The sequence below is a fragment of the Mytilus galloprovincialis genome, chromosome 2, assembly GCF_965363235.1.
Source record: "Mytilus galloprovincialis chromosome 2, xbMytGall1.hap1.1, whole genome shotgun sequence".
NCBI classification, from domain to species: domain Eukaryota; kingdom Metazoa; phylum Mollusca; class Bivalvia; order Mytilida; family Mytilidae; genus Mytilus; species Mytilus galloprovincialis.
Window position 1 is genome coordinate 105,120,146 of NC_134839.1, and position 52,996 is coordinate 105,173,141.

The 52,996-nt window shown below is 31.6% G+C and overlaps 2 protein-coding genes across 3 annotated transcripts; one reads left to right on the forward strand and one right to left on the reverse strand.

Annotated features, from left to right (window-relative positions):
* The first annotated feature begins 13,441 nt into the window (after positions 1 to 13,441).
* Positions 13,442 to 19,784, forward strand: LOC143065236 (uncharacterized). Of its 2 annotated transcripts, none has more exons than XR_012975429.1 (4): positions 13,442 to 13,586; positions 15,700 to 16,119; positions 16,873 to 17,067; positions 17,888 to 19,784. XR_012975429.1 is itself a non-coding variant. In XM_076238685.1 (4 exons), the coding sequence occupies exons 1-4, from the start codon at positions 13,796 to 13,798 to the stop codon at positions 18,302 to 18,304; spliced, it is 1,047 nt and encodes a 348-aa protein (XP_076094800.1). In that variant the 5' UTR covers positions 13,671 to 13,795; the 3' UTR covers positions 18,305 to 19,784. The 2 variants fall into 2 exon arrangements, 1 of the variants encoding a protein (XP_076094800.1); XM_076238685.1 differs by lacking the exon at positions 13,442 to 13,586 and adding an exon at positions 13,671 to 13,810.
* A 9,923-nt stretch (positions 19,785 to 29,707) lies between these two features.
* Positions 29,708 to 50,835, reverse strand: LOC143065238 (uncharacterized). Its single transcript, XM_076238689.1, has 3 exons — positions 50,601 to 50,835; positions 33,253 to 33,519; positions 29,708 to 32,597 (listed from the first exon to the last, which is right to left on the reverse strand). The coding sequence occupies exons 1-3, from the start codon at positions 50,665 to 50,667 to the stop codon at positions 32,221 to 32,223; spliced, it is 711 nt and encodes a 236-aa protein (XP_076094804.1). The 5' UTR covers positions 50,668 to 50,835; the 3' UTR covers positions 29,708 to 32,220.
* Positions 50,836 to 52,996: the final 2,161 nt, after the last annotated feature.

Sequence of the window (52,996 nt, forward strand, 5' to 3'; positions counted from 1 at the left end):
TTGCCATGAAATGCATTTTTAAGACATAAAAGAACTTTTCCTTATTAACACAAGTAGACTATTTTTAATTATTGATTATATACGCATATTCAATGACTCCCATCCTATGAAAAGTAGTTCACAAAGATTGACTAGTCACCGTACTGTGTGTATTGCAAAACATCAAGTAACATAATGGTAAATGTACATAGTAACATGTCAACTCTTTTCATGACCATATTTTTTCTAACTCCAAGCAAAAATGTTTTTCAGTATGAACATGATAAAGTAATTTACTGGTATGGATGAAAGAGGAGTTTTTAATTAAGAAAACAATGACATCTGGTGGTCATTTATAATAGGTGTCTCATTAGCATTTTAACCACTTCCCATTTTGCAATTAAGACAATCATGACAATAGAAAAAAATGATGAAACGCCAATCTAATAAAAATTTATTTATATAAAAATAAAATTTAGTATACGACTCTTAACAGGTACAAATCCAAGAGCTGATAGCTCTGATGTGGAAGAAGGTGAATGAAAGGTAACTTGAATTACCATAAATGAAGCCCCACTAACACAGGCTGCTTTGTTCCATTATCGTTACGATGTTGTTTTTTTTCTTCAAACAAGAATGTGTCATAAGTACATGGATTTCCCATCCGTACAATCATTTTTTATGTTCAGTGGACTATGAAAATTAGGTAAAATCTTTAATTTGGCAGTAAAATTAGAAAGATCATATCATAAGGAACACATGTGTACTAAGTTTCAAGTTGATTGGATTTCAACTTCATAAAAAAACTACCTCGACCATAAACTTTAACCTGAAGCAGGACGGACGAACAGACCAGAAAACATAATGCCCATAAATGGGACTTGAAGATAGTAAGACTTGTTACATAGATACCCGCCAACTTTTGAAAGTTCCCATGTTTTTTTTAGTGCGCAACAACAATTTTAAACATTACAATTTTTAGGTAAGTATTTTGCACGATCTGGATTGTCTAGAAAAAGTGTCATATTTGTATAATGAACTTACATGCCTTTTTCTTAAGTCAGTTTGCATGATTCTAGTAATTAAAGCGTAAGAACAGATGAACATGTAGGGGCGTATGACATTTGCGCCGATTTTTAAAATTTTCATTCTTTCATTTGCGCCGATTTCATTTTTTCATTTGCGCCGATTTTATATTTGCTCCTAATTGGATTTACAGGTAAGTTAATACTTGTACATGTACTATACCTTGCAGGTATATTGGTAAAATCTGTTTATAAACAAAGGTTTTAGTTAATTTTGATTCATATTGTTCTGAACTTTGATGTAATTGATGGACATACTGCACACTGCACCGAGCCGAGGAGTTTTTGTTTAACCATCGACGGCCATACATATAAGTACGTTAATAGCAAGACAAAGAAAAGATGGATTTCGTTATTGACAATTACAACAAATATAGAAGAGACGAAATCACAAGAAAGGAATATATTAGATATGTTGCCTATAAATACTCAGCAAGAACAGATTTATGATTTTAATGTATTCCGTTTTTATGGATTTGAATGCTGTAAATAGATTTTCAATTCGTCATTTTAGTATAAACCAGAGTACTTTTATCTAAAGTTTTTACTTCTTGATTTTAAAGTATGTGAATATAGTGTACAACTGGATGACAGAAGAGGTCTATAATGATAAATGAAAAATAACATGACTTGGATGGATAGTTGTCTCATTTGCACTCATACCACATCTTCTTATATCTATTCACCTGTAATTAACCTGTAATTTACCTGTAAAAATGCAAATGAAAGAAATAATCGGCGCAAATGAAATGCAGATCGGCGCAAATGCAAAACGCCGACATGGGGCTAGCAGACCAGGGTTTATTTATTTGTGTAAGAATATTAGATGCTTGTTCAAATTTCCAATTTTGAATTATGCACAAAGATGGACCTTTAACAGGTTAGGAACAACACTCCAAATGAGGGGTAACCCTCATTGGAAGAACATTACAACCAACTGTAAAAAATGAGCACCTTTATATTCATATTATTTGATGAAACGTTTCCCCAAGAACTATGCATCTAAAAAGTATTAAATGGTCAAAAATTTAAACATGTCAAAAGAATTTTGTGATGTTTCTAAACTTATATATATTCTTCTTTATTAATTTGACCAATTATTTACAAAAGTTGTTCCAAATATAATGAATTTTCCCACTTTTGAGTTAAAAATCTTTAAAAATTTTCTTTCTTTTTTTTCAATATTAAAATGACCCCTTGTTTTAGGCACCGTCGCTCATTAAAGGGACACCACTCATAATTCACAACCTGTTTGTTGGTCTTTGTGAAAAAAAAAATAGTACAGTGTCCTTTAAATGATTTAATAGCATACAAAAATATAATATGTTACAACAAGTATTATGTCAATAAATTTGTGGAAAAAAATACAATTTAGGGAACAGTCATTATTTATCAGCTGAGGGGGTCGGTGCATTTTAGTGGGGGTCATTGGCAAAAATATCATACCACTGGGGGGGGGGGGGGTTACCATAAAAAAAATGTTTTTTAATGGGGGGAGGTCACACAATTAAAGTTTTTATGTCTGACTAGTATATAAATTGTTGAGGATATTGAAGTGAGTGTGCATTCTGTGAAATAATGTCTGCTATTATTAAATCTTTGATAGTGTAAAGCACCAGCAGGATGCCTAATCTCTCAAGGTAGTGAATCTGATTACTCCTTTATATATCACAGTCATCTGTTATGGTATTTACAATCAAAAGATTAAGAACTGTATGACACATTTTGACCTAGTTTTGACCACTGGAAACAATGAGTTGGAAGAGTTTCTGAACATGCATATTCAACTTTCTATAGTGTTTAAATCATTTTGATGCCATTTTTGAGATAGAAGGTGTGTTTATTCTTCAAGCATTTGGCAATTAATAATCGATATATTGTTATGCCTTTTTTTTGTGTGTATGGCTCTGATCTGGCTGTGGTTTAACATCTAAGAATTGAAATAGTTAAATTCATATTTATGATTTATGTCAACATTATTGTATCAATTATAAAAATCCTTGTAATAAATTACATTGCTCTTCATGGGCCCTTTAATTGGAACAAATCAAATATCTTATAATTAATTTATGAAATTATTATCATTGCCTTTTTCTCTTTCTTTATATTTTAACCCCCAATATTCTCTATTCTTTATTTTTGTCTATTTTTTCCTATTTTTTCCATTTTCTGTTAATTTGACCCTTCTTCTTTATTCCTTAAACCCCTTTAAGACCACCATGGGCACCATGGCATTCACACATACAAAACAATACACTTTATGATTTTGAAAAACAATTGCACCTGAAATAAAAATCAGTGATATTTGCAATGTGTTATTCCAGTTGCACTTTCTATATTGTGATCCTGATTTGTTTTCCTTTATACCCTAAGTAAATAAGGTATAAAGGTAAAAAAAGAATTCAGAGATAAATGCCTGTGATTGGGATTGCAGTACAAATAACTATATAATGAGAAAAATTAAAATCCAAGAAATGTTTCCTCTTTTTTTTTTTTTAAATATTTTATCTTATTCATTTACAAATAATTCTGTGACAGCAAATGTACATTTATTCATTATAGAGAATAAACATCATTATTGAAAGTTTATCTATAAAAAATTTGTAGAATTATTAGTTGTAGGAAAATAAATTAGATTAATGAATTTTCTGTGTTTTCTTTTTCTTTTTTCGTCATCCCATTAATTTTAATTAGCACATGCTCATGTATATAAATATATTTGGCATATAGTGCCTTTGATAGCTTTACTATTTACGGATTAGCATTTTCAAAGTTAGGATAACAATATGTATAGACTATGACTTCATTTTGTACATGAATGTTCAAGTTAAATAACAATACATTTTTTCTCATTTAAATGCTTATTTTGTCAATTTTCAAGTCCTACAGTGACATGTCAGATATTCTTATTTTAGAAAAAATCAAGAAGAAAAACTCTTTGTTATACTCTGGGTTTCTCAAAGCCTGTTACAATGAAGCTAGTAGTCATCACCTTCTCATAAGTAAACTGTTAATTGATTGGAATTTTTTTTTTCGAGGGGGGGGGGGTCAAACTTTTCAAACTCTGTTCTTAGGGGGGGTCATTATGTAGTTTTTAAGAATGATGGGGGGGGGGGGGGTGCCAACAAAAAAAAATATGTGAAAAATTTGAACCGACCCCCTCAGCTGATAAATAATGACCATTCCCTTATTATCTTTATGGTAGTACAGTCATGACAGTAGACTCCGGCCAATCGGATACCCAAAATGTCAGCTAAAAATATCCGATTACCCGATATATTCAATTAGACGATGAATGTATAATCATTGAATATTCTACAATAATAAGTAGATCTATTGCTTAAATTTGAAAGGGCTGGAGGATTGATGGAGTGATTTTTATCAGTTACATCACCACGATGTTTGCGTAAAAAAATTATCAGCTGATTATCTATACTATTAAACGAGAAGACCTCATTTTGTGTGTCGCTTCTCTTCCTTCCACAATAAATTAATCATCATGCCTCTGTATCCTATAGGTACCATATATTGTCGCATTTGTCATCCATTCTTATGATTAATCAGTTTGGGTTATTTTGGGAGAAAAACGAAAAAAAACTGCGTCCGAATATTTTTCCGTCATTGGACGAAATTATAAGTCAGACTAGACATCCGGTTTGCGTTTTTTCTGTACTTTGTACATACCAAAAACTATGAATAACGTGTATTTGCTATTTGCTAATATTTTCAAGTTTACTATCCACGGCGGTCACTGGGTTTATTAAATAGAGAGGGTCTATATAATATGTCAATGACCGCCGTGGATAGATTAGTAAATTGAGAGTTGATAGTAAAAAACAAATACACTTTATTTATAGGAATGTATGTTTATAATAAACAGATAAACGCTAACATTATTGAAATCAATAGAAAAAAATATATATAAGAGTTTTAGAGGGAAAAAAATAGGAGCCGGGCTAGAAAAACATTTGTCATGTCCCAAAGTACCTATAACTTTTTAAATCTTTTACAAAAAATCATCGGGTCACTAAGTAAATTAAATAGAAAGGGACTATATAATATATATATGACCGCCGTGGATTGATTAGTTAACTGAAAATTATGAGCCGGGCTAGATAAATAATTGTCATGTTCCAAAGTACTTACAACCTTTGATACCTTTTCTGAAATTCTTCAGTCATAAAATCTTTTACAAAAATTCATCGGGTCACTAAGTAAATGAAATAGAGATTGTCTATATGATATATCAATGACCGCCGTGTATTGATTAGTTTACTGAGAATTGATAGTAAAAAACAAACCCACTTCATTTATAGTTATTTATGTTCATAATATACTAAACGTATGTTCATATTGAAATAAATAGAAAACAAAAAATTGGAAATTTTGGGAAAAAAGGAGAAGGGGTTAAAAAACAATTGCCCTGTCCATAAGTACTTATACTTTTTATTACCTTACCTGAAATTCTCCAGTCATTAATCTTTTTACAAAAATTCATCCTACATCACTTTACATTCTTTCAACCACGCTATTGATGCCCGCGATTTCGCGGGTGTGTTCCAGCATCTATCCTCCTTACTTAAAGCAAGGAGGTTATATTAGATATATAACCTCCTTGCTTAAAGTATTTCAGTTTGGGTTATTTTGGAAGGAAAACGAAAATATAGGCGTCCATATATTGTTTCCGTCATCGGACTGACTTTTTGAGAAATATAAAAGACTTCCACTGCCCTTTAGACCTGTTTTGAAATCAAACATAATTTGCATAAGTACTTGGGACAGAACAATTATTTTTTGCGTTTTTCTGTATACTATGATCAAAAATATACTATAGATAAAGTGTATTTGCTATCTATATATATTATCAATTCCAATAGTTTTCTATCCACGGGCCGCTCACTGAAATATTTCTGTATACTACATACATATATACTATGAATAAATTGTATAAATTTGCTATAATTTACTATAATTTCCAATAGTTTACTGGGGTGACTTTTAATATATCAGTGACCGTTTTATATAGTAATTATAGTATATGTATGTTCATAGTATACAGAAAAACAGAAAGAATAAAAATCGGTATTTGGAAAAAAGGGGGAGGGAAAATAAATGTGCCCAGTCCCAAAGTACCTTTGACTTTTGATACATCTCCTGGAATTCACCAGTTATATTTTTTTTACAGTTTACATACACTCTATTTCCCCGCGATTTCGCGGGTGTGTTCTAGTGTAATGATTAAATTTGTTTGCACTTGCAGTTTTTAAATCCTATATTTATTAAAATAAATCAAATGTCCTGAAATGTTTATATGAATTATTATCTTCCATCTATAGTTTGTCTTTACTTGTTTAGTATCAAACAAATTAATATCCATTTTTACTTTTTCACTCAGGTAAACTAATCTGGCTATAAATAGATCAAAGCATGTCTGTGTAGAATCTCTAATCTAAAATCGTAATTGTTATAATTTTATTTCTTTAAATAATCAAATTTAAATTTATGAAAATAATCATGATTGATAAAATAGTATTGCATAAAGGTTACGTTTTTGGAAGACTATTTATGTTTAGGTCATAGTTCTAGAGGCTTCTTCACAAATATGTAAACAAACCAATATGGTCGCCACACGTGATTAGGTGTAAAGGGTGTAAAGATCCAGAGAAGAAGATTACGTAACCTTTGCACACGTGAACAAAATATTTCTGACAAAAGTCATATTTCTCTTGTCAAAAGGGATTTATATTTATATTGCAATAACTTATTCAGAAGGAGGTAAATTCAGTTTAGATTATATTTCTTATTCTATGAGCATTTAGAGTTTAATCAAAATTCTCCCAACATCAAAGTAGAACGTACTGCTCTTGTCAACTGAATCATATACACATACACGCGTAGATTGACTGGTACCCGATCGTAATGTAACACATATATCAAATAGCTAACGACCGTAACGTAGTAGCGGGAACCAGGATAATACGTAGACAACATACATAACTAACAAAATTGAAAACTCTTACGGTTTCTCGTTCATAAATCGAATTCCGCTTTGAATTATAGAAAATGCAATATTAATCATGTTCAGTCGACCTTTCATTGTTATATCAACGTTTGAACTGATTAAAAAATCTTTAGATGTCAAATAACACTCGAAATTGACCCGACCTCTTTCCACACGGAATACAAATAATGATAGTTTGTAATCAGGTTGACTGCTTATAATGCAAAATACACATTAATAACAAGTTTTTTTAAAACGAACAATACACACTGGTCGTTTCTTTATTTCCCAATGTAAATGAAAGAAACAAAAACCATATCATACCATAAAAAGGAGAGGAGAAAATTGAACATTTTCGGATCTATTTCTGGCCAAATGACCCTCTACATAGATTTGTTGGACGTTGCGTATGAAAGATGTACCTCATGACTTGAAAGTCAGGCCTTAGAGCACTGCCTTTAAAAATAGAGGAATAAATTAAATAATAAAGGATCCGATCGTAACCCTTGGCTAGCGATGGATCTGGTGTACACAAAAAAATTGGACACCTCATGTTTGTGGTAAAACATCTTTGCCGCAAGTTTAGTGTTTTCTGTGAAGTATTAAATCAATATTTAGATCCATTTTGTTACATCTTGTGATCAATTTATTTGGCAATCGCCAATGACAGTCAGCAGGGTTTAAGATCATCATTTGTTCGACCTGTTAGTCAAATGCGTTTTGTATAAATATACTTTTTCACTTTTTTGGTCTTTTGGAAAATGTTGTTTGTGCTGTTTTTAGACCCTTCTACAACGAAATTTGTTTTACATGCACACGTATAAAAATTTGCGGTTTTTATCCAACGCAATCATAGGTTTGAACGTAGTTTTCAATTTAAACTCGTTTATATTTTTTCGTTTGGGCTTGTATCATATTTTCTCTCCGGTTTATTTGATCCGTTCATCCTATATTGACTCTTAAAATTCAAGAGTCTATCTATGAAGGTACTTTTTTTCTAAAAATGAGGGTACTTTTTATATGACCTTCCAAATACCGTTTCGATCCCTAACATCACTGAAAAGACATTAATTGTCGAAATCCGGATCTGGTGTACTAAAAAAATATTGACACCGTATGTTTGTGGCATAACATCGTGGCCACAAGTTAAAAATTTTTGTTTCTGTTTAGTAATAAATTTATATTAAGATCCATTTTGTTACATCTTGTGATCAATTTTATTTGGCAATCGCCAATGGCAGTCAGCAGGGTTAAAGAACATCAGTTGTTCGACCTGTTAGTCAAATGCGTTTTGTTTAAATATACTTTTTCACATTTTTGGTCTTTTGGGAAATGTTGTTTGTGCTGTTTTTAGACCATTCTACAACGAAATTTGTTTTACATGCACACGTATAAAAATTGCGGTTTTTATCCAACGCAATCATAGGTTTGAACGTAGTTTTCAATTTAGACTTATATATATATGACTGAATAAATAGTCAACGATCAATCTTACGGGGCGATGGATCATATAATTATGATTCAGTACACTACAAAATATAATATATAACAAGTCTAAAAGGGTACAACATCACCAAAAACACAATAAAACGAACAATATGTTAGATATTTCGGATAACAGATATCCTTCCTCGGTAATAGCACGATGACAAATGAATCATGTCAATTCAAATTAAGACTCTATCAAAATCTTGAAATTAATACAATTTAAGCGAATGCTGGAACAATTTTAAAATTTCCAAGCACGGCGCAAAGACTACAGAGATATGCCAAAATAAAAATAGTTATTTACGATGTGAACTGGCACAACTCTAAATTCCCAAAGGTTGTGATAGTTGAGATGTTAGACAACTGCGTGGGAATACAGTCCCAATAAACAGTCCTGACCGATCTACGCTGGTATAAAATTTAAAATATGACAGCAGTAGAAAAATTGCAACAGAGACTGTGCATTTAAACATTCCAAATATATAGTAATTTGATAATAAGAAAAATGAGTAATAAATTTTTACTAAGGTTAAGTAATATAACGTGGCTGTGTATTTACACATCCCTGCCAGCTGTAATTAAAACTAGTATAATTCAAAAATTCCTGAAAAGTGTAAGTGTCCAGTACGGAAGCCGGAGTTACTGGACACGGATGATGGCAGGAAGTTAGTGATGGTAGGGAAAATGAGTGACTCTTCTATGTTTTTTCATTAATGCCCTCTGGGAAAACTGTCCTGAGCTTTCTTATCCAAAAACATTCCCGAGCAAGTCTGTCGGCCTTTGACCAATCCTCGTTGTGATCTATGATGGGGATGGTAAGTTTTTTTTAGATCAGCTTGGTCGTGCCCATGTGATCTTAAATGACGACTTACTGGGAGGTCGGGCTTGCAGGTGTAGTCACTACGATGACCATTCATGCGTTTGTTGAATGGCTGTTATGTCTCGCCAACATACTGCATGCCACATCGACACTGAAGAATGTATCCAACATTCTGGGTTTTGCAAGTTACATTACAAAATATTGTGTACACAGACCCAGTGGAGTGACAAGTAAATGTTTGAGTATTCAGTATTTGTTGGCAAGTCAGACATCGTTTGTTACCACATGACTTGCACCATCCTGTAGTTGAACAGCTTTTATTACAGGAGACGTCAGCTTTCACAAATAACTCTTTTAGACTTGCTGGTCTCCGAAAACTAAGACAGGAGGATCGGGAAAGATTTTGGATAATTTTGGGTGATTGGCAATACTTTTCCAATTGGCACGGATCAAACGTGAAAGGTTAGTAAAGGCGGGATTGTATGTTAAAACAAATGGAACTATTTTGCTGCGCCTCTTCTTTTTGTACTGTAACAGGTCATTGCGGCTGTTATTGTTAGCACGCGCAAACCCCTTATCTATGTTCCATTTCTTATAACCTCGTTTGATTAAAAATCCGCGAAGTTCCTGTAACCGCTGAGTGACAGCCTCCTCAGAGGAGCAAATCCGCTTGACTCTGAGAGCTTGACTGTACGGGATACTTTTTGTACAGTGTATGGGGTGACAGCTTTGGGGAGAAAGGTACTGATGTTTATCTGTGGGTTTACAGTAGAGGTCTGTTGATATGACACCGTCCTTTATAGATGTGGTTGTGTCTAAGAAAGATATCTTAGAGTCGGAAATTTCATACGTAAATTTAATTGAATGGTGGGCGTTGTTTGCATGTCTGATGAAATCATCCAGTTTTTGTTGGGATTCAATCCATTTCATGTCAACATCATCAATGAAACGGAACCAAGACAAAGGTTTGGATAAAGATGCTGCAATAATTTGTTTTTCTAAACAAATATATATATAAAGAAGATGTGGTATGATTGCCAATGAGACAACTCTCCACAAGAGACCAAATGAATGAGACATTAACAACTATAGGTCACCGTACGGCCTTCAACAATTAGCAAAGTCCATATAGCATAGTCAGCTATAAAAGACCCCGAAATGACAAATGGAAAACAATGCAAACAAGAAATCTAACGGCCTGATTTATGTACAAAAAAATAAACGAAAACAAATCTGTAACACATCAACAAACGACAACCACTGAATTACAGGCTCCTAACTTGGGACAGGCACATACATACAGAATGTGGCGGGGATAAACCTATTAGCGGGATCCCAACCCTCCCCTAACGAATTTAAATGATTAGCAGTGCCGCGACATGATGAGATTATGTTTTTGATATATTTGATAAGCTCGTGCGTATGTCGTTCATGCGATTCAGTATAGTCTGGACAATGGCCTCGATTCTATAGATCTTGTTGCGTTGTTCTGCATTGGTGATTTTCGTTACATGTATCTTTTCTTGTATAATGGAAAGAAACCTAATGGGACAATGCTGTATGTACAACAAACCGATAAGGAATCCCGGGAATTAGAATAGAAACCTAAATACATGTACACTTTATTTTTATATAAAAATTGACAAAATAGCTCGCTATACTAAGCCTTTCTCACCCAATACGGTACTGAAATACGCTGTTTGGCATTAAGGCACTAACACGATACTGAATGGAATAACTCCCAATTTCTAAATAATTTAAGCACATTGGTACGTTCAATTGGGTTACAACAGAATATGAAAGAAAACATAGGAGTCATCATTTTTTTGTAATTTTAATAAGAAATCGTCAACTGTGTCCACAAATTCACTTAGATAATAGGGGAAATGTCTTCTTTTTTTCTAATTAAGATTTTTTAATGAATTGCTATGTACTTATATACGGAAAAAGACTAGAATAGAATAGTTATCAAAGGTACCAGCATTATTAGAAACTTGAATACACTTTATTTTTATGTACAAATTGACAAAATTACTCATACAAATCCAATCTCACCCGATTACTTTACTGATGTACACTGATCGGTATTATTCACGGGTGTCATTCGGTTTAACTAGAGAAATGATCGTGAAAGAATATCTTACGGCGGTCAAGTATTGAGAGACGATCGTGAAAGTTCTGGTAACGGATCGTGAAAGACATTTAATCGAGAAGACATATGAAAGGTCAATACATATTCTAATTTAATTAATTGCACAGACAAATTTACGATAAAATAAAACTGTCTGTCAAAATGGTTCAACATTATGATCTGTATGTGAGAATATCCAGTTTTAAAAGTACATAGTTATTACAAAACAACAAAAGGCAGATTGCTTCTCGACATTTCAATGACATAAAAAATGTAAACAAACATGATTTTTTCACAAATTCGACTAGAAAAACTACATTAATACGAATAAAGGCATTCTATTTGAATTAATCAAATGGTTCTCAGTTATTTTGTATAAACATAATCTGAAACTTGGTAAATAAAGAACTATTTACACAAAAATTGATTTTTCGGATCGTGAAAGATCACGTACTAGTACCGCATTTTTAAAGATCGTGAAAAGGATCGTGAAAGACCTGATGCTACGAAGACGTTCAAATTATTCTTCAATTATATCATAATTAATATTTGTTATTGGTATTGAGAAAAGCTATTTAGGTCAACATCCTCAACAGCTTTAAGCTTTTCAAAGTATTAATATTTTTAGAAAATGAAATGTAAAATAGTTGGATGATTGTAGGATGAAGCTTTTTTTATTGTCATGTGAAGAACTCACTTATCATGAGTTATAGGATACCCAAATTTTGTATATTGGATCCTATAAACTACCTTTCCGTCAGACAGGATTCACCTGACCCCGAATTTACCTTATTTTATGGATAAAGATTCATTTTTGAGGTCAAGTCCGTATCGCGGATTCGTTAAGCTTTAGGATAACTGTCTGTTGTAATGATTGTGAGGTGTACATTTTCGACTTATGCAAGGTTTCAAATAACATCGAACCCATTATCATGCATCATTCGGTAATGCTCGTTTTATGTTGTCTAGCCTTTTAGATATATACCTGTATGCTATAGCACTATGGTATTTCGTGTATGGTGTACATGTCTGTCTGCATGTTTCATATATGACCATGATGACGTCAATTGTATTTGATATATTGAATGATAGTAAGATGTCTATGTCTGGCTGTCGGTCAGGGTTCATATATTATTGACCTTATGTTTCGAATTAATTGGTCAAGCATAACTTTTACATTTGTCAGTTTCTAATGCACTGTAAGGATCGGAACACATTTATTTGGTCTACGGGATATTTGTAGAGATCTGTATGGAATAGTTCATCTGACTTTACACTCTTTTTATCAATTATTGACAATCATAATTTAAAAAAAAGAAGATGTGGAATGATTGCCAAAAAGACAACTATCCACATGAGACCAAAATGACACAGACATTAACAACTAAAGGTCACCGTACGGCCTTCAACAATGAGCAAAGCCCATACCGCATAGTCAGCTATAAAAGGCCCCGATATGACAATGTAAAACAATTCAAACGAGAAAACTAACGGCCTTATTTGTATAAAAAAAAATGAACGAAAAACAAATATGTAACACATAAACAAACGACAACCACTGAATTACAGGCTCCTGACTTGGGACAGGCACATACATAAATAATGTGGCGGGATTAGACATGTTAGCGGGATCCCAACCCTCCCCTAACCCGAGACATTGGTATAACAGTACAACATAAGAACTATAAAAATCAATTGGAAAGGCTTAACTCATCAGATGGATAAAAATACATTAAGCGCATTAAGCGCATTTGACACTTCTAGTAAAACCCTTGATATTATAGACGTTCCAAAAATTAACTATCATAAGTAAAGCAGACGAGACATTACAGCATTTGCCTTCTGGTATTCTATAGTCTGTAGTATATATTTAAATCAATCCACATCTGCATCGCGCAAATAGAAATCGTTCAAATTGACGGACTATAAATCAATACTTATTATAAACGTTCACCGTGTTATTTTTAGCAGGTGTATCGGAAACAGATGAAGATGCAAATGATAAAAATTAGAAGGGCAGATACTTCATTTATTTAGCAGGCACAAGCGTGCATGTAATAATAAACTCATACAAAAAGATAGGTATTTATAAAGATATTCCTTAAGATTTTCTCATAAAGACAAATAATTCAAATGATACAAGAAAGCGGTGAACACCGTTATAAACATCTTTAATTTTGACTCCCGGAAAATCCTTTTTGGTAGCTAACCACTAATTAGGAATGGGTATTAGTGTCTGATACCTGACCTTCATCTCACTATAGATAATATGAGGCAGGCATTTCCTGTAAATGGGGACGAAGTCTGTATGAATTATTTTTTTGTAACTTAAATATTTGTTAAAAAAAAGAACCGGAAATACCGTAACGTTTCCGATTTTGGTTCTGTTGTTAGGGATTTTAGTTGTGACGTTATTTAAGTTATGACGTCATATGCAATTTAAACAGAGAAACGCTATCATCAGGTAACGTTTTTTCATATCAAGGAATTTTTAAAAATGAAATTTGTATTGCGTCCCTTCCTAATTTATACTAGACTGATAAATATATATTTCACTCAAAGTTTCATACAAACGAGACCGGAAAAAGGAAGTACATTGTAGATTTCTGCGCAGATCCAGTAATTCAAAAACGCGACAAAAAAAAAAAAATTGAACGATTTTGAGTTCATTAGTACAATGAAAATACCGGGAAAATTTTCATGATTTTTTTTTTTTTTTTTTTTATTGAATTTTCTACTGCATATAAAATCTATTATCTCACTTAAAAAAGTGTCAAAATCGAACCCATTCAATATTGTTTAATTTAAAAATAGAATCATACTAGTCTACAAGTTTCAAACGGCATTTTGTAAATAGTTAGATTTATGGTTTGAAAGATTTTTTCTCAGAAATCATGTAGATTTTTCTACAGATTTTTTTTTTTTTTTTTTATATTTTCGTGATCTGTGGTCATGGAAATTTATTTTCTGTGAATCGTGATTGACAAAAAAATCAACTCGTGAATTGTGATGAGACCCGGCCCCCACCCCCACCCCATCAGGCCCCTCTCTAATCTAAGGAGTCAATTCATCTCAAATTGATTTTTTTTCAGTTGTGCTGCTACACAACTTTGTTAGGTTAAGTTGGGTGTTTAGTGCTCACAAAAAATTGCATGAAATGCATTGAAAAACCATGATGTATTGGCTTTATATTTTTACCTTCCAGGCCTTACATTTACTGTTAGTGTTTCAAGCATGAAGGTTATGTAAACATCTAGACTAAACCCCTAACGGGAGGGATTGTACCTGATATTCATATGATGAAGACATAATCTTTCAATCAGTTTAATTGAGATCTGGAGCTGGCATGTCAGTTAACTGCTAGTAGTCTGTTGTTATTTATGTATTATTGTCATTTTATTTATTTTCTTTTGTTACATCTTTTGACATCAGACTCGGACTTCTCTTGAACTGAATTTTAATGTGCGTATTGTTATTCTTTTACTTTTCTACATTGGCTAGAGGTATAGGGGGAGGGTTGAGATCTCATAAACATGTTTAACCCCGCCGCAATTTTGCGCCTGTCCCAAGTCAGGAGCCTCTGGCCTTTGTTAGTCTTGTATGATTTTAAATTTTAGTTTCTTGTGTATAATTCGGAGTTTAGTATGACGTCCATTATCACTGTACTATTATGCATATTTTAGGGGCCAGCTGAAGGACACCTACGGGTGCGGGAATTCTCGCTACATTGAAGACCCATTGGTTGCCTTCGGCTGTTGTTTGCTCTATGGTCGGGTGGTTGTCGCTTTGACATATTCACCATTTCCTTTCTCAATTTTATCCTCAGTTCAAGCTACATAGTCATAGTTGTTCTTTCTTTATATCCTGTACAGCCCAGGTCTTGCAATTTGTTAATTTTGAAGTTGTTAAGCTACCAAATGATGTGTATCATGTATGTGTATTTATTCCATACTTGTCAAGAAATGTTTTTAGTAAAGATTACAGAAGTTGTGTATGGTATTTTAATCTAAAAAAAAAAAATCACGTACAAGAAACTTTCTTCATTATCTTAATTCCTTGTAAACATTCTTTATGTCATTGATATTGTGATTGTTAGAGTAAAAATTAATAAATTTTCAGAGGAACTAATTTTTTACATTACACATATTATAAATCAGATGATGTAGATTTAAATTTTTCCTTTTGACTATTTCAGGACGAGATTGTTACAATGATGAGAGGAAATAAATCCAGCATTCCTTCAATAATAGGAACAGTTACAGTCTTCCTTATCCTTTTATTTATATACCTAAATTATACATCTTCTAGTGAGGCTCAGCTTAGTATGAAATCACTAATGCCATTATATCCATACACTAGACGGAAACTGATTAAACACATAGATTTCAAACCAGACACATTCAAACAAACAGTTGATCCACACTTTGATTTTAGACGAACAACACAAGAACTGATCGATCAACAGTCTTCCATGTATGATAAACAAATGATATCTATTATTAGAAATTACATCATTTATCAGCCAACTCTGGAAGGGTATAGACTAGATAATAAATATCAGTTTGATGTTTCTGGTGGTCAGTCAGCTGCTGTGGACAATATCTTAAGGTTTAAGGTTAGTGTAACTCTCAATGCATCTGTCAGATTATTGAGTTTTATTTTACAACAATGAAGGCAACTAGAAAATAGATAATTAGACCAAAATGATAACAAACAAAATCAAAGGCAGAAATTTCCTTATATTATGATTATTATGTTTGATAGAAAAGGGACTAGAGTGTTTAAGAAAATTATAAAAAGATAATAATGTTTTCAATGCATCACTTTTTTACTATTACTTTCACTGCTTCCGCAGATCTTCAGGTAATGTGACTTACAATATAAATAAAACAATTGATTGACGTTAACAATAGTTTGATGTTAACACATACAAGGGAGACTACTAATGTCATTTTAAGACTTTGAAATGTTAAGTTAAAATTAGAATATCATTTATCATTTAATCCGGGTTGAGAATGTTTATGAATAATTCTTCCATCTTCATCCGGAGAAAATCATTTTGACGATTGACCCTATACAATGGAAATATTTTAAATCATCCATTAGAACAACGATGGAAATGGTTGTTTGCCCTGATGAGTGTTAAATCTTCATGGTTGGTTTGCTGTCTATGTAAAGTCATTCTAGTCGGCAGTGCATTTTTTGTCTCTCCAAAAATATATATGGCCACCTCATTCTTAGTATTATATTGATATATAATTGATATACTATAAAAAGTAGAAACTATAAAATGAGGTTGAAATGTTCTATTAATTCTTTTATTGATAACAAGATGTTTCTTTCAAAACCTTTTTTTTTACCATATTAGAAGGATGGATTTTATGTTGAATGCTGTACTACAGATGGTGAAAAAGATTCTACTTCATTATTTTTTGAACGAGTACGGAAGTGGAATGGATTAGTTATTTCGCCAGAACCAGAAAAGTTCACAGCTCTTCAAATGAAACACAGAAAAGCTGCCATCATGAACAGTTGTTTAAGTGATTCTGAACATCCAGTTAAGGTATTTCTTTTGTAATTATTTCAAATTGAATATAAATTTAAAAAAAATTTTGTTTTAAAAACCATTTTTAAGTACAAATATTACAAATCCAAAAAAAGAAATTTCATGAGGAATAATTTAAAGTTTGTAATTTGAATCAAACTACATGTGATCAGATGCCATTGATTTTTACTCAAGTCAAAAATGTAAGCTGTCATAACTTTGAGGAGGTATGTTTGAAGCCAAAATTTAGGAAGTTCAAATATTAATAAAACATACATGCAACATCAATAGTATAATGTAGATTGTGAATAAACAAATAAGTTCCCTGTAAAATAGACATGTCTACTTAAATTTCTAGTTTCAAAATTATGGCATTTACCTTTTTGCATGATAATTTTACCCTCTGAGAATAGTTTTGCGCTGTCTGTGTTTCTCTGTTCCTTTAGTGTATGTACCACATGGTTTATCATGAGGATAAAGATTTTTCTAGTTTAGAGTGCTAGTTCATCAAAGAATCCTTAGATAAAATCTTATTCACAAGGTTTATATATAAAAATAAGAAAATGTAGAATGATTGTCAATAAGACAACTCTCCACAAGGAGACCAAATGATATAGAAATTAACAGTTAAAGATCAGAGTAGAGCCTTCAACAATGAGCAAAACCAATGTCGAATACTAAGCTTTAAAAGATATTATTTGATATGCCAGACTCATGTTTTATATGCAAAAATTTCATCTTTAGTCCTGGAACCAAACAGACGGATGTCTATAACAAAAATCAAAAACATGTCATTTTTTATACTTAAAAGTAATTGTTGATATTGTATTTAATTCAGAAAACCATCACTGTGAAAGACAAACAAACTGAAATCCATTGTTATCCATTGTATTCTATAATGGCAGCACTTGAGAGGAGGACAATTGATTTATTCGCCTTGGATGTTGGTGGAATAGATGAGTTATCTATTGTGAAGGCCATTCCATTTAACAAAATAAACATTGAAATACTGACGGTGAGATTCCGTGGAGAAATCAGACATTATAAATCTGAAATCCAGCTGTACTTGGAAAGTATTGGCTATGATACTGTTTTAAAGTTAATTAAGGAGGACGATGATTCAGTGCATCATTTGATACTAAAACGGAGAGGGTCCTGGATTACATCAATTGTCTTTTGTGTTATTTTGACGTCTGTTGTTAGTCTATTTATATATTTATATTGTAAGAAGAGGAAATCAACAATCTCATTATGATCTTAATATTTTTGTTTACCTACAGTAACATATATGTATGTGTCCGCATTTCAAGAATTGAAATTGGATTTAAAGCATTTAAAAGTCACTTAATCATGTTAATGTGAACCTCATACAAACATGCAGCAATGCTGTAAATTGTATGGTTGTCTTCAACAAGATTATAAAAATTAAATTTACTAAGTATATGCAATTGAATTTTTAATTTATAAGAATTATTGACAGGAAGTTCCTGAAAAGTCATTGTCTCAAATGCCTTCCACTGTTGATTGCAAGTTTCTTATAAGTCTGAAAAAAAGTTTACAATTTCTTGATTGTATTTCGTCTGTAAGTTAACTATATAAATCTAATGAGACAGTTTTACACTTAGAGTTATGCCTCTTTATGTACAAAATATATTACTAGTATTTTAAATGTACACCACATCATAATAGAAACATAGCTACAACATTCATTTCATTTTGTCTGTGTATTCCATTCAAACTATTTTGTTTATGTGATGACTTTAACTGTTTTTCTATCTTTTATATGTACATGTTGCAGTAATATTGTATATGGGATTATTATTACTCCTAACAAATTATTGTATCCATAACTCATGACAGCAACATAACTTTCATAGGATTTTGAATACCAATTGTCATTGTAGGTTTCATTCTTTCTTCCAAATGATGGATATTTAAAACAAATATTTAATGAAAAGACTGACAGACATTGACTTATTGCTTTCATTTGTATTTCACATTAGTAGAACCGTTGACATTTTGTTGATGTTTTGGGAAAGGCAACAGTTGAATATTGTTAGGACCATTCCCTTCAATGATAAATATCAGTTTGTTTTCAGGCTGATATTCTCATGAAACAGGTAGACAAAGCTCCAAGTAGGGTTATACCACTTTGTGTTCACATAATTTTAATGCTACATAAACTACAATGTTAATTTTTTCCAGTTTTACTTCAATACTTTTTTTACTATTAATGCTGTTTTCTATTAATGTTGTATCTGTATGAGATTATGAGTTAGTTGAATGAGTAATTTACCTGTATGTGCATTCAATGTTATGTTTTTATTAGTTTATTATACCCCACTCAATTAAAAGTGTGGTATATAAATAGTGATATTTTTACTTGTTTTGTGTGTCCCTCCCTCAACTCTTTGGATCTAGAACTCCTCAAAAACTATATTCAAAAGAGAATTAAGAAAATGTTAAGTACATTTTACTATTGTCACTGTCATGACTGTGAGTCTCCTTTTATATTTTTTTTCTATGAATTTACAAAAGAAGTAGTCATCTTGTACATTGAAAAGTTCACAGAATTGTTTTTTCAGTTATTCTCATGGGCATATCCTTTATTTTATTATATTGAAATGGTTTTTAGTGAATATGTAATGTGGGGAAGTATATATTTGTGAGTTCTGTTCCATGTATGTAGTTTCTGGTTTGTAGATACATGTTTCAATAAAATATGGTTAATATTATTTTATGTGGTTAATTATAACAGATTGTTAAAGTAGAACCATAATTGTTGTGGGTAAGTATTAAAAGTTTAGAATAGAAGCTGATTTATAAGACGAAAGATATCAAAGGTATACTCGACTTTTTGTGTTTCTTTGTTTCTTATAATGTGACTCTGTACTTTAAAAGATCCCGTCAGTATGATATTGTTCTATTATATCTCATTATGATATATTTCTATTTAAATTGGAAAATATGTTGAACCACAAAGGTCAAAATTATTCAATCACGTAGTGGAATGAACTATTTGGGGATTCTTATAAATTCTATATAACTTTTGGACTATTTAAATGTTGGTCTATTTCTGAAATTAATTCTTACATACTTTTGAGTTTTTAACCCTGTATATGCTAACATTGCCCATGTGAAATTTTGAAATTGTTTATATACATTGAACAACAAATATATGTGAGGTATGAAATTTTCTGACGTCAGACATGTGAATCAATGAATGTGTTTGAAGATATATGTTTTGGTGTTCTGTGAAATTGTTCCTTTTAAAATTGTTACACGATGATGACTGCTGTACCCATATTTTGACTATTTTATTTATTATGTCTGTTTAGTTCACGCATCATTGTAAATATAACGGAATTTGATGAGACTGTCATCAAAGTGAGAGGTTTAGCTCTATAAAACCAGGTTTAATCCACCATTTTCTACATTTGAAAATGTCTGTACCAAGTCAGGAATATGACAGTTCTTGTCCATTTGTTTTTGATGTGTTTTGTCATTTGATTTTGCCATGTGTTTATGGACTTTCCGATTAGATGTTCCTCTGAACTCAGTATTTTTGTGATTTAACTTTTTTCTTACCCATCAAAAAGTCAAAACAAACGGATAATGCCATGACAAAAAAGGAAAAAATTATGAAAAACAAACAGTACAAAGATAGAATACTAAAGACGGGGTAACACAAACTAAACCAAAATCTGGTGGTTATCTCAGGTAAGCAGATTCTTCTTGACATGTGGCACCCATCGTATTGTTAATGTAAGTACAAACCCGGTGGTAAGACTTCATTCTGTAGGTCACATTCGAAGAAAAGAGGAGTGGATCGTGGGTACGACAATTGGAACTGCAATCTGTACAGGCCATAACTTTCTATCAATATATATATATAAGCAGATGTGGCATGAGTGCCAATGGGCAACTATCCATTCAAGTCACTATTTGTAAGAGTTAACCATTATAGGTCATAGTACGGTGTTCAACAGGGAACATTTGCTCACAACAAACATCAAACTATAAAGGGCCACAAAAATAGTGTAAAGCCATTCCAACAGGAAAACCAACGGTCTATTCCATATAAAACAAACGAGAAACACTTGTGAATCACATCAACAAACGACAACCACTGAACAACTAATGTCTTCAATAGCATTTTATAAGGGATGATTTATCTTGAATTTTTGGTTCAATAGCTTCATCGTAAGCAGCAACTACATCCATGAAATGCACTGTACGGAATATTGTTTCAGCTTGGAGATATATACTTCATATGCAGGTGCTGTTGGAATGTTGATACATAAAAATGGAAAGTTCATCATTGGGAAGCTAAAAATCATCTTTGGTCGTTAAGTTTTGTTTTAAACCGACCCTCATTGTCAATTTTTAAATATTAGTCGAGATATGAGGCAGACATTATTGTATCTGATGTCTACTTTATTTCAATTTCAATGTGATAGACGCTTTCAACATAGTCATCACACTTGGAAAAAGGTGGATTGAACCTGGTTTGTAGCTAGTCAAACCTCTCACTTTTATGATAGTCGCATCAAACTCCATTATACTGACAACGATGCGTGAACAAAACAAACAGACATAATAGGTAAAAATGTCAATAATACAGCATTCAACATTGTGCTATAATCCTAATCACTAAAAACATACACACATGTAACAAAAAAAAAACACAAAATGGCGTACAGTCCAAGCATAGTAATAAAAATTAAAGTCAAGTATACACAAATATACGATAGCACAATAACACAATGACGGGATGTATAAGAACCGACCTATGAATATTAAGGATTTCCTCCTTTGTAAATGTCCTGGGAGTATTTGTGGAGATTTCAAGTGAACAGTTAATATCTAATGCATTTACCAAGCCGTTTATGTAGTGTGATTTACGCCCAAAACGATGTTGTGTGGGGTTGATCCGAAGAGCATAGTATTTTCATGGAGCTAGGTCAGGTGCTCAGGAACATTTAGGCCCTTACTGATCGATGTAGCATGTGTATCTATAGACTCTTTTTATCCCCACAGTCTTATATGAAAGCAATAGTAGTATACCACTGTTCCTACGTCATAAATCGATTCAGAGAATACAGTTCCATTTCGGAAAGAGTTTCTATGTCTTCTTTTAGCGCCAAGTTTATTGTTTGGCATTATCCTCGGATACATTCACCAATATTATAAGTTGTGGTTCAAATTAACGGATTTAGACTCGCGATACTTTTGGCCGTTGAATGACATTTTTTTGGACCTTTTGGATTATAGCTCTTCATCTTTTATATAAGCTTTGGATTTCAAATATTTTAACCATGAGCATCACTGAAGAGACATGTATTGTCGAAATGCGCATCTGGTGCAAGAAAATTGGTACCGTTAATTTTATTGCATGGAAGTTTTGACAATGTTCAGGTCGACAGTAATAACATGGCCAGCCGGATTTAATATAAATGGAGATCTATTACAGGTGCAATAATGAAGTTTAGACCTTTTAAGTTGTTAATATTGAGTCCCTTCAACACGTTTTTGTGATTGAACATTTAAGTTGCAAATGGTTCGGTATCGGTTTAAAAGATGAAATGTACAGTCTGATATTTAAAGTAGGGAGGTATTTGCGAGTGAACTTGCAATAAAGAAGGATATTGCTTAAGGTGATGGCATCGAGACCTTTGTTAGATAAGATAGATAAATAGTTTATTCTAATAAAACCACGGAAGTACAAAGGTTACTGAGAAGTTAAAAACCAACTAGTATACTTTAACAAAATGCATTAAAATGCATAAAATATGGAAAGTAAATTTTGGAATTAATCTTTTCTCGTATTTATCTTGTTCAGTGCGAACCGTTCTGCAAAGTCTGGAAATATTCAAGATAATAATTGTAAGTTTGTATTGATTTGCATTGTGGTTTGTCAAAGTGGTTTCCAAATATTAGTTGTTCAGAAAATTTAGTTTTGACTTCGGTACTGAAAAAAGTTTCGTGCAAATTGGATGAATACCAAGCGGCTTTTGTATAAATGGCAGCCAGTCATTAAAAGTATTGCAGGGTTTGGGACCAGTATCAAAAATGCTAACATAAGTGTATGATAAGTTAGAATAAATAGTAGTTAACTGATGATCGAATCTCATAACTCCATTAAGAAGGTACAAATCAAAGTAAAAAAAAAAACCTGAGAGAATCGCATGGACCCAAGAAGGACAAAGACTGACGTGTCAACAAGGTAGCAGTATCCAGCAAGTTTGCATCATAGAAAATAGGAATCAATACTCAGCCAAAATGTTATTATGTTGATAAAGTTACAACATGTCACTAGAGAGTAAGTCACAGATATATCGTATCGGTCAACCAATTTGTGATGTTGACTTTAAGACTTTTAAAAAATGTATAAAGTTTCGATTACAGTCATATTTCAAATTTTGTTGAATCATCAGTCCTGTTATGGAGTCCATAAAGTTTGAACATGCCTAACAAAATGTGAAACAATTAAAAAGAGTAAGTCAACGGCCGAGTTTTTACTAGAAACAAAAAAAGACAAAAAAAATCAAATAAGGCAGACGGCAACGGATACAAACTCAAACACTTAATCTGCTAATATATAGAGTTTATTCTTTCTTGTAGTATAGTATTCACTGAACTTACGTGTATGTTGCAAACAGGCATGGTATGAACAGTACACGATAAAAAGGTATTTTCTAAAGTCAACATGTGTTTGTAATCTGGAATAAAGCAACATGGTAGGAGATGTGTTGAGCAGCTTGTGACTTTTTCAAAATACGGTTATTTATATTTGAACTAAAAAATATGGACAGTATTCATATTTCAATTTCAAAGAATGCTTTATTCAACTACTGTTTAAGGAAAGATAAACTGACGAATCACTTAACAACTCTCTTTTGCAGTATTTGTATTTAAAAAATACAGTATTTTTCAAAAACATTTGATTACTTATGATTGGAACCCTGTCCATATTCCCTCACATTAGAAAGTAGTATCAGATTTTCCCTGCGATCATTGAAATAAGGTACTAGTATGTAAGCTATGGCAATGACTTGTTTTTTTTTATGGTAATCAATTGTTCCAAGTACCATTCCATGTAGAAACTCAAATTTTTATGAAAACTAATGATTCAGAAACTACAACATCGTAAATCGAGAATTACTTTTTATTTAAGTATCTGATAAAACCAATCTTTGCCAGACATGGGAATTTTTTTATCAACGAAACTTTATTGAAATACGAAAATGAATAGAATTAAAAATAAGTGTAATCCTGAGGTTTTAGCACTAATTATGCCCTAATGCAGCTGCTTGTATATCAATTTATTGTGAACGACAGTATTTCACAACATAAAGAGCCCTTTAAAAGTAGAATAATGAATTGTTCTGGAGTTATCGTTTAATAATTCAGTATGACAATACTTTCAATATCCCTTCGTTCTTAATAAGCAGGTCTCATCCTTAATTATACAATGAACGAAAACGAGTCACAACCGTTGACAATATTTCTTTAAAATGTATAATTACCCTACTGTATTATAAGTTTGAAGATAATTTACGGTAACATTTTTCTAATTATCTCGGTTGCCCTTTTCGCTGGTTCAAAGTATAAATGGGGCATCTTCAGGAAAATTCAACAACACTGTTATTTTGTAAAGATTTTTGACGAAGATGACAAAAAATATATTAAAACATTTGCAAAAATCGTTATAAAAACTTTACTGGAATTAATATTCTATAGATATTATCATGTGCAAGAGATATTTGAAACTTGCCCTCTTTTGAAACTCAATATTTCGCGTGAGAACGAATTATTCCATGTTTAAAAATCTCCCAATCAGTTATGTCAGAGTTTGGACAATAAATCAAATCAACATCAATTATAACAACAAGTTTTATCACTATTTAAATCTCTGTAAAATGATCGACAGACCGATTGAAGAACAAAATCCTTTTGTATATTCATTCAAATCTAAACAAAGACGACATAAATAGTTTACGTATTGGTAAGATCTGTATTGGACTCCTATACTTCTAGGCGCTGGTACATGTGAAGTTACATTTTTGATTTTCGGATTCCATCGCCAGAATTGATTAAATCAGTATTGGCTATTGCTGTTTAAATCTGTATCTACACGTATACATGCAGTAAATAAAAACGAAATGTGCTTCTCTTCTTGTATTGTTTCACGTTTCAACTCAATACATTTTATGGTGACAAAGTAGAATTTTGATTGCCATATTTGTTAGTATTTTGGTTGAAATTAGTCTTAAATGTTTGAACAAACATTCGAAATATTAGATCCTTGTTGTTTTTGAAACGTTCGTCAAATAACTCGAATAAGTCAAACACAATTAATTGATATTTGCTAATAATATCATATAGGGCGAAATAAATCTTAGAGATCATTAAACTGAAAATGATTAATTAGGACATAATGGGGAAAATCAGGATATTGATTCAAAGTTACCCCTGGAATAGTTCCGATGTCAATCAAAAGGTGAAATTATTCTCGATTTTCCTCTTGCTAAAGTTTCCCATGACGTTGTCAGTTTTTCTACGCCTTATGAGTATCAGATCCTCACTTGGTATCAGCTTCTCTTTTTTTCAAAATAAAGGACATTAAAAATTTTTGCAAAATTATACCACATTGACGAATAGTTTTTAACTGTTTGCGTTGACATCCAGTTTGTCTTATGTGAGACTTTAATCTTTCATGTTCGTTGACTTCAATTTCTAACGTTCACTAGCTTACAAAAAAAGTAAAATAACAAACATACCGACATCCAAAGAAAATTTAAAACGGAAAGTCCCAAATCATATGGCAAAATAAAATGTTCAATCACATCAAATGGATGGATAACTACTGTCATATAACTGCCTTGGTACAGGCATTTTCTTGTGTAGAAACAGTGGATTTAACCAGGTTTTTTTAGCTAGCTAAACGTTTCACTTGTTTTACAGTCGCATTTAATTCCATTATCTTGTGAACAATGTGTGAGCAAAATAAAACAGAAAAAGAGGTAACAATGTCATAAATAGGGAAACAGCAGTCAACATTTTATTATTACCTTAATCACTATAAAAACCAACAAATATGTCAAAAAAGAAAAACAAAATGGCATATAGACAAAGCGCATTTGAAAAAAATCGAAAAGGCAAGAATATATTTATTTTGAATGAAATTATTAAGAGGGTGAATTTATGCAATACATGAATAGTGGTTAATAAATAAAGGCAATAGTGGTTAATAAATAATGACAATAGTAAAATATACTCTTTTTATCACATATCTTATTTTTTTTTTAATTACTTACTTTTTTATGATGAAAAATATCCGGATAATTTTAAACATTTTTAACATTTTACTATGTTTTTCAATTTGATTTTGTTAAATAGATATATATTTGTATATATAGTGTTTCATAAGCCTTTCTAGGCTGGGTATTTGTCTTATTTCATTATTGTGCAATGTATCTTATATAATCTGTATAAAAATCTGTAGACAAGTATGTGACACTTTAATAAAATAAATTATTATTATTATTATTATTATATCTGAATAAGAAATGAAATGATTTGGTTTCTGACAAGTGTTTGAAGGAACCGACAAATTGTTGCAATTATGTTTATCTCGTTTATGTTTTTACATTGTAATTTTATAGGTATCATTCTTATCGTATAATTTCACAATTGGACATGCTCTTTTTCATCTATACCTTCAGTATTATGTTTGTATAGTGTAAAGAGTGAGACCCAAGAAAATGGTAACGTGTATGTGTCACTTTCTGTTGATCTCTTTTATGAAATAAGATAATTATAGAATTATTTGTAAATTAACATTCAACTACATTTCAATTGTCCACTAGCTCAAAGGACAATTATGATAATCTGAATATGTGAAATGATTTTGACATGAAAGGAAAACATGCTTTTGGTTTGTATTTATTTTTTGATATTTTTTTCATAAAGATATATGAGTATGAGAGAAATCTTGAGTGTTCGTCTATTTTTGAAATTTTTGAAATGATTAAAATGGTGTATTAAGCTAACAGTGGTGAACCGATGATCAATAAATCGATAGAGAACCAATCCAACTGAGGAAGTCGCACTAGTTTCAAAAGGTGCGACTCCGGGTAGATCTCCGGTTACACAGGAAATATCCGCTATGCAATTCCAAATTCATCCAAAATGTTACAATATGGAAGAGGACACAGTCTTAAATTACAGTTCAGACGATTAGTTTAGTAACTTTAGATATAAGACCACTAAAACGTGTCGCTAGTAAGTTTAGACAAAGACATATCGTATAGGTCAACCAATTGGTGATGCTGACCATAAAACTAAGTCGATTTTGGTCATACTTCCGCATAACAGTGTAATCACATTTTTATTTAAGTAATTCGAACAAGCACGCGCATAACGTATTCATTAAGCTATAAAACGTTATACTATGGGGCGTAGGGTATGTTACTGCTGACTGCTGAGAAGTTGACAAATAGAGCGTTGAAATCATTACTATTGCCGTTGATTTTAAAGGAAAAGATCAAGAAATGAAGCAGACTTCCAAGTTTCGGCTGTAACCTTAATCTGAAGTTTATTGGGGATATATGGTATACGTGTGCTCGATGAAATATGGGTTATAGGGTGACAGGACATCATCAATTTATCTAAAAGTGGAATTTGAAAGATTTTTTTCTTGTGTCTTTCAACATAAGAAATTGTCAGGCCAAGTCAAGAATATGACAGTTGTTATCCATTCGTTTGGTGTGTTTAAACTTTTGATTTTGTCATTTGATTAGGGACTTTCCTTTTTGAATTTGCCTCGGAGTTCAGTATTTTTTGTGATTTTGCTTCTGACGTTGTTTATCAACGGGTTATAGTATTCCTTTATTTGTCTTTATAAATATTACTTTTACAGTTTAGTCTGCTTTTCGTGGGTCTGTACTTATACATCCCGTTATTGTTCTATAACAATTTTTGTATACTTGCCTTTCATATTTGCTTATATGCTTTATCTATATGCCTTTTTTTCTTTATTACATATTACGTGGCTCTGTACATCCCGTCATTGTGTTATTTTGCTATTGTTAATGTTTGTTGATATATTTGCTGTTCTGGGGTGATCAAGATGGTAACACAATGTTGACTGCTGTACCCCTATTATTGACATTGTTAAAATGTACTAGTGTGTCTGCTTGCTTTGTTCACACATCGTTGTCAATATATGGACTTTTAGGCGACTGTCATACAAGTGAGAGGTTCAGCTAGCTATAAAACTAGGTTTAGTCAACCATTTTCTACATAAGAAAATGCCTTTACCAAGTCAGAATATGACAGTTGTTATCCATTCGTTTGATGTGTTTGAGCTTTTGATGTGAAACTTTCCTTTGTGAATTTTCCTCGGAGTACAGTATTTTTGTAGTTTTACTGTTTTTTAGAAGTTTTGTTTAATTAGTTATCAAAGGTAATGTTGCTTCATATGAATATGATAACACTCTTCAACTATACACATTGTAAAACATGCTACATTTTGAAAATTACCTTAAAAGCAGATTGCAAAAAAAACCCATTGTCAACCAATGTGTAGCAAGGGCTGGCAATCTGTCATATCTCCCTCTCAACTCAGTACTTGTGTTATACAATTTATGATACTGATTGTTTTTGATAAAGATAATTAATTTAAGCTAATTTTTTTGCCAGTTTTTATTCGGTGTTTATGACGGAAAGCCGGCTGTTGGCGTGGGGTTGCATGGCGAGCTGACGTGTCGTCTGCTGAAGTTGCTTCCATGCTATTACCAACTGACCATTTTCATCAATGCATTCAATGTTGTATATGTTATTTCTGATAACGAAATGGGATTCCGAAATCAAATTCGATCTTTTTTATTTATTTTTGACGTTTAGACTTTATGGTCCTTGTTTGGTTGGCAGTTATTGACACTTCATGTCGTTTCTATGCAATTTATTGTATAAAAATAAGAAGATATCATATCATATGATTTACAATGAAACAGCTACTAGTATCAACCAGAAACCAAATGCTATATATGTCTGTCAAAATTGAGGTCACGTTCGATGTTGACAATTTATAATTCTTGATTGTTTAAATACTGCTAGTACTCTATTCAGATTTTAGTTTGAATTATTCCATTTGTTTCAATATCGTGGATAAGAACAATATATGAAAAGAGACCTTCCAGTTTCGGTAGTATCCTTAATCTGAAGTTCAGTTGGATTTTTAAGATGCAAGCACTCACTGAAATGGGATTATTGAGTGACAGGACATCATATATATACATCTGGAAGTGAAAATAAAGAACTTGGCAAGATGATATTTTCTGATTGTTGAGAAGAATTATATTATATGAGTTCTGCTTCATATGAATATAAAAATAAGTCGATCAGTAGACATAGAAGATGTGCGCAATTAGTACACATTGGAATACCGATTGTCTGTTGAAATATTTCCCCCCACAAACTCCATAAATATATTGTTGATCAATACGTCATGAATTTTGATGATACGTGTATTTGTTTTGGAATCAGATCAGGTATCAATAAAGTAAGGTTTAAGTATAGTAAAATGTCTTTGGTACAGATGTAATTTGCTTCATGTAATGTTTTTAAAATGGAATAAATAATACAAAAAAGATTTATTTAAGAATTCATTTTATTTATAAAAAAATCCCCACTATCCCATCTCTTTTAATATACATTTTAAACAACAAAATACAACAGAAAACAATGATTGCAAAATACCGGCAAAATATAGATGAATAAATGGCACATTTAAATAGCTAAATTTATTATTTAAGTGTTTCTATTTACACTTTCTAGATGTAGTAACATGATTTTAGATAACTTTCAAATAAATGTAATGCATAAATGCATTAATATTTACTTTTCATCGCAGAGAATTTACACGAAATTAGTCGTTTGTTTTGTGGTGAGAGAATTTAATGAAAGTTCCGCACTGAGGTTGAAGACGAATTGAGATCGTTTGAAAAAGAAAATAAATATTGGTGAATACAAATGGTTTGATTATTTTGCTCATATTGTTTTTTTAATAAAACTTATTAAATATAAATGTTTAAGTCGGTAACAGAGCATATTCACTCGTTCTATTGGAAAGTTGGTGAGCATTACTATGAAATGTTTTTCTAGAAGCGATAAAATCGTCGATTACACAATAATGAATTGATCCTATTTTTTGTACTACGAAAACTAGAGGTGTGGTTAAAATGTTGAAATGGATTTTTTCACATGATTTTCTCAAAATTATTAGAAATTTGCTTAAAAGCCATTGCTTCATTGTATTGAAATGCATATTAGTTTCTATTTAATTATAAAAAAAATCCATTTTAAATACTTGGCGTTTTTAAAGAAAATTAGTTTGAAATATTAAAAAAAAAATGTCAGTAGACTACAAAATTTATATCAACTTTATATCTTGACATTAACATCAAGATTGTACATCAAGGTTCAGCTAAACGCATAAAAGAAAAATGTAAGCTTCAAGAACGATCACATTTGCGATTTGTAAAACATGTCTTGTTTTACCTAATGAACAACCATAAAGGTAAAACTCCCACTCAACAAAAAGATTCTTAAGCTTTATTTGATAATTTCTTCAAGTGTATATTTATGATTTGACTGAACCCACGATGGCCATCTTGTGACATGTCTAAATAAGTTGAAAACTGATCGTCTGAAAATAGTATTAAAAAAAACGCCAAAATTAAATAATAAAATGAATTAATGGTCATACATTTCAAATATTGTTAAATTCATATCATTAAATGGTTAAATCTAAACTTCATTTACAATTGATATTGGTGAAATATACAAACATTCGAACACTAAAAATGATTTAACTTAAAACAACATAAAATCATGAATGTGCAAACTATATTTTATCTTTTTAAATAACTCTGTAAATTAATGACAATAATGTGAAAATGTGCTATACAGATTCACAAATGAATCATGCGCAATGATGACTAATAGTTACTTCCGTCCAGTGGAAGTGAGACATATAAAACCCTGAGATTATAAATTGTATTTTATAATGAGTGACAAAAGCGCTGCCTTTTTAAAATTTGAAGTTTCATTAAGCATGATAATTTTGGTCCAAAGAGTTATCTAAATATACAAAAGCTGATTTGTTTTTGGCAAAAACAGTATTGAGTTTTATTGTTAATTTTTTCAACAACTCTGTATTTTCGGTTTTATCCTTCTTGAAGTTGACTTCATTCTCTGCTTTAATGGGACTGTTGGCAACGTTTTAAGGTTGTTTAATGTCTTGTCAACTAAAATTTAGTATGCAAAAACAGTACTAGTGTATATATTACATAACAATAGCAGAAGTGTCCAAAGTAAGACAACACATGCTGCTTAATGGAACATCAGCTATTCCCCATATACCTATTAGAATGGAAATTATATCATATTTCACTTTTATTATTTATCTCACCAACTGTATTGATTATTAAGATGCACCAAACGCTATTCCTTATCATTTAAAAACATGTAGATTTATCACAGCATTTAACTTTCAATAACATTTCAATCAAATCTAGCACTTATCTTGCACATGTACAACGCACTCGCATATGTTTGTAAACTGTTTGTCTCATTTACCCATACACACACACACAAACATAAACCTCTGCAACAATAGACCCAAAAGTTATCCCATACAAATCGATTCACATATTCCAATGATATATAATTTGTCATTTATGCTACTTTTCCCACAAACAAACACACACACGGGTCTATGTATATAAATAATATTCGCTCTTTCAATGCCATTTATCAAAAAATCATTTAAACATAAATATCTGTATATACCAGAATTATAAACATGATAGGATATATGCATCCCTGAAAATTGGTCTTCATTTTTTTATCTACGTGTTTTACAGATACTTGGCCGTTCAGTACCACGGTCACGTGACCACGGTGTGAACAATTTGTATAATAATATGTATGGACTATGTCAATGAAACGCAAGTTATCAAAATTGAAGATAAATTATACTTATATGTATTGTAAAGGACTTGCATTAATAGTGAGTTATATATATCAAGTGCAGTTAATGTTTTGTCGTCTATCATTTTACAGAAGTTTTTGATAAATGGAAAGAACGAAGAAGAAATAGATTTATAAAAATAATTTAGTTTCACTTCCAGAAGAAGATCGTTCACTGTCTGTACATCGGTTCAGTTTACATGATGGCGCACATTTTGAGTCTTTGCAACTAACATGATGACGTGGAATTGTCACTACTGGAGGATAAGGATATCTTTCATAATAATCCCCTCTCCGCCGTAAAAGATACATCGCAAATATAATGAGGGCTAGAAGTACACACAGTCCTGCAACTGGTACGGCAATGTAGATAGGATTTATCATCCCAGAGCTTCCGTTTCCGGAATTTAAAACGGACTGAGGACAGTTTGTCTTTTCTGTTATTGTCTCTATTGGATGTTCATCCATATAATCGTTTTTATCTTCTTCTGATGTCAAAACTGGAAGATCTGAAAACAGAAAATGTGTCCTTTATAACTGTTTTGTTCTAATTGATTTATTTATAATATCGGATCAACTGTAAAATATGTGGTTTTCCAATATTATTTTTATTCCTATTGTAAATCATTTTGGATTTGTTAAGTATTCAAGCGCATTTAAAACTGAGAGGATAGCCAACCTTATGACGGTGGTCACTTAGTGGTAGAAGAAGACGTAGATGTATCGCCCCTGCTGTCATCAATAGTAAAGTGAATGAATGCATGTCATCAGGTTAAAATAGAATAGAAAATTTTATTTAAAGTCGGGAAACATTACAAACAGAAGCTCATGTTAAACAACACCGTTAGTCCTGTCGAATGACATATTACAAATTTTCAAATGGTATATCTCGAATGAAACTATACATATAAGAATTTTAAGATCCAAAAGAAAGCCCCGTCTATCAATCCTAATGTTCCATTTTAGTTGCACAAAGGAGATAGATAACACACACTTAAACAACCACATGCAGCGAATAATTCCAAAGCTTTTCAGAAAGCTAAACTTTTTTTTAACTTGATGAATTCATATTTTCATTCAAGTCATTTATCTGCAATATTATTGTATAATTAAACGTTTACTAGTGTTTGTATAATTTTAACAGACGATGTAAATCTTACGAACCTTTATTTTGGGGAGGTGCCGTTGGTACAACACCTTTATTACAAAAGTCTTTGTCACGACAACAATGTAATACAGGCCAACCAGCCATTAATTTAGCTATCTTCTTCTTGTTTGGCCGTTGATTTTCACATAGTAATGGTGTTTTTCTATCTATGCACCCTCTCTCTACAATATCGTTGGTAATCTGACTATAACACGAATGACTAGCTGTACATGTTCTCCTTCTCTCCGACAAACATTCATACGTTGAACATTCACATTCTAAACCTGTAAATTAAATTGGCATTTAATAAAGCAATTGCATTTGAAGCAGCACATGTATAAAATAACATAAATATCGAACTCCCAGGAAAATCAAAACGGAAAGTCCATTATCAAATGACAAAATCAAAGCTTAAACCCATCAAACGAATGAGAAACAACTGTCATATTCCTAACATGGTACAGGCATTGCCTCATGTCGAAAATGGTGGACTAAACATGGTTTGATAGCAAGATAAACCTCTCACTTGTATAACAGTCTATGCTCACATCATTAACACTAAGTTTTGTATTAAGGTATTTTTAAAACGAATTCATATTCAGATGTTTATAAAACCGAATCAAGTTTGGCGTTTTATTTCACTTGTATCAAATGGTGTTTTGAATTAACGCCACGAAGCGGATTAAGGGTAATAGTGTAGTATAATACTACAGAAATAATGAAGAAACTTTATTTTTCTGATGGTTTTTCAACTGAAAAACACATTTACAGTTTTGATTCAGACATATGCTTTACATGTATTGACGAGACCATCAATGTTCAATACTTAAAGGAGGAAAATATCCTTTCTTAGCAAGAAGTTGCTTTTTTGTTTCGCTCTTTACAGTGTTGGTGATGTCTAATATTCATCATAATATCCCAAAGGGTACAATAGCATAACACATCAAATGATATATGTTAGATGTTCTGTATTATTTTTTACATCAAAATCGAAATGAAAAAAAAAAAATACTCAGTATATTTTAACAATCTGCAGTAGCGTAATTTTGAAAATCAGTCAATCAAGTCTTCCGAATTAAACATTTAACATTAATGTAAGGGTACCGTTATTCACAGAAATATTACTTCATGTGTTATTAGTTACATTTTGAAAAAAGCGTAATAGGTGGAAATATATAATGCTGATCGTTCAAGTACCCGACAACACCATAAACAATACAAAGGAACCACTATTCTTTGAAATGAGTTACCGGCATAAAAATCAATGTATTTTATTTGACCGAATTTAGTTCTAACATAAACAATGATACCTAATCGTGCCTCTTAGTCGAGTTACAATCAATTTGACAAAATTAATCACTACATTGCATGCAACAAAACGTGTACTTATATTGTAATCATTGCTTTGTCAATGATAAACAGATGCCAGATCACGTTACTACTAGATTGATTGTTGAATAACAAAACCTTCGGAAAACTGCAATGCGTGCGAGGTTTGGAGCTGAATGACAAGGTGGAGGAAAAATCTATTTACCGTTTTAAGACGAGTATATATTCATAAGGATCAATATATAAAGCAACAAGACAATTTTGTTGGCAAATGTTCGTCACTGCGCATTTTACGTTACTTTCTGATATCTAACCATATATCATGTGAATCGGGGATCCGATTGAACATTTAAACTATATTTTAAGTTAAAATTAAAATTTATTAAAATTGTATAGAGTAATTCGTATTTTTCCCCAATTCCATTGTCTTACAGTTTGATTAACATACAGATCATGTGTTCCTGCTTCACTTGCAAGCAAAATGACACAGATCATATCACATTGTTGTACATACCTCGGTACAAGAATTTATAAAAGAGGGAGCAATCACGCCCTATGCTTATTTATGAATATATAGATAAAAACAACTTCAGATATTTAATGTATGCGCATAAAACAAAAAGTTGACATTATGTTTGATGTCATGATATGACTTAGGTCATGATATGACTTAGTAATTATGGAAGAAATTGCAGTGTCAGAGATCACCCTAAGTGTCTGGTGAGGTTCGTGTTGCTTGGTCTTTAGTTTTCTATGTTGTGTCTTCTGTACTATTATTTGTCTGTTTGTCTTTTTATTTTTTAGCCATGGCGTTGTCAGTTTATTTTCAATCTATGAGTTTGACTGTCCCTCTGGTATCTTTCGTCCCTCTTTTAAGAAAAAATGGGAGGGGTTCGAAGCCGAACGTTGATCGAAAAAAATGTTATTAAAATTGTAAAAAAAAATATTTTAACCATTTTTGACAATACCATCACTTCTTCCTCTGACCCTATATCCGTCCCTGAATTGTTTTACAGACTAACACTTTTTTCATACATATTATCAGTAGACAAAATCTGGTCAGTAAACCGAACAACATTAAAAGTAAGTGCTGCTATTGTAAGTATTCTCGTCTGCTTGTCAAATTCACCAGTGATTCATAGCTTAACCTCGCTGTCACTGTTCAGTGGACATTGGCAAAAAGGCTAATTTTATTAAAGACAATAAATGACCACTCGTGTCGCGGTCAAACGTCTTACACTGACAACAGGAATAGATTTAAGGATAGATATCATACACAAGTTTTTAAAAATGTCCTCCTTCGACATTTACTGGGCGTCTCATTGAGGTTCAAAAGGAAAACAGCGCTATACAAAGTGCCTCAGACTTAGCATGTTAAAAACAAAATGGAGGCAACGAATATGTTCTTAATATAACAGAAGTATCTTATTGAGTTGCACTCTAGCGGATATATAATAAAGATGAAAAGTGTTCAGAAAATCTATGCATTATTTCTTTTAACTCTTGCAAAAATAACTTCATGTTATCACTAAAATTCAGAAATTATTTATTGTTTCTGCATGCACTTGTTATGTAATAGGTGAAGATTTATTGATAAATTAGCTTTTTATCTACTAGTACTTTATGATAATTACTTACATATGTGCATTATTTATAATTTGAAATATAATAAATTTCAATTAACTTGATAATTTTTCGTGCATTTTTCCGCCCATGAATCACACCCTTAAACTAACCATTCAACATTTTTTGGTGAATAACAAACAAAATTTTGGAAAGTAAAGTTAAATAAAAAAAGTGTTATCAAAGACTCTTTTTCATTTCTTTTTTGGGAAGTAATTTCTTAGTTTACAAAAATGCAATATAAAGCATGTTAAAGATAATGAAAACAGTTCTTAGGAATCTAAATTTACAAAAGAACTATTAAGATTGCTTTTTATTTTTACAGTTAGATATTAGGCACCATCTTTGTAATAAAGAATACCGTTTAAATTTTTTTGTTAACATAAAGCTGTCATTAGTTTACATATAATATTGATATATGCAATGCACGTCCGGGAGTTCATGTGCCGCATTAGTTTACATGTAATATTGATATATGTAATGCACGTCCGGAAGATCACGTGCTCATAAAAGTGTTGTAATGCATTGAAGTCTGAGATTGAAGTGTCATAGAAGACTAAGAGTGTGTGTATTTGCTTGAAAGTGTGTATGCTTGTATTTATAAACTGTGTTTCAAAATTTATATTTCTTTTCTCATAGACAATTTAATGTATACATCAAAATATCTTACATTTAAAAATAATTGTTTGTTTGATATATGTAGAGTAATTATATATATGTATATCGTTTGCAACGAATAAGAATGTGAACGAACATTTCAAACTTATTTTGTATCAATTAAACTGAAAAAAACACCATTTTGAGGCTCTGTATATCCGGTATTCCGATACAATTTTGATAATTTCATTGAAACAAATTACATTGCGTCGTTAAATTAAAACTGAGTGCAATTTAAATTACGTACCACGTGTTTAAAAATGAAAAAATGAAAAAATTATCTTTATGATTTATCTTAAATAAATGTGTTTTTAATAGTCTTCGATATTTCATGTTGATTTTTTTAAAGATAATTGTAAGAACCATTGCTTTACCATTTGATGCATACAGTATTAACAACTAAATTAAGACTGTAAACTTGCCGGTTCCAAGCCATTTAACTGGTTTGAAAATGCAATAAAATTATCTGTCAAACAATTTGTACATTTAAACAAGACATTTACTTTGAGTTTGGATATTTTAATGCATTTGTATATATACAATGTAGCCTCACGTAAATATCAAATTAAACTGACTATTTTTTGCTCCAAATGCCCACTGAAAAATACATTTTCTGCTTTTTGCCTTTTTGTTTTGAGAATAAACAGACACATACACTTTAAGATTTTTTGAGTTTTTGCATTTAAAATATGTATGCGTACCTGCACAATCCTTAAATAAAATGAAATGCTAATTTACTTTAAGGAAATATTTGATCGCTTTATAGTGTATCGGATTGATAGAATTTCAGTCTGCTGACAATTTGTTGTTCCATATTTTTATTTGAAAATTTGACATACTATTTGTTAGGATACAGATCTCGTCATATATATCTAATACATTATTATATGTAAAAAAAATGTAATTATCAACATTTAAATAGAAATTATGTATATCATCTATCTAACAACCACCCGTACATTTCACCTTTGGTCTCCAAAAAGAATAAACTTTTTAATCTTCAATGACATAATCTAGTTGGCGCTTGAATCTGGTCTGGGAGACGCATTAATTCGCTAAATCGCCAAATAACAATTTTATCAGTTCTTACCATCGATTTAACTTTTAAAATGTTGATTTGAAGTAGGAGGAAATTAAATAGACTTAAATGTAAAATGATCCATTTTAAAATTAATATCAAATTTCTATAGTAAGTAATGAACTTATATTGAAATGAAAATTACTCCGTTGTTTCGAAATTATAGGAAATTACAATATTTTTTTTACAAGTTATGACAAATTGATTTTGCGAATATAATAGAAAATTCTATACTTTCATTGTAGTAAATGGAATTTGGAGGTACTTTTTAAATTTTCAGACGAAATTAGTATCCTACTTGACACGACAGCTGCATGTGTAGTCGCCAGAATGTGTTTGGGGTGAATGGTTATCAGTGATTATTCTCTAACCCTTTTCACAGAAGACAGACTGACTATAGACCATAATTACTTCATTAGTGGAATCACGTCGTTATGTAAAAATGTTGGTTATTATGGAGGATGAAGCGTTCTTATTTCACAAGGCTTTCATTTAATTAATTCAAAATTACTGTTAACAAGGATGTGCACTACATCACAGCCACGTATAGTAGTCAGGTTTCACAAAACATTAACAGATACGACAAATTATACAAGTCTCAAATTTCAGATTTAATACTTATTAATTACGAAGACAAGATCTGAAAAGAAAGGTTTTTTTCATTTTATATTTATTTTTTTCATTGTATATATATAAGTATATTTTAATATCGTCAAATTTGACAAAAAAATATATTTGGTGTATAATTAATTAAAACTATTACATTTTTATTAAGTATTATGAATTTTGTTTCAATACTTTTCCACAAAAGTGAGTGAATTCTTTTAAAGGAAGATATATTGGTTGACGGTTTTGCTTATGATGTCCAGTGACAATCCTTTCGTGGATAGTTCACGACCTGAACAATTTAGGCTTAGTCAAATTCTTTTACACAAAATAGATTAATGACCCCAAGGTTTATGAACTTTTTTTTTGAGAATTCTTATAGTCTTTTGCTTCTTTGGAGAAGTTAAAAGGATGAACAAAAATAAAACACTTGGACTTTTCTGATCCAAACAAAAAAGGATGTTTTCATCAAGTTTTGGTGATACAAAACAACCAATGAAATAAAAGTAAATTTATAAAAGCATTAAGTTATTATTTAGAAGAACTAATAAACATGCAGTTACGATTTACTGTAATACATCTTGCGGTTTAAAACATGTTTCACAAAATTGCTATTTTTTTTTTTCAAACTTGTTGCATCAAAGGAAACCAAAATGAATTGGTGTGTATCTAAAAGGTAATACATAACTTTACTGTCAACAAAATTTTGGTTTTTGTTAAGAATGTCCCTTTGTACATTTGTTTTCATAAAGACCAAACAGTTGTCAATATCTGTAAAAAGACTTGTTTTCAGTGAGCTATCTTTAAGTGTTTACGATTTGTTCTTCTGTCTTGAAATAATGCATGAGATTGAATATCAAAGTATACACGCGAAGTTATGAAACTTAATTTTGATAACTTTTTAGAAATGGGCCTGGTGTAAGAAGCAATCAGTGAAATTGCATTTACCTCTTTATGTAAAAAGGGCCACCTCGAAAAGTTGTTCTATATGCATCTTTATAAAATGTCAAACGTGTATATGGTTGGATTTTTAATCATAATTTAGAAAGTAAAATAAAGAAAGTGCAACACGTATAAACGACTAAGATGATCTATAGGATAGCTATTTATAACACTTTAAACATTGTATATGTTTGCGCTCATACCTATCTGTACAGTGAATCAAAAGACATTCGCCCTTATCCTTGTAAGAAATGATACATATCTCTATTTCATTAAATAATATTAAAAGAAACACCAGTTACCAGGAGGAAAATACTTAATCATAATTTCTACATTTTAAAGATTGTTCTATGCTATTAACCACGAGATATTTTTAAATCCTTTTAACATCAGAAACATTGCAAATGTTCACCTTTTCTCGCCTTCTGTTACTTTTGTACTTTATGATATTTGCCCAAGTGTAAAGTCCCCTTTGGCTACTTTTAACTCCACACCGTGTAATGAATCATCAATCTGTCATATGCAATATTATTTACTTATTGATTATACATAGATATGTACTTTCAAAAAGAGATCTCTGCAACTTATGTTTAGAATTACTTTAATATACAGAGTGATCAAAGCATTTGATTTTAATTCTTCAATTCTTCAATTTCAAAAGTAAAGTTTATCGCTATTTTACTTGTATTCCAACATGGACATCCTACTCTCTAGACTACATTTGACTTACATGCATATATATATACAAGGTCAAACTCTGATGAACTATCGAGATATCAATTGACATATTAAATTATAATGTCGGCTACCCACAATTTATCCACTCAATCGTTCACTTAAAATTTCATCTTCAACAGCAACCCTTGACAACATGGGACCGTGCAATGCAACTTTTCGACACCTAATGACCGGTCGATTTAGGGTTGTTTGTTTCTCTTTTCATTCTAGTGGTGGCATTTTTTTTTTTTTTTATAAAATTGATATTACTTCGATAGTTCATAATGTGATTTCTGATGATTTTTGCAGTTTCGTCTGGCTTTATATAATTTAAAGAAACTGGAGGGATTCGTAAACAAGACAGAACGCACCTAACGAAAACAAACCTATAGCACATCTAAAAGTTTACTTCCAAATATAGCTTTCAATCAGAGAAAAAAATGTCTTTACAATATGTTATACTCAAAATAGTCAAGAGTTTAAACATTAGTGAGACTAACAAAGACCTGTCATCTTACAAAATTCCCTCAAGCACTAAACATAAAGAAATGACTAAAGACGACTCCTAACAAGATAGGGACAGGCGAGTGGGGTTAAGCAGGAAAGACAGTGAAAATGTGCGGGTTCAAGCAGTAGAGGCGAGTATATGTATACATTGGTGAGGTTAAAGATTCCCGTTTAAGTCCCATGCGCTTACATGAAAAAATATCGAAAATCAAACAATTCAGACAGCAAAAAAAGAAGACGAAAACAACAGACGTGACACGATTGGTGTTGTATACGACATAACAGAAAACAGAACAATCAACACAAGCGAAAAGTTTCTATAGATTTCAGAGGTAGACATATTTGTTTGTTGCAGACTCTGGTGATCCTTCTGTTTTATATTACATCACTGTTTAAGAATAAAATTCATTAAAAAAAATATTCGTATACAAACTTTTATATGAGAGAATATAAAAAAAGTTATGTCCTTTTTTTCTCAAATTGATATTTATGACAGGAAAGTGTCACGCTTTTACAGTATCTAAATCAACACGGGAAGCATGGTTTCACGAGTGCACGCCACAGACTGTGTTTTAATATTACCCTTCTCAACAAAATCTTTCTTATCTTTATAACCCAATGTTGGCTTCAAACTTTTTTTTATCATAGCATGTTTACAAGTTGAATGAGGATAATAAAATATTGTATCTTTATGTTATGGAAAGATTAATGCTTGTATGTCTTCGATTTGTTTTACATTATGGCAACCTGGTGAGAACAGAAAATGGCATTTTGAGATTTAAGGATACGAGACCATTCTGTAAAACGTTTTAGCCGGGTATTGAAATTAAAGTGGGTAGGGTTCTCAGTTATGTTCCAGTCTGGAAAATAATTGCATGTTATTCGAAACCTTTATCTATCTATATATCTATATATATGAAGTTGCAGTCCAGTCTCAGAATGCAATAGTTCCGTAAACATGGCGAATTTCGCTTTATTTAAATCACTTTGACAGCAATACTTGACTGCTTCTATAAACTAACTGTTTTGCTGAGAAATCTGAATTTATTAAAGATGATAAACATACTGGATAAAGATTTGGTTCTCCCAGACAAAGGACTAGCAAGATTTCTGTCTCGGACTAAAAGTGTTTTACTATTAATAATTCATCATCGCTCGTCAGACACTGTTTCGTTTTATGCTCTATCTAATCTCAAATGTAGAGAATAGATCCAAACAACTTTTTTGTTTTACCCTAATAAAAAGTCTGTGATTCGTCTGGATTGTCAATCTACGTTACCATAATAGTCAATATGACTTATAAAACCATGGCTAAGTGTCTAAAAGTATTATTATGGCTTTGAACATGGAGACAATTAGTCTGAAACCAAAGAAAATCTAGATACTATATCGAAGCAAATATATGACAATGTGGGAATATTATCATTACTGAGACAAATAAATGTAAAACTTCTGCGTGACACAATCATTATCATACTTGACTTTGAACTGTTAACCGAGAGAAGATAATGAACGTAAAACAAGGCTGTGTTAAGTAGTGCTTTTGAATTCGTTTTTGGTGAGTCTCTTGACACCAGTGTGGATTATAATTAGACATAAACGTTATAGGTACGTAAAACACAGAATACATCCCGACGTTGTAAGTCTTAGAAATGCAACTTACGGCAAGTGACTTACGGACTCATTCATAAGAAGTGAAGCAATAATATATGAGGTCAAAGGAACAAAAATGAATTAAAAGCAGTTTCCAAACCAAGCTTCCGTTATATATAACAGTGGCGGATCCAGGGGGGGGGGTCCGGGGGTGCGCACCCCCCCTTTATTTTTGCCGATCAATGCATTTGTATCGGGACATATGTTTTGCACCCCCCCCCCCTTTGCCCTGGGTGCCCTGGGTTAGCACCCCCCCCCCCCCTTTCGAAAATTCCTGCATCCGCCCCTGATATAACATTCTTCATTTGCAACAATAATGCAAACGGATTAAAAAGCAAATTGCACTTAACGGATTATTCATGTTTTTGTCTGTTCAATAGTTTTAATTTGAAGATTTTGCTTTGAATGGAATACAAAAAAACTAGTATGCACTATTAATGCCATTACTCATTAACGTCAATTTTAATTTTAAGACAAGGCAAATTACACTGCCATCCCGACTGCCTTCCAGTTAAACAAAGTACAACTTCTTGAATGAAGACAATAATGCATGATCATTTCCTATTTAAACTTTATCTTAATAATAGCTTCTTCACTGAACTCTTGCATAACATGATAAAAAGTAGATAAGAGTTTAAAATCATAAGAAAAGTTAAAACAAGTTTCTTATTAAGATTGCATTCCGTGTTTTATCAAGTCGATCAACTTCGCAACACAGAAATGCAAAGTCAAACAAAATCTTCACAGAGTTTATGAAACTTCAAAACTGATCTGGTTTTTGGGAAAGTTCGTGCTGAGTTTTGGAGTTTTAAAAATGCCACTGTCGTGATTGTGTATCTTGTACACATGTAAATCGACAGGACGCCACCTGAAAGGCAGGTAAATTTATGACAGATGTCGTTTAAGGTGTACCAAAAGTGTTATCAGTATTTATGTTGTTGTGTTGAGTTGACCTGTAGTGTCAAACGTGTGAAGAAACCCAGAATAAATGTGGAATTATAGCTTAATATTAAATCAAACTCTTTATCTATCTCGATCAAGGTGTTAGGAAGGTTATATAACTGTTAAGTAACTGTCGATGTAGTTGTGTATCATAACCACAAAGGGGTCTAAAATCAAAATACAACGTCACTTGAAATTAATCTGCAGCCTCACGCAAACACATATATTGTATGTTTTTATCTTTCCATCAGCAGGATTATAACTTGACTTATTGAGACATCATCGACATCATCAGCCGCACTGTGTCTACCACCACAGACCACTCGGTGTTTTCTTAGTCTGGTGACCTCATCGGTTTAATCTGATTGGTTGATTGTTTTTTGCAGCAATTGCTTAACGTCTAGTGGGTAGAAGGGAAAAGAAATTGTAATTTCACATCAACATGAGGGTATATGTGATAGGCCACCAACTGGATATTCTAATTCACAATGCAAAACTGACAAAACTGACAATGCCATAGCAAGAAAACTTTAGAAAAACTAGGAAAAGACAAACAAGAATGTGTCCATAGTACACGGATGCCCGTACTATCATTTTCTATGTTCAGTGGACCGTGAAATTGGGGTAAAAACTTTAATTTGGAATTAAAATTAGAAAGATCATATCATAGGAAACATGTGTACTAAGTTTCAAGTTGATGTAACTTTAACTTCATCAAAAACTACCTTGACCAAAAACTTTAACCTGAACTTCGCACTATCATTGTCTATGTTCAGTGGACAATGAAATTGGGGTCAAAACTATAATTTGGCATTAAAATTTAAAAAAAACATATCATGGGGAACATGTGTACTTAGGTTCAAGTTGATTGGACTTCAACTTCTTTAAAAACTACCTTGACCAAAAACTTTAACCTGAAGCGAACGGACGCACGGACGGACGAACGACGAACGAACGAACGGAGGCACAGACCAGAAAACATAATGCCCCTCTACTATCTTAGGTTGGGCATAAAAATGTATAGACAAAACACAACAAAGAAACCCAAAGATTGAGGAACAAGAACATTACAGAATGAAAAGGTTATACTTGTCATACAGTTACACGCATATATTTGATGTCAACCGTTAGTCATGTTACTTCAGACGGGAATTCATTATGTCTGGGAAAACAAAAATAAATAATTGAATTGGATTGTTGTATGCTTTACGTTCATTATTTTTTAAATTAAAACAATGGATCGTGTGCGAATTCCAATTTCTAGTCGCATGGCACAGGATAGACACACAATTATGTAACTTTATTTTTACTCGAAGAGGGTACTATGTGCACTTGTCATAAAAAAAAATCTGGTTTAGAGGTTAGAAACAGTTTACATTTTAGCAAATCGTCATCAAATGAAATATGAAATGGATACACTTTTTAAGTTGCAATAAAGAGTATATTTTAAATCACTGATCGTACAAATGGGGAAACTCAGATGCATGCCTTTCTTTTGTTTTTTTTTTCTTTTCTCGGTTGCTGACAATAAAGAGGAAAACATATGTAATGCTGACCTAGCGTAATGATAATTTATACATCTTCCGGCAAAGCTAAAAGCAAGTCGTTACGTTGTAACTGAACTTGAAAAATGTAATGTCTAATTATTTTCCTCTATATTTAATACCCTGAATACACGAGTCGAGAGTGAAATAACTAAGCAAGGTTACATGTAATTTTTTTATACAACTATGTCTATGATATTACACATTTCTTTCAAGATGTTACTGGTAGCCCTTCCTGCTACTGTGGATTAACATGATGTTCTGCTTATGTTGTTGAAATATAAAGATCCTGTTAGACAAATCGCAATGCATGGCATCCAGTTTGCATCTCTATCATGTTTATATAAACTAACAATGTAAGTTGATTATGGCAGAACGAAAGGTATCGTTGATAGAATGACAAATCGCCATGCCAAAACAAATATTTTAGTTATTAAGTTATGGTAAGTAGCATAAACAAAGTATATAGAAGTGCACTAGTTCCATGGAGAAAATAAAGTACACAAAACGTGATGTGTTCTAATTCTTAATCTGCCCCACAGGCACTTGTCTCTGAAAAAAATACTATAAACATTAATAAATGATATTTTTTTTTCAGAGACAAGTGCCTATGTGAAACAAGTGTGGACTCTCAGGTCTGTGAACAATCATATATAACTTGCGGTAAAGTGGCGCTACGATACCAATGACGGTATACTAGCATGTGTCCGTCGATCATGAAGGAGTTGAAAAAATAAATACAACACCTTCCAATATTCAAAAACATAAACTGTGTTCACTTGACTATAAAAAAAAGTGCAAATATTTTAAGCTAATGCTCGAAATATTTGTCATATTTTGATAAATGAACACTTTCTTTCTCCCTCTGGTAAAAATCGATCATGTGTTTATATCTTATAATTCTTTATATAACAGTTGTATGTAGGATAAAACAGAATTTATACCAAATTATCAAAAGTAAATGGAAACATAGAACCTTAAAAATATTTACCATTGCATTCCTACCAAACACCGTCCTTTGTTTTAAAGTACACAATAACCTTGAGGTGATCGTATAATTTATAGTTGCCAAAAGCTTAAATGTGTTGTTGTTTCACAATATATCGTGTTATACTACTATGATGGTCACAGGAAAGCAAACACAATGTGTGCTTCATACTTTATTGCCTCAATTCAAACAAATACAAATTGACTTTTCTCGAGTATTTTACCCAGTACGATGGCGTATTTATTGCCCTCTATTACCCCTCCAACATCAATGAATATTTTAAGTACACAAACAAGCATTTCCTCTCTACTTCGAGACAGAGTGAACATAACTTTCTTATAATTAAAAGCACATTAATGTTAAGAGCAAGCTAAGTGATAGGATAGATTCTTTCAAATGTGTAATATTGTCAGAGCTCATGTGACTATATATGTATAAACATGTTTGTTCACTTCATTTTGTTAAATCTTTATTATTTACAAATATGCTATGTGCTCTTTCTTTTTGTATTAGGGATACTATCTCTTGTATAAATACTTCATATACTGTAGTAAATTTGGTAAATACTGAGCCAGTATATTGACCAATCTGCAATACGGCGAAATCGACAGGTTGTTCGCCTTTTTTAAAACCATATGGGATCAAGATAAATATTTCACCACTGTGAAAAAGCTTATTATTTTTTAATGTAGCCTTTTATAGACTTAAATTCGACCAACTGCTGTGCAGAGCTTTACAAATCTGTATGCCTAACTAAATGTTTGTTTTTCTAGTAAGGTAAACGTTTTAAACGCATTGATCCGCCCTGCTATTGACATCGCAGTTTAAATTTCAATACATACAAGCGGGGATGAAAGACTGGATAAAGGGATTATAACATCACTTTAATATAAAGTCAACATTTAACTAGTAATTTGAGAATTATAGACAGTCTATCTTACTTTAATGTTTTCTTGTAGATTTTAAAAATGTATATCAATCTAATAAATAATCCAGGTCAAAAAGGGAACATTTAGCCTCAGAAAAGGAAAAGTAGTTAAAATGATAAATGACTACCAAATATTATAATGACACTTACAAATTAAATGTTAAAAGGTTTTGATAAGATTGTGAATAGAAATAGTGACATGATATCTGACGACCATCTCTTGGAAACAGACCATGTATTAGCTTTATACCTTCTTATGACATGTGACTTTGTACTTGCACAAACGGAGTAAAACGAAAGAGGTCAAATAACTTCTTTTATATCAGTCCATTATTAGAAAAGATACATTAGCAAAATATGTATATGCTTGGTTTATCTTTAAAAATAAAAGGCAGAACATAATTGAGCTACTTTATATATGGTACAATACCATCTCTATATTAAATTTAACATAGAAAGTAATGGTTTTCAGTATGAAAATGTAGAATAATATAAAAAAAAAAATGTATCAAACAAAAATGTATCGACATTTAGATTTTACATTTAGTTGTAATTTTTCAAAATATCGACAGGTGTTAAGAACTAGAGATCAAAATAGCGCCATCAATCAGAAGCTTAAAGGAACATTACAACTTTATTTTACTATCATGTGACGTATGTTTTAATACTTTTACATTTCTTTTTCATATGTTTTGATTTACAACTTTAATGACTCGTATAATGTTATGTAGATGTTTTAATTTAGTCACATTAAAAAGAAAATATCAAAATATCTCAAATTGATGTCTGATTACGAATATGACCCTCTTACACAGACATTTAAAAAAAAATATAAATGGAGAACGATTTTGTATAATTTGTTGGATAATTGCTGTGCGGATAATAAGCATCGACATGAAAGATTGGTAACAATACCTTAGAACACAGGGTACGAGTTCGAAAATAGGTTTTTACAGTGCAAATCCACGGTAAATATACTTTATCAGCAAAGTTCATCTATAATAAGAGGCAACGAACCGAGCTAGCGTGTTTCATTGTGTTTAGTAACTAGATTAGCGATCAAGAAACACTATTAATGTTTTAAAACCCACGTAGACTGGATTTGTACGATAAGTAAAATGAGGTATTCTGAGGTAAAATTACAAAAGTAGAATTTCTTTGTTTGAAATGAATACCTTGTCTTGTAGTGAAATATAAACTAGAAGGTGTGCTCACACGTCGTTTTCTTGACATTTAATATTCCCATACAAATACCTAGCCATGTAGTATATATTTATCCCCCTAAAATTGTTTTAAAACAAAACGAGAAATGTAATAACAGGCAAAAAAGTGAGGATCATATGACATAGAGCATAGGTCTTATATAATAATTGTAAAAGTTCCTAATTTTTTTACTATAAAGCGAGCGTGGATTCAACTTTGATAGTTGTGTCTTAAAAAGGGGGATGTATCAATACTAGTGAAACGTATAGTATACATATAGTACCACATCCCAAGGGAGAGTAATGATGGTTTAGAGGGCCAAATATAAAGAGGAGAAACCTCGATTTTATAATTGAGGGCATACTTAAGATGTACAAATCAAAAGAGGGGAACCAGTTCATTCATTTTAGATCATACAGCATGGTTTAGATTACAAACCGAAAAGAGGTGATTGAAACATATCATCGATTTTGAAATATTGAGCATGATTTTTTTAGTAAAATCAAGAGGGGGGAACATTTCATTCATTTTATAATATAGAGCATGGATTAGATGGCCAAATAAAAAGAAGGGGACTTTTTATTCACAGTAGTAAGTATATTATATCGAGAATGGGTTATTGCTCATGTTATAGAAACGGGAAAGACATTACACACTGGTTGGGAACATTAAGTATATTTTATCGAGAATCGGTTATTGCTCATGTTCTAGAAAGGGGAAAGACATTACACACTGGTTGGGAACATTAAGTATATTTTATCGAGAATGGGTTATTGCTCATGTTCTAGAAACAGGAAAGACATTACACACTGGTTGGGAACATTAAGTATATTATATCGAGAATGGGTTATTGCACATGTTCTAGAAAGGGGAACGACATTACACACTGGTTGGGAACATTAAGTATATTTTATCGAGAATGGGTTATTGCTCATGTTCTAGAAACGGGAAAGACATTACACACTGGTTGGGAACATTAAGTATATTATATCGAGAATGGGTTATTACACATGTTCTAGAAAGGGGAACGACATTACACACTGGTTGGGAACATTAAGTATATTATATCGAGAATGGGTTATTGCTTATGTTCTAGAAAGGGGAAAGACATTACATACTGGTTGGGAACATTTTCGAGAATGGGTTATTGCTCATGTTCTTGAAAGGGAAAAGACATTACACACTGGTTTGTGTTATGGCACTTGAGTTGAATATACATATTCCCAAAATGTATCTTCTATACAGAATGTTAGTCAATTCTGTTTCCACAATACATTTCATGCTCTTTTTTTTAAATTTTTGATATATGTTTCTGAACGTGAACTGACCTGGATTTCAGACGTCAGGTTTTACTGATAAATTCATATTTAAATAATTACATCTGTATAAATTAACTTGTGATTTGTTACAAAAGTATCTCAAAAACATGACTTTCTCTATATATGAACAACACTTCTAATAATATAGCCTAAGGAGTATCACACAGTTGGTGCATGCATGGTAAACTCAATATTAAAAGAGAACCCATATAAACAATACATATAAAATGCACAGCTCTTGTCTATATATATATCAGGGATAATTTTGTTTTAAATATTGGAAAGATTACAAACACCAACTCTAAAAACAGTGAATTGTTCAAAACTTGTGATATATTTTATACTGAGAATCAAGTTTCCCTTTAATTGTATACCGAAATACAAAAAATAAAAAACTGTAGTGTTAATAAATGGTGAAAGCTTGTTTAAAGTTATGAGAATTTCAAAGGATTTATGCACTTTCATTTCTATTTTTTATGTTCCGTTTTATGACAAATCGTGTAATTTTTTCTTTATGATTGCGGCTGACGACGGCAGCATTTGTTTTCTCTAATGTATAGGTAAATTAGATTAGCTTACTGGCGTCTAAACCTCATTAACTTAATTCAGCCCACATTACCACGATCAAAGTATCAGGATATATTCTAATAAGTTTAATATTTTATTGCAAATAAATACACATTCATTACATAGCATAGTTGTACGATGCTTTTGCTTAAGGGCTTGGCTCTGCTTGTTATCTATTTCAATAACTTCTGACAGAACGTCTTTTAGGAAATCTCTTTACTGGTGTCTTATCATAAGAATTTTAATTAAGATATATGAAAAATTTTCAACTAGAATGTTCATGGATACCTATATTTTAATGGTTACTTTAATACATATTTAGATAAATCACGTCTTATACTTGATATAAATATGAGAGAACTAAAAGGCTAACAATTTTAAAACCATTTAAAAAAAAGGTTTAACAATTTTAAAACAATTTAGGCGACAGTGAAAATATTTCCCCTTCCTGTTTATAAAAATTCCAATATCACCACGAAGGAAATAACGTTAAAAGCTCTTTATCATTGAGATATAATATACTTAATACAAAAATACACAAACCACATATTTTATTCTCTATTTAACTTAAGCAAGTAAAGCACTGCTTAAAAAAATCTTATGGGAATGATGTTAAAAGCTTTCTGGTAAAATATATCAACAAAATTTGACATGTGGTGGAAACGCAATATTCTACTTGGCAACGTGCTTCATCGAGAAGTGGTGATGCGAGCAAACTGAACTCTTTAACGTGAATCAAACATCTAATTTATCGTAACTTACCTGTAATTAAGGAAAATAGTATACTATGAATACAGGTACAAATTAAGATTTTTAGCCACCAAATCATGGCGGTAAATAAATCCAATTAAAAAATCCAATGTTCATAAGATTTTACATTTATCCACAAGAAATATTAATGCAAAACACTCTCTTTGTTACGACTGACAACGTGTTGTTTTTGTGTGTTCATTCGGTTATTAAAGTGTTATGTTTTTTTCTGACTGACGGAGCGCCGTGTAATTTGAACTGGGAGGTCTTTAATCGACAGACGACAACCCGGTTTCCGGCGCGCTGATTGGTCGTGTGTTTATAACTCTCGAGTGGTTATGTTTACATATTAAACGAGACGAGGAAAATATGTATATTCTTTTCCAATATTGACAGATGAAACGCTAATTTGACATAATATGTCAACGAACAGAAACGATCATTTGGGAAATAAATAAATCATTTTTTATTCGTTGTTATGGGAACACAATCAAATTTTTATTTCAAATTCATCAATTATTTTATCTTTTGGCAGTTTGTGTGATAGCAACAATTTTGAGAAACGCAGTAATAATTTTCCAATTCATCACGGGATAGTGCGATACTAGAAGTACACAGTTTCAATAAAGATTTGATGAATAAAATTATTCTTTATTAATCAAAATTTTGTTGTTTGATAGACATTTTTCCAATAAAGCGAAACATTAATGCAGTTAGTATCTTTTGATTTAATGGAAATCGATTTTGAAAGCATATATACATCATAACTGATGCCATTTATCATGTGCTTCAAATGTGTTGAAAGATAAACGGTGTTGTTGGCATTCTTTATCTTTTGTACAAACTTATTTAAAAAGGCGGAAAATATAACATTTTTAATTAATAGTGCTGTCATTATACACCAAAGCATGCTTGCTTAATAATTTAACACTCACTCCTTACATAAGTAATCATAGTCGCTTTATTATTTCGTTTCGATAGACATGCTGTATAAATTTCCTACCTGATTTTTCGAAAAATTACTCAATGCTAATTTAAGATAGCATGATACAAAATTTTGAAATGTTTCAACGTTTTATATTTTGAAAATAAAATAATATAACTTTGTGAGGATTGAATCAGTTAACTTGTCCATTCCATTTCTTTTCTTTTCCTGTTGTTAATTTTCCTAAATCTTAAATGAAGATGTTCCATTGGGTAACGTTTTTTTTTCTTTCTTTCGATTATTCAAATACACACGTGGTTGCAGTCACGTCAATGTTATGTACATTTTTGAAAAATGGAAAGTAAATTTTAGATAAATTTGAAATAAAGTTGTAAAAAAATGACTGCAATTTGTCAAAATGTGGAGGTTTATTTACCGACAGTAATTTAAAAATAAGAGAATTAAAGTCTTAAACTTAAATTAAGTTATCTGAATACGCTGTACCATACGTGTTTTGTTTGGTTATTAGTGAGTTTAAGTATACCATAATCTCATTGGTGGTTCACTGAATCATATGACGTAACTAGCCTTTTTCAATTTGGACAAAAAAGGGAGACAGAAGACAATTGAACTGAAATATAAAACAAAATAAAAAATGTTGTTCATACAAGTAACTTTTATTTGTAAGGCAATCAATTATTACCACACTGTATTACCCATCCGTGATGATATCGCCGTGACCAGTCACGGTTCTTAATGCTATATCAATCCCCAACAGGAAAGCATCTGTTTTAAGTATATAATAAAGTGTTACATGCTATGGCTTTCTCGGTGTCAATCCTCAGTCAATATACTAATAATATGGAAAGCTCTTCTGTTATTTACCCATCTTGGTGGTGCCTATATTTGTTAAATTAATGAGAACTATTCCACAAGGCATTTACCAGTTTTGGTGGTACCAATACGGATTAGTTATGTTCTAATTTATTGATTACAAAACCCGTCATGAGAATACCTGTTATGATATATATGTAACACTCCCAAACGTGTCCTTCCCCCCAAACGTGTCCGATTCCCCCAAACGTGTCTATTTTCCCCAAACGTGTCCGTAATATTCAATTTTTCCCCAAACGTGTCCGATAATGTTACTCACCAAAACGTGTCCATTGTTATACGCCATAACGTCTCACGTCTTTTAGCGCTAATACATGTATGTCCTAAATGAAATCGATAACGTTAACGGCAATTCTATAAAGAGGAAAACAGTTGATGAGGTAGCCATTTATTAGCATTAGTTTGTTCACTGCCAGTTTTTATATATTGTTGATCATAAATGAAATTTAATCTGTATCATATATGAATTAAATTTTGACTGAAATTTCTTATTGTCCAGTTGCAACTATTTCATGTTCATTTAGAGCGAACATACAAAAAATATAGTGCAGTTGAATTAATCGTTTATTGTGTAAATTATTTGTTTATT

What these genes read in the sequence shown, in the direction of transcription:
- LOC143065236 (XM_076238685.1), top strand. An exon ending in ACAATATCTTAAGGTTTAAG is followed by an intron (nt 16,120 to 16,872) that starts GTTAGTGTAACT and finishes TTACCATATTAG; the next exon opens with AAGGATGGATTTTATGTTGA. An exon ending in ATTCTGAACATCCAGTTAAG is followed by an intron (nt 17,068 to 17,887) that starts GTATTTCTTTTG and finishes TATTTAATTCAG; the next exon opens with AAAACCATCACTGTGAAAGA.
- LOC143065238 (XM_076238689.1), bottom strand. Translation starts at nt 50,667, where the DNA reads ATGATTTGGTGGCTAAAAATCTTAATTTGTACCTGTATTCATAGTATA. An exon ending in ACTATTTTCCTTAATTACAG is followed by an intron (nt 33,520 to 50,600) that starts GTAAGTTACGAT and finishes TTTAATTTACAG; the next exon opens with GTTTAGAATGTGAATGTTCA. An exon ending in GGCACCTCCCCAAAATAAAG is followed by an intron (nt 32,598 to 33,252) that starts GTTCGTAAGATT and finishes TTCTGTTTTCAG; the next exon opens with ATCTTCCAGTTTTGACATCA.